The following is a 72,089-nucleotide window of genomic DNA, read 5'->3' as shown; positions in this document are numbered from 1 at the left end:
TTGACTTAGTTGAGACCCTTGGGAAAGTTGGGCGGGCCCGGAGAGCACCCGCAAGATGGTTAGGAGGCACGGCGGGGAAGTCAGGCAGCCCTCGAGTGTGCTCGGCTTGCCCTTGCCGTATTTCCTCGAGACGGGGCGACGGGGTCACATTATCGTGAGTCTCTGCTCGTGTCCGCAAGATAATAATATACTATGGTTTGGGTATTTGTTCTGAATTGGCCTTTGGCCTTTACGCACCAACCACCACGTGAGAATAGTTATGGGCCTCAACGTCGCAGTATCAGCCGAAGCTTTGTCAGACGTCCAGTTCAGCATTGCGGCACGGCTGGGCTGGCACCATCCTGTAGTGGTGGAGCCTGGACCCTCCCTGCACGTAACGACCCGGAGTGCAACGGGCGATGGGCCCAGACCCCGGAGTGCTTAGGAAGTAGACCGGCGGGGACCTCTCTGCTGAGCCTAGGTAGGGCTGCGACGTGTTGATCTTCCGAGGCCGGGCATTGACCCAGAAAAGTGTGTCCGGCCAGAGTGATCGAGCGTGTTGGAAAACATGGTGCACACCTGCAGGGAAGATCTTTATTCGAATACCGTGTCCACGGTAATGGACGTTCAGACTTATGTCTTGATCTTATACAACTAGAAATGGATACTTAAGTTATGTGGCTCCGGGATTGCTTTCTCGCAGGGAGTCGAGGAAGGATCTCTGGGCATTGTTGCTACAACATGCTTGTTAATATAAACTGCTATCCTTTACTCTTCTACATGCTGCAAGATGCTTGGAGCTGCTTGAAGATGCTAGTCTTCGATAGGCTAGGCCTTCCCCTCTATTCTAGCATTCTGCAGTTCAGTCCACAGATATAGCCCGTCCATGTGATACCAATGCATACTTAGTATAGATCTGATGCTTGCATGTACTTTGGATGAGTACTCACGGTTGCTTTGCTCCCCCCTTTTCCCCCTTCCTTCTTCTTTCTGGTTGATTCAAACAGATGGTGGATCCCAGGTGCCAGATGCCACCGCCGACGGATGCTACTGCGTGGAGACCGCCGACGACCCGGAGTAGTTAGGAGGTCCCAGGCAGGAGGTCTTGCCTCTTCGATCGTTGATTTTTGTGCTAGACTTTTAAGGCATCCTTGTCTAACTTATGTCTGTACTCAGATATTGTTGCTTCCGCTGACTCTTGTGTATAGAGCTTGTATTCGAGCCCTCGAGGCCCCTGGCTTGTAATATGAAGCTTGTATTATTTTGATTTGTGTCTAGAGTTGTGTTGTGATATCTTCCTGTGAGTCCCTGATCTTGATCGTACACATTTGCGTGTATGATTAGTGTACGGTCGAATCGGGGGCGTCACAAGTAGGAGAACCAAGCAACAATACTTAAACGGCACCTGCACACAAATAACAAATACTTGCAACCCGATGTATTAAAGGGGTTGTCAATCCCTTTCGGGTAACGGCGCCAGAAATTGGCAAACGGACGTGAATGAATTCTAGTAGATTGATAGATCGAACGCCAAATAGAATAAATAATAATAAATTGCAGCAAGGTATTTTTGTATTTTTGTTTTAATAGATCTGAAAATGAAAGCAAAGGAAAATAGATCGCAAAGGCAAATAATATGAGAAAGAGACCCGGGGGCCGTAGGTTTCACTAGTGGCTTCTCTCGAGAAAAATATTAAACGGTGGGTAAACAAATTACTGTTGGGCAATTGATGGAACTTCATATAATCATGACGATATCCAGGCAATGATCATTACATAGGCATCACGTCCAAGATTAGTAGGCCGACTCCTGCCTGCATCTACTACTATTACTCCACACATCGACCACTATCCAGCATGCATCTAGTGTATTAAGTTCATGGAGAAACGTAGTAATGCAATAAGAACGATGACATGATGTAGACAAGATCTATTTATGTAGAAATAGACCCCATCGTTTTATCCTTAGTAGCAACAATACATACGTGTCAGTTCCCGTTCTGTCACTGGGATCAAGCACCGTAAAATCGAACCCACTACAAAGAACCTCTTCCCATTGCAAGATAAATAGATCAAGTTGGCCAAACAAAACCCAAATATCAGAGAAGAAATACGAGGCTATAAGCAATCATGCATATAAGAGATCAAATAAACTCAAATAACTTTCATGGATAAAAAGATAGATATGATCATAAACTCAAAGTTCATCCGATCCCAACAAACACACCGCAAAAAGAGTTACATCATATGGATCTCCAAGAGACCATTGTATTGAGAATCAAACGAGCGAGAGAGGAAGCCATCTAGCTACTAACTACGGACCCGAAGGTCTACAAAGAACTACTCACGCATCATCGGAGAGGCACCAATGGAAGTGGTAAACCCCTCTGTGATGGTGTCTAGATTGGATCTGGTGGTTCTGGACTCTGCGGTAGCTGGAATTGATTTTCGTCGACCCCCTAGGGTTTCTGGAATATTGGGGTATTTATAGACTAAAAAGTCGGTCCGAGGGGCACTCGAGGTGGGCACAACCCACTAGGGCGCGCCCTGGTGCGTTGTGCTCCCCTCGGAGCAGCCCTGAGGTGCTTCTTCAGCACATTGGTTGTCTTCTGGTCCAAAAAAATCCACAAAAAGTTTCGCTGCATTTGGACTCCGTTTGGTATTGATTTTCAGCGATGTAAAAAACATGCAAAAAATAGGAACTGGCACTTGGCACTATGTCAATAGGTTAGTACCAAAAATGATATAAAATGACTATAAAATGATTGTAAAACATCCATGAATGATAATATAACAGCATGGAACAATCAAAAATTATAGATACGTTGGAGACGTATCAGCATCCCCAAGCTTACTTCCTGCTCGTCCTCGAGTAGGTAAATGATAAAAATAGAATTTTTGATGTGGAATGCTGCCTAACATGTCATATCATATTATTTTCTTTATAGCATGGACATTTGGACTTTTATATTGTTCAAAGCAATCGTCTAGTTTTGACATGATAACTTAAATACTCAAGCATATCAACAATCAACTATGTCTTTCAAAATATCAACGCTAAAATAAGGTATCCCTAGCCCATCATGCTCAATCATTGATCCATTCATGAAACGCACTTGCATATTAACTACACCCAATGCTCAAGTACGATCATGGTGCCCCCTAGTTGGTGCTTTTATAAGAGAAGATGGAGACTCAAATTCTAAAATAAAAATTGCGTAAAGTAAAAGAAAGGCCATTCGCGGAGGGAAGTAGGGATTTGCAGAGGTGCTAGAGCGCAAAGCGAAAATTAAGATATAAAAACATTTTGAGAGGCATACTTTTCCCACCAACAAAAAAGACTTAGAGTTCCCATCACTTTCCATGCTAGATATATCATAGGCGGTTCCCAAACAGAAAATAAAGTTTATTCCTTTTTCTACCATACTTTCACTTTCCATGGCTAACCGTATCCACGGGTGCCTTCCTTACCAACACTTTCCAAGGAATTTACTATTTGACAACATAAACTAAATCCATTTTTCATTTCAGGACTGGGCATCCCAAATACCTTTGCCTTACTCTCGTGCAATCACAAGTGAATAAACACTCATCGTGAGAATAACACATCTAGCATGAAAAATATTAGCCACCCCTCACCACCTCGCGAGCAGTACGAGCACACAAAAGAGAAGTTTATTTTGAATATTAGAGATGGCACATACAAATTTGCTTAGAACGGAAAAATAATATCGCATATAGGTAGATATAGTGGACTCATGTGGCAAAACTGGTTCAAAGGATTTTGGATGCACAAGTAGTGATCATACTTAGTGCAAAATGAAGGCTAGCAAAAGATTGAGAAGCGACCAACCAAGAAACGAATAATCTGATAATCGATCATTAAGCATAATTAACACCGAATAATGCACCACAAGTAGGATATAATTTCATTGCACAATTATTGACTTTCGTGCTTGCATAGGGAATCACAAACCTTAACACCAATATTCTTACTAAAGCATAATTACTCATCAAGATGACTCACATATCACATCATCATATCTCAAAACTATTACTAAGAATCAAGTTTATTTTGTCCAATGATCTTCATTAAAGTTTTCATTATATCCTTCTTGGATATCTATCACTTTGGAACTAATTTTCATATGTTGCTTTTGATAAGCTCGAACAAATATAAGTGAAGATCATGAGCATAAAATTTCTTTCTCTCAAATTAATTTAAGTGAAGCAAGAGAGAATTTCTTGAAAATTTTAATAACCCTCAAATAAATCTACGTGAAGAAAGAGAGCATTTCTTCAAAAATACTAAAGCACACCGTGCTCAAAAAGATATAAGTGAAGCACTAGAGCAAGTCCATAGCACATAAAAATTTAAGTGAAGCATAGAGAGCAATTCTAGCAAGTCATGGCATAATTTTGGCTCTCTCAAATAGGTGTGTCCAGCAAGGAATCAAGACTTAAAACACAAAATAAAACAAGCAAAGACTCATATTGTACAAGACGCTCCAAGCAAAACACATAGTATGTGACAAATAAAAATATAGCTTCGAGTAAAATACGATGGTCGTTAGAAGAAAGAGGGGATGCCACTCGGGGCATCCCCAAGCTTAGTTGCTTGCTCTCTTTGGATAATTGCTTGGGTTGCCGGGGTATCCCAAAGCTTAGGCTGTTCTTACTCCTCATTCCTTCATCCATCTTAAGATAACCCAAAACTTGAAAACTTCAATGACACAAAACTCCAACAAAACCTTCGTGAGATCCGTTAGTATAAGAAAAAAATCACTACTATAAGTACTGTAGCAAACCAGTTCATATTTTATTCTTGCATTATATCTACTGTATTCCAACTTTTCTATGGCAAAAACTCATCAAATAAAACCATATAATCATCAAAGCAAGCATACAACGCAAAGAAAAAAGAATCTGTCAAAAACAAAATAGTCTATAGTAATCTGGATATTTCAATACTTCCGAAAATCCAAAAATTCTGAAAAAATTAGGAACACGTGATAAATTTGTATATTAATCTTCTGCAAAAATAATTTTCATTTTATTACACTCTGGTTAAAAACGAGAATTGTTTTCGTGAGCGCAAAAATTTCTGTCTTTCAGCAAGATCAAACATCTATCACCCAAGAAGATCCTAAAGGCTTTACTTGGCAGAAACACTAATTAAAACACAAAAAACACAATCATAACAGTAGAATAATTATTCTAACACTCAAGAACAGAAAGAAAAAAGCAAAATTAAATTTTATTCATTGGGTTGCCTCCCAACAAGCGCTATAGTTTTACGCCCTTAGCTAGGCATAAGGCAAATGATCTAAGTTTTGTCATCTTTGTTTCGAGATCCATAAGATGCCCTCATGATTGATTCATATGGTGGCTTAATTCTTGTTCTAGGTAAGTGTTCAATACCCTTCCTCCAGGGAAATTGGAACTTAATATTGCCTTCTTCCATATCAATCACGGCACCGATAGTGCGTACAAACGGTTTACCAAGAATAATTGGACAAGACGGATTGCAATCAATATCAAGAACAATAAAATCTATGGGAACATAATTCCTATTTGCAAGAATAAGAACATCATTAATTCTCCCCATAGGCTTTTTAATAGTAGAATCCGCCAAGTGCAAATTTAAAGAACATTCTTCAATATCGGTAAGACCAAGCACATCACATAAAGATTTCGGAATTGTAGAGTACCCAAGTCACACAAAGCAAATTACTCATAATTTTTTATCTTGAATTTGATAGTAGGTTCCCATTCATCATGTAATTTTCTAGGAATTGAAACTTCTAATTCCAACTTTTCTTCTAAGGCTTTCGTCATAGCATCAACAATATGTTTAGTAAAAGCTTTATTTTGGTCATAAGCATGGGGTGAATTTATCATGGATTGCAACAAATAAATACAATCAATCAAAGAGCAATTATCATAATTAAAGTCTTTGTAATCCAAAAGAGTGGGCACATCACTAGTTAAAGTTCTGACCTCTTCAAACCCACTTTTATCAATTTTCTCAACAAGATTTTCACCCTCCGAATTATCGGGAAACCTTCTAGCTAAAGTTGACTCTTATCCAGTCCCTTTTTCATCAATCTTAACTTTACTAAACAAGGAATCAATAGAAGAAACACCAATCATTTTAAGATCTTCATCACTTTTGCGAAAGTAATCACTAGAAAACGCTTTTTCTAAAAATTCTCTTTTAGCTCTAAGCATAGCGGTTCTTTTCTTACTTTCATCCATAGAAACATAAAGAGCTTTAATTGATTCCTCAACCTTAGGCACAAAAAATTTCATCTCGAGATTTTCCACATCATGAGAAATTCTATCAACACTTCTAGACGAATCATCAATCTTATTCAAATTTTCTTCTATGGTAGTGTTGAAAACTTTTTGCGTGTTGATAAATTCTTTAATATTATTCTCAAGATCAGAGGTGTTCCTATTATTATTATTATTATTATTATAAGAAGGATTCCATAGGAATTAACGTAATTATTAGAGGAATTACTAGGAAAAGGCCTAGGATTAAAATTACCTCTATAAGCATTGTTGTTGAAATTATTTTGAGAGATAAAGTTCACATCTACGACATCACTATTTTGCTTAATCAAAGTAGAAAAAGGCATATCATTGAAATCAATAGGAGAACTTTTACTAGCAAGCAATTTCATAAGAGCATCAACTTTTTAACTCAAAGAAATTTCTTAAATTTTTTTAACCTTTTTACTAGTAGGAGCTCTTTCGGTATGCCATTGTGAATAATTTGCCATGATATTATCAAGAAATTTGGTGGCTTCTCCCAAAGTAATTTACATAAAAGTACCACCCGCGGCGGAATCTAACAGATTATGGTAAACAAAATTCAATCCTGCATAAAAATTTTGTATGATCATCCAAAGATTTAACCCATGAGTTGGGCAATTCCTTAGCATCATTTTCATCCTTTCCCAAGATTGCGCAACATGCTCATGTTCAAGTTGCTTGAAATTCATGATCTGGGTTCTAAGGGAAATAATTTTTGCGGGCAGAAAAATACTTTGTGGTAAAAGCATCTTTGCACTTATTCCAAGAAATGATACTATTGCGAGGCAAAGAAGAAAACCAATTTTTTGCAGAATCATGCAAAGAAAACGGAAATAATTTCATCTTCACCACATCATTGTCCACATATTTTTTCTTTTGCATATCGCATAATTCCACGAAGGTATTAAGATGGGACACGGCATCCTCATTAGGAGTACTGGAAAAATGATCTTTCATAACAAAATTCAGCAAAGCAGTATTAATATCACAAGACTTCGTAGTAGTGGCGGGAGGAGCAATTGGAGTGCCAATAAAATCATTGTTGTTGGTATTTGAGAAATCACACAACTTGGTGTTCTCTTGAGTCATGATGAATACACAACAAGATTGCACTCAAAAACAAATCCGGCAAGAAAACGGCGAATGAAAAAGAGGGCGAATAAAAATGACAAATTTTTGTGAAGTGGGGGAGTGGAAAACGAGAGGCAAATGGAAAATAATGTAAATTGCGAGGAGATGAGATTTGTGATTAGGAACCTGGTATATGTTGAAGATCCTCCCCGGCAACGGCGCCAGAAATTTCTTTTGATGTGGCTTGAAGCTATGTCGGTATTTCCCCAAAGAGGAAGGGATGATGCAACACAGCGACAGTAGGTATTTCCCTAAGTGACGGAACCAAGGTTATTGAACCAGTAGGAGAACCAAGCAACAATACATAAACGACACCTGCACACAAATAACAAATACTCGCAACCCGACGTATTAAAGGGGTTGTCCATCCCTTTCGGGTAACGGCGCCAGAAATTGGCAAACGGACGTGAATAAATTGTAGTAGATTGATAGATCGAACGCCAAATAGAGTAAATAAGAATAAATTGCAGCAAGGTATTTGTGGTTTAATAGATCTGAAAATAAAAGGAAAGGAAAATAGATCGCAAAGGCAAATAATATGAGAAAGAGACCCGGGGGCCGTAGGTTTCATTAGTGGCTTCTCTCGAGAAAAATAGCAAACAGGGGGTAAACAAATTACTGTTGGGAACTTGATAGAACTTCAAATAATCATGACGATATCCAGGCAATGATAATTACATAGGCGTCACGTCCAAGATTAGTAGACTGACTCCTGCCTGCATCTACTACTATTACTCCACACACCGACCGCTATCCAGCATGCATCTAGTGTATTAAGTTCATGGAGAAACGTAGTAATGCAATAAGAACGATGACATGATGTAGACAAGATCTATTTATGTAGAAATAGACCCCCATCGTTTTATCCTTAGTAGCAATGATACATATGTGTCAGTTCCCCTTCTGTCACTGGGATCAAGCACCGTAAGATCGAACCCACTACAAAGCACCTCTTCCCATTACAAGATAAATAGATCAAGTTTGCCAAACAAAACCCAAATATCAGAGAAGAAATGTGAGGCTATAAGCAATTATGCATATAAGAGATCAAAGAAACTCAAATGACTTGCATGGATAAAAAGATAGATTTGATCATAAACTCAAAGTTCATCCAATCCCAACAAACACTCCGCAAAAAGAGTTATATCATATGGATTTCCAAGACACCATTGTATTGAGAATCAAACGAGAGAGAGGAAGCCATCTAGCTACTAACTACAGACACGAAGGTCTACAAAGAACTACTCACACATCATCGGAGAGGCACCAATGGAAGTGGTGAACCCCTCCGTGATGGTGTTGTTGGAAATATGCCCTAGAGGCAATAATAAAATGGTTATTATTGTATTTCCTTGTTCATGATAATTGTATATTGTTCATGCTATAATTGTATTAACTGGAAACCGTAATACATGTGTGAATACATAGACCACAACATGTCCCTAGTAAGCCTCTAGTTGACTAGCTCGTTGATCAATAGATGGTTATGGTTTCCTGACCATGGACATTGGATGTCGTTGATAACGGGATCACATCATTATGAGAATGATGTGATGGACAAGACCCAATCCTAAGCATAGCACAAGATCGTGTAGTTCGTTTGCTAAGAGCTTTTCAAATGTCAAGTATCATTTCCTTAGACCATGAGATTGTGCAACTCCCGGATACCGTAGGAATGCTTTGGGTGTACCAAACGTCACAACGTAACTGGGTGGCTATAAAGGTGCACTACAGGTATCTCCGAAAGTGTCTGTTGGGTTGGCACGAATCGAGACTGGGATTTGTCACTCCGTATGACGGAGAGGTATCTCTGGGCCCACTCAGTAATGCATCATCATAATGAGCTCAATGTGACTAAGGAGTTAACCACGAGATCATGCGTTACGGAACGAGTAAAGAGACTTGCCGGTAACGAGATTGAACGAGGTATTGGGATACCGACGATCGAATCTCGGGCAAGTAACATACCGATAGACAAAGGGAATTGTATACGGGATTGATTGAATCCCTGACATCGTGGTTGATCCGATGAGATCATCGTGGAACATGTGGGAGCCAATATGGGTATCCAGATGTCACGCCCAATATGTGACCCTATCCGCGAGGAACTCGAAGGTCCCACCAAGGATAGACCCGCATATTGAAACGCTTTTGCAAGGTGGATATCATTACATCAACATTACATAATAGTTGGGGATACATACAAGGCATACAAATGCCGCAAGAATACATCAATACATCATACATAAGATCAACATCCGACTACGGATGAAACACAAACAGAAGCTCAAACGACATCCACCATGCTAGCCCAGGCTGCCGACCTGGAACCTATCCCCTGATCGAAGAAGAAACAGAAGAAGAACTCCAAAACAAGTAACATCGCTCTCGCGTCATGATCATCGCAAAACCTGTACCTGCAACTGTTGTTGTAGTAATCTGTGAGCCATGAGGACTCAGCAATCCCATTACCATGGGTATCAAGACTAGCAAATCTTAATGGGTAAGGAAGGGGTAAAGTGGTGAGGTTGCATCAGCGACTAAGCAATGTATGGTGGCTAACATATGCAAATAAGAGCGAGAAGAGACGCAACGGAACGGTCGTGAAACTAGCAGTGATCAAGAAGTGATCCTGAACTCCTACTTACGTCAAACATAACCCAAAACCGTGTTCACTTCCCGGACTCCGCCGAAAAGAGACCATCACGGTTACACACGCGGTTGATGCGTTTTAATTAAGTCAAGTGTCAAGTTCTCTACAACCGGACATTAACAAATTCCCATCTGCCACATAACCGCGGGCACGGCTCTCGAAAGTTTATACCCTGCAGGGGTGTCCCAACTTAGCCCATTATAAGTTCTCACGGTTAACGAAGGATATTCCTTCTCCCGGGAAGACCCGATCAGTCTCGGAATCCCGGTTTACAAGACATTTCGACAATGGTAAAACAAGACCAGCAAAGCCGCCCGTATGTGCCGACAAATCCCGATAGGAGCTGCACATATCTCGTTCTCAGGGCACACCGGATGAGCCAGACGTCGGGTTGGCATAGACCCTGGTTGCCCAGGGGGCGCCGGACATCGCTCGGTTTGGACCAGCACTTGGAGAAGCACTGGCCCGGGGGGGTTAAAATAAAGATGACCCTCGGGAGCACGACTCCCAAGGGAAAAGAAATAGGTGATAGGCAAATGGTAAAACCAAGGTTGGGCCTTGCTGGAGGAGTTTTATTCAAAGCGAACTGTCAAGGGGTCCCCATAACACCCAACCGCGTTAGGAACGCAAAATCAAGGAACATAACACCGGTATGACGGAAACTAGGGCGGCAAGAGTGGAACAAAACACCAGGCATAAGGCCGAGCCTTCCACCCTTTACCAAGTATATAGATGCATTAATTAAATAATAGATATTGTGATATCCCAACAAAGTTCATGATATCCATGTTCCAACATGGAACAAACTTCTTCATCTTCACCTGCAACAAGCAACGCTATAAGAGGGGGTGAGCAAAAGCGGTAACATAGTCAAACAACGGTTTGCTAGGAAGGGTGACAAAGGTTAGAGGTGGTTTCATGGCAATTTGGGCGGCTTGAAGAGCAAGTGATAGGTAGCAACATAGCGATAGAACGAAGCAACTAGCATAGCAATGATAGTAATGAGATCCAAGGTAACGGTCATCTTGCCTGAAATCCCGCTAGGAAGAAGAACGAGTCCATGAAGAAGATGAAGCCACGAAGACGAACCAAACGTAGACGAACGAATCCTCACGATCACAACGAAACGGGAACTATCGAGAAGAAGCACACAACATGGTAAACACACCACACATAAACAAGACATGATGCACAACCAAACATGATGCATGACAAGGCTAGATGAAGCTACTCATGGCAAGAGTTGATGCATACAAGAGCAACACATCAAAGCAAGTTTAAATGAGGTCGGAAACAACATATAATAAATCCGGTAAGCCTCATGTGCAAGTTTCGAAATTGGTCCAGAGCTGAATAAACATTAAGTTGAAGTTGTCTAATAGCAATTTAAGATGCCCCGGGATGATCTACACAAAATTCTAGTCAAGTTACATATAAAGTTCATTTAGTTCGGAGCTACGGCCTAGAAGATATGAGCAAACCAGTTAAACATGGCATTGATGCAAAAAGCATTCAAACATCAAGCAAACACCTCAAAACAAGGATGCAACAAGGTAACCTGAAACTACATGCAAAACTAAGCAAATTTCATATAGAGCATGCTCAAAACGGAGCAACGGTGCAACACATACACTCCAAACAAGATATAGCACAATCTGTCCAAACAGCAACTAGGCATCTTGCAAGCATCAAAACAGTATTCTAAAGTACATCAAAATGGAAACAAAAGACATGGACATGATGTACAGGTAAAGCATGACAAAACATGAACACTGAGATATCTCCAGAAATCACTAGAACATGCTCAAAAGGACATGACAAGATTGCAAATAATAACAGTTTCACAGACTTGGCAGAAATTACTGGACATGACAGAAATAATATCAGGTTGCAATGTTTAGAGCTATCAAACAACATGCTCCCGGGACAGATCATAGCAAAAAAAGGCATGGAAAGAATTTACTAATTGCATATAACAAAAGTCCCTTAGTGATCAGGAGCCATAAAGGCACAGAAGATATCATGGCACCCATGTAAACATAGCAAGTTTCATAAACAGATTCAGACTTAGCAGAAAAACTGAGCATGGCATAAACAGAATTATGAAGGCATCTTTGCGAGCTCAAATCACTCATCATAAAGCATTTCATGGCATGTGAAGGCATCCAATAGTACGATGACATAATTATAAGGCTAAGAATGGCAAGAGCAAGTTCATAGGGTGCATGGATCACTAGCAAAACACATGTCAAAACTGAACTTCATGTTAACAGGCTGACATCAACATTATTTAGCAAGTTGAGAGCAAGATAACAACAAGCTACAGCAGGCTATAAATGCAAACAAGCGCACGGATGGATACAGCATAATATGTATAACAAAACATCCTTAGTGAATATCTCCATATTATGCATAGAACTCATGGTAGCAGTAGGTTTACATGGCATCACAATGTTACAGCTACAGACTTGGCAGAAATGACAGTCATGGAAATCAGCGACATTACAGAGGCTACTTGGCATGCTTGTGCTAGTCACCACATAGATCACAAAAATATAATGCAATCACCCCTGTAAATATGGCATGATGTACTTCAAAACACATGTAGAGCTCATGCCCATAAGATGCACACACACAAAATGAAATGAAAAAGACAAATCACCAAGTTCTGTTAACAGGCAGCAGTTAACATCATATAGCACTCTTGCAATGATGATAAGGGCATCAAGATAAACTCAAACAAGCATGGCACAGTGGAATGAAATGAAGAGCATCTCATGATGAAAATTCTGATATATTATATGCATGAAACGGAGCAGCACACATGAAGTTATGGCATGTCAAAGTGGGCACCAGAATGTATGAAACTGGACGGGGTCGTTCCGGGACGGAGAGATCCGGGCGCGGGAGGCCGTTTGGATCGTGGGCCTGGTGGATCTGGTCCAGATCTGGCCGGCGACGAGCTCCGGCGAGGTCGGGCGACCGGAGGCGGCGGGGTTCACCGGGGAGGGTCGGGGACGGGCTGGTCCGGCCGGATCCGGCGCGGCGGCGGCGGAGGGCGGCCGGGCGCGATGGAGGCGGGCGCGAGGCAGCGCCGGGGCAGTGTCGGCGGCGGAGGTAGCCGCCAGCGGCGCGGGGCGAAGTCGGCACAAGGGCGCGCCGGCGAGGTCGGTGGCGGAGCCGGCGACGGCGGAGCAGCGGAGGAGAGGCGCGGGCGGCGCGCGGTCGAGCCGCGGCGGCGTTCGGGCCGGGCGGGCCGGACGTGGGCTCGCGGGCCAGCGCGGCTGCGGGGGAGCCGGCGAGGCGACGTGTCGCACTCCGGTTGGGCGCGGGCGGCGGCTGGCGGCGGGATGGACATGTCCGGCGGCGAGAGGAGCGAGGATAGGGTTTGGACTGCGCGAAATTTCGGGGGAATGCACATATATATAGGTAGAGGGAGCTAGGAGAGTCCAAATGAGGTGCGGTTTTCGCCCACACAATCGTGATCGAACGACGGAGATCATGGAGGGGGTTTTGCTGGGTTAGGTGGGCTATGTGAAGAGGTGCTGGGCTGCAAGAGAAAAAGGGGTTTCGGGGTTACACGGTTAACCGTTGGGGCGTCAAACGACCTCCAAATGGAACGAAATTTGACGGGCGGTCTACCGGTGATATACCAAGGCCACTCGGCAAATCTCGGCCCATTACAAGAATGTTTTTCTCCTGCTCACGAAACAAGGCCTGAGAGGGGCGACGGGCGCGTGTGGGAGTGTCGGATCGCGAAACGGACAACGGGGAAAAGGACCGGATGCAAGTTTCGAAAAACATGCAGATGAAATGCAGATGATGACATGGCAAAATGCAACACGCAAGCAAAAGCATGGCAATGATGGCGAATAACTGGAAGACACCTGGCGCATCGAATCCGGGGCGGTACACGAGATCCCGCTATTGGTTATTGGCCGGAGAGGTGTCTCGGTCATGTCTGCATGGTTCCCGAACCCGTAGGGTCTACACACTTAAGGTTCGGTGACGCTAGAGTTGTTATGGGAAATAGTATGTGGTTACTGAAGGTTGTTCGGAGTCCCGGATGAGATCCCGGACATGACGAGGAGCTCCGGAATGGTACGGAGGTGAAGATTGGTATATTGGACGAAGGGTATTGGAGTCCGGAATTGTTCCGGGGGTACCAGGCCATGGCCAGCATGTCCGAAAGGGGTTTCAGAGGCCCCGACAAGCGTTGGGGGTCCTTATGGGCCAAGGTGAAGGGGCAAACCAACCCACTAAGGGGCTGTGCGCCCCTCCCAACCCCTCTCAGGTAACCAGGAGAGGTGGGGGCGCCACCCCTAGGGCAGCCGCCCCTCCCGGCTTGGGGGGCAAGTTTCCAAGGGGGTGGGGGCGCCCAAACCATCTAGGGTTTCCCCTGGCCGCCGCCTCCTCCTCTAGCTCCATCTAGAGGGGTCGGCCCCCTCTCCCCTTCCCCCTATATATAGTGAGGGGGTGGGAGGGCAGCCACACCCTTTGCCTGGCGCAGCCCTCTCCTCCTCCAACTCCTCCTCCTCCTCCTCCTCCGTAGTGCTTAGCGAAGCTCTGCCGGAGAACCACGAGCTCCATTGCCACCATGCCGTCGTGCTGCTGGAGTTCTCCCTCAGCTTCTCCTCTCCTCTTGCTGGATCAAGAAGGAGGAGACGTCCCCGGTCTGTACGTGTGTTGAACGCGGAGGCGCCGTCCATTCGGCGCTAGATCGGATCTTCCGCGATTTGAATCGCCGCGAGTACGACTCCATCAACCGCGTTCTTGTAACGCTTCCGCTTAGCGATCTTCAAGGGTATGAAGATGCACTCCCTCTCTCTCGTTGCTAGCATCTCCTAGATTGATCTTGGTGACACGTAGGAAAATTTTGAATTATTGCTACGTTCCCCAACAGTGGCATCATGAGCTAGGTCTATGCGTAGATTCTATGCACGAGTAGAAGACAAGTAGTTGTGGGAGTTGGTTTGTTCAATATGCTTATCGTTACTAGTCTTATCTTGATTTGGCGGCATCGTGGGATGAAGTGGCCCGGACTGACCTTACACGCACACTTACGTGAGACAGGTTCCACCGACTGACATGCACTTGTTGCATAAGGTGGCTAGCGGGTGCCGGTCTCTCCCACTTTAGTCGGATCGGATTCGATGAAAAGGGTCCTTATGAAGGGTAAATAGCAATTGGCATATCACCGTTGTGGCTTTTGCGTAGGTAAGAAACGTTCTTGCTAGAAACCCATAGCAGCCAGGTAAACACATGCAACAACAATTAGAGGACGTCTAACTTGTTTTTGCAGGGTATGCTATGTGTTGTGATATGGCCAAAAGGATGTGATGAATGATATATGTGATGTATGAGATTGATCATGTTCTTGTAATAGGAATCACGACTAGCATGTCGATGAGTATGACAACCGGCAGGAGCCATAGGAGTTGTCTTAATTTATTTTATGACCTGTGTGTCAATGAAAAATGCCATGTAATTACTTTACTTTATTGCTAACCGTTAGCCATAGTAGTAGAAGTAATAGTTGGCGAGACAACTTCATGAAGACACGATGATGGAGATCATGGTGTCATGCCGGTGACGAAGGTGATCATGCCGCGCCTTGAAGATGGAGATCAAAGGTGCAAGATGATATTGGCCATATCATGTCACTTTATGATTTGCATGTGATGTTTGTCATGTTTACATCTTATTTGCTTAGAACGACGGTAGCATAAATAAGATGATCCCTCACTAAAATTTCAAGAGATGTGTTCCCCCTAACTATGCACCGTTGCGAAGGTTCGTTGTTTCGAAGCACCACGTGATGATCGGATGTGATAGATTCAAACGTTCGCATACAACGGGTGTATGCCAGATTTACACATGCGAAACACTTAGGTTGACTTGACGAGCCTAGCATGTACAGACATGGCCTCGGAACACGAGAGACCGAAAGGTCGAACATGAGTCGTATGGTAAATGCGATCAACATGGAGATGTTCACCGTTGATGACTAGTCCGTCTCACGTGATGATCGGACACGATCTAGTCGATACAGATCATGTATCACTTAGATGACTAGGGATGTCTATCTAAGTGGGAGTTCATTAAATAATCAGATGAACTTAATTATCATGAACATAGTCAAAAGGTCTTTGCAAATTATGTCATAGCTTACGTTTTGGTTCTACTGTTTAAGATATGTTCCTAGAGAAAATTTAGTTGAAAGTTGATAGTAGAAATTATGCGGACTGGGTCCGTAAACTGAGGATTATCCTCATTGCTGCACAGAAGGCTTATGTCCATAATGCACCACTCGGTGTGTGAACCTCGAGCGTCGTCTGTGGATGTTGCGAACATCTGACATACACGCTTTGATGACTACGCGATAGTTCAGTGCGTAATGCTAACGATTTAGAATTGAGGCGCCAAAGATATTTTTGAAACATCGCAGAACATATGAGATGTTCCAAAGACTGAAATTGGGATTTCAGACTAGTGCCCACGTCAAGAGGTATGAGACCTCTGACAAGTTTGTTAAGCCTGCAAACTAAGGGAGAAAAGCTCAATCGTCGAACATGAGTCGTATAGTAGATACGATCAACATGGAGATGTTCACCGTTGATGACTAGTCCGTCTCACGTGATGATCGGACACGGTCTAGTCCATTCGGATCATGTATCACTTAGATGACTAGAGGGATGTCTATCTAAGTGGGAGTTCATTAAATGATCAAATGAAGTTAATTGTCATGAACATAGTCAAAAGGTCTTTGCAAATTATGTCATAGCTTACGCTTTAGTTCTACTGTTTAAGATATGTTCCTAGAGAAAATTTAGTTGAAAGTTGACAGTAGCAATTATGCGGATTGGATCCGTATACTGAGGATTGTCCTCATTGCTGCACAGAAGTCTTATGTCCTTAATGCACCGCTCGGTGTGCTGAACCTCGAGCGTCGTCTGTAGATGTTGCGAAACATCTGACATACATGTTTTGATGACTACGTGATAGTTCAGTGCGTAATGCTAACGGTTTAGAATTGAGGCGCCAAAGTCGTTTTTGAAACGTCGCAGAACATATGAGATGTTCCAAAGACTGAAATCGGGATTTCAGACTAGTGCCCACGTCAAGAGGTATGAGACCTCTGACACGTTTCTTAAGCCTGCAAACTAAGGGAGAAAAGCTTAATCGTTGAGCATGTGCTCAGATTGTCTGAGTACTACAATCGCTTGAATCGAGTGGGAGTTAATCTTCCAGATGAGATAGTGATGGTTCTTGTCACGACCAGTTTTTCAATAAAATAATTATTGAGAGACCAATCCCTTTTACAGACCAGCGAGGAATAATTCCTTCTCACTGGTAGACAATATCTTGGTCACAGAAGAAAAATACCAGGGGTACTAAATATAATACAAGGTTGAGCAGGGACTGCCCAACAATTTATTACATGCACGCCGCTAAAACAAGACGGCGGATAGGGTGGCAAACTACTAACTCACGATAATAACGGTGGTGGAAATATCATCGCGAAGCGAGTGATGTGATTCCAGAAGACTACAACTCATCGAGCGTCGGGGTGAGGCTCAAGAAGACATATAGTGGGGGGGCGGAAGCGTATACAAAACAAGTGACCAATATCCGGGATCGCGCAGGACTGACTGGGACTCCTCTAGGCATCGGACGCGCTATCAAACTCTTCATCCAAGAGATCGCCTTCGTCAACATCTGGCCAAATCAACAAGCCAGGTGAGCACTATGAAAATACTCGCAAGACAGTTCGGACATAAGGAATAACAAATGTAAACATGAAGCACATGAACAAGTTAACCAGTGCGATCAGACATAGAGATAATAAATACTGGGTGCCAAGCGAGGGTCTGAATGACGCCTCGAGCGGAAACTGCAGAATAGTAATACAGGTGCCAAACGAGTGTCTGAAAGACTCCTCGAGCGGAAAATGCGGAATAATAATGCGGGTGCCAAACGAGTGTCTGAAAGACTCCTCTAGAGGAAAATGCAGAATAATAATACAGGTACCAAACAAGTGTCTGAAAGACTCCTCGAGCGGAAAATGCAGAATAATAATACAGGTGCCAAACGAGTGTCTGAAAGACTCCTCGAGAGGAAAATGCAGAATAATAATGCCACAGTCGGGCGTCGAGGCGACACCACATAAAGGGCTTATATTTAAAGTAAGAAACAAGTACACGCCACAGTCGGACGTCTGCGCGACGTCACATAAAGGGCTTATATCACAGCTCAATAATACAATCGTTCGGGAACATAAATTATCACAAGCATGCGACAAATATAAAGTTAGTCCATCCACAGGAATAACAATAAAACTGGATTTACCACTTGAGCTTGTTCACCAGGGACAAGTTTTTCACACGGATAGATATGGATATAATGTTTACACTACTTGATCATGGATACGATGATTTGGAAAGAATTGACTCTGCAGAGTTTGTACTTAACCACAGCCAACGGATTTCAGTAGTCACGGGGACTAGTTCCGTCTACGGTGTTTTGGAAGAAACACGTCTAACCAGTACACACCCAATTCAACCATCCGAAGCCAGGGATCACCCTCGGCAACATTCAAGAAAAACCTTGAGGCGGGGAGGCTACAACCTCGCGTAGCATGGGATCAAATTTCTATACGCGCGCTCTAAGGGGGTGCCCCCCCTCTCGGTCCCAACCGGAAACATCCATGCCCCCTGACCGGATGACTGGCTTTAATCCTGGGCCAAGGTACCATCATCCCGGCCTCTCTGTTTGGTGTGTACACGGAAAGAGGTTACCAACTTACTAAACCGCATCCTGGCAATGAGACATGTGGTAGCACGGAAAGGGGAAAGAACGGTAACGTGGCTCCAACCACGTTAACGTCGGAGAAAGTTGGATGACGCAAGGCTGGTATGCTACAACAGTACCACCTTGCTGCCCTTCATGTCACCACATGATTTGGCCATCTCTCATCAGAGATCATCGCAACTTTGGAACATGCGGGAAAGGAACGATAACGTGGCTCCAACCACGTTAACGTCGGAGAAAGTCGGATGACGCAAGGCTGGTATGCTACAACAGTACCACCTTGCTGCCCTTCATGTCACCACATGATTAGGCCATCTCTCATCAGTGAACATGTAAAACACCTGTCATATCAAATGTTCAAAACATGCTTGCCTGGTTCGGAGAAGTCGGAGTCTAGCTCGGCGAAGTTCGCGGCTCCGTCACCTCTCCCGGAACCTACGGCAATCACGAAACGGGTACTAACGTGAAAACCAACACATGCACAGAAACTTTTCCAAATATTTTTCAAATAAATCCCATAAAAAACTAGACAAAATTTGAAGATTGTCAGAAAAAGAATCACTCAAAAATACCTTTTTATTAAAAAGTTATAAAGGTTTCTGTCCAGGGACTTATCTGTAATGAAACAGAAAAGTTCCAGGGTTTTAACTGAGAAAACAGAAAACGCTTCGGTTGGGAAGGCGCAAGCGCAAAGGAGAAAACGTATTTGCCCGAAGGCGCCAACAGAAAATGGTTCGAAGGAGAATAGAATAGAGGCTGACAGGCGGGGTCCACCTGTCAGGTTTAAAAGGCTCGCCGGCGCCCGAAGACTGCGGTGGATGCCGGCGTCGAACCACGGCGAGTTAGGAGAAACGGAGGGTACCAAGAGCTTCAGCGTCTTCTTCCGCGTCGGTGGGTGGTGGACTCGTCCAACGGGGAGCACCACGTCGACGGCGACACTATCTCCGGCGGACGGCGGCTCGGGTGAGGATGGGGAACTCTGGTGGAGGGCTGCAAACTATGAATTGAGGCGCGGGTCAGAACAAGGGATGCAAGGTGAAGCTACTGGCAAGAGAATGGAGGCGGAGGAGTGCACACGGGGGCGAATCGGGCTGGATCCCGTGGCGGGTCGCGGCGGCCGGAGTCGAGGAAGGAGACCTCCTCGGGGCTCTACCAGTGGCTAGGCTTGCTCTAGGGGGAGTGCAGGGATGGTGGGTGCTCGAGTTGAAGCTCGGGGCCTCTATTTATAGGCAGATCGACGGGGTGGCCGTGAACGGAGAATCTCCGGCGAGCGATTACGGCGGAGCAGTCGATTGGCAGGAGGTTTGAGTGGCCAGGCAGCATCAGTGGAGGTTACTGGAGTCGTTTCACAGCTAAACGGGGTCGGTCTTGGCGTAATGGCGTCGGTCCACGGTGAGGTGACAGCACGGGCTCAACGGCGGCAGAGAGCGTGCTCCGCGCCCTGCGGTTCATGACGAGAGCGGCAGCGCATTCGGGGGAGTGGAAGGCCACGCGGCGGGCTCCGGTGGTTTGGGCGGCGCTGGGTGGCGTCGTCGGCGCCGTGTCTCCCGCTGGCGTCCGCAAAGCCGCCGCCGGCGTCGGTCACGGGGCGGCGCACCTTCTGCTGCTCGTCGCCGACGCCCGCAAGGCGCCAGGCGTTCGTGCGGTGCAGGAACAAGAGGGCGGGGACGAGGAGCAAGGCGACGCGGTGGTACTGGCGAGATCGATGTCCTTCTCTGAAGAAAACGACAGCAAGCCACTGACTGAATCTCTGAATTTTTTGAACTTGATACAGACAGTGCACTGCAGGTGTTCGACAGAAGGATTTTGCAATGAGATAAATTTTTCTGGAGCTGTAACTTGGTGAGGTGACCACTCAATGCACCCAGAGGCTGCCTGATTTTACTTGGAATTTTTGGAGAAGGTTTTGAATGAATTTCACCAAATTTGACAAATCTGGTCCAAACTTGCAGCAGATGTAGTTTGAATTGAACTGAAGACCAGTGGATCTTCATGGTTCTAGGTTGAGGGTTCAAAGGACTAGGAGGGGAAAAAGGTTTGGGGGCAAAAATCAAGACAGAAAGTGGAGTTCCTTTGTAAATCCCCAAGTGCTAGAAAAGGAGGCAGAAAATTATTTGGATAGAATTTGAATGGAAATAATCACATGGGGAGGTTCAACTTGCTGGATTTGATGCAATTCATGATCCAAAGGTGAGGAAAGGGTTAGGAGAGAGCATTTGCACTAAGGCCAAGGTAAGAGAGAAAAGTTGAAAGTGGCAAAGGAGTTTTCCAAAAGCCATAGTGCATTTCCAAAAATATTTTCAAAAGTTATTTTCCCCAAATGAAAAACCTTTTTGTCTTGAGTCCAAATGAAAAGAAAGAACCTCCAAGACCAAAGACAGATCGAACCAAATAAACTTTTGCCATAAAGAAAAATATTTGAGAGTGAGAGTTCTCTTGAAGAAAAAATTTTGATCACTCCCCTCAAGTCAAATAAAAACCTTTTGAAGAATCCAAATAAAAACTTGGGTGTCACAACACCTACCCCCTTAGGAAAAATCTCGTCCTCGAGATTTCTGCTGATCCTCAAATAGATATGGATACTCTGCCCGGAGGAAATCTTCCCTTTCCCATGTGGCTTCATCCTCAGTGTGGTTGCTCCACTGAACCCTGAAAAATCTTGTCGTTTTCTGACGGGTCCTCCGTTCAGGCTCTTCTAAAATCTTTACTGGCCTTTCTCTATAGGTGAGATCTGGTTGCATATCAATGTCCTCATGAGGTACATGCTTTTCTCGGTTGCTCACACATTTTCTTAACTGTGAGACGTGGAACACGTCATGGACGTCTGACAGCTCCTTGGGGAGGTCTAGTTGGTAGGCTACCGTGCCTCTTCGTGCCTTTACACAAAATGATCCAATAAATCTTGGGGCTAGCTTCCCCTTAATTTTGAACCGTTGTAGACCCCTCATAGGAGATACTTGGAGGTATACGGAATCACCGGGTTCAAAGCTGACCTCACGGTGCTTCTGATCATAGTAGCTCTTTTGTCGGCTCTGTGCTGTCTTGAGTCTGTCCCGGATTTGTTTAACTTTCTCCTCGGCCTCTTTAAGGATGTCTGGGCCGAAGACACGGCTGTCACCTGTTTCTGACCAATTCAGTGGGGTACGACACCTCCGTCCGTACAATGCTTCAAAGGGTGCTATTTGCAAGCTGGCTTGGTAACTGTTGTTGTAAGCAAATTCGGCATATGGCAAACTCTCTTCCCAACTGGATCCATAGGTGAGCACACAGGCTCTTAGCATATCCTCTAGGATTTGGTTTACACGTTCCGTTTGTCCATCAGTCTGAGGGTGGTATGCTGTACTGAAGGCTAGTTGCGTGCCCAGAGCTTGTTGTAGGTGATCCCAAAATTTGGAGACGAATTGGGTGCCTCGGTCTGATATTATAGTCTTTGGGACTCCATGCAAGCAAACTATACGTGATAGATAAAGTTTTGCCAGTCTTTGTGTGGAGTAGGTAGTCTTCACGGGAATGAAATGAGCAACCTTGGTTAGTCGGTCTGTGATGACCCATATGGCGTCATTCCCATGTTGTGATCGGGGTAATCCGACAATGAAATCCATTCCTATTTCATCCCACTTCCACCCCGGTATCCTGTTTGGCTGGAGTAGCCCTGCTGGCTTTTGATGCTCGGCCTTGATGCGCTGACACGAATCGCAGCAAGCAATGAATGTGGCTATATCTCTTTTCATACCGTGCCACCAAAATCTTTCCTGAATGTCCTTGTACATTTTGGTTCCTCCAGGATGAATCGAGTATGGAGCGGTGTGGCTTTCCGTCAAGATCTGTTGCTTGAGTTCCTCAATGTTAGGTACGCAAAGTCTGTTTCGGTACCACAATGTTCCTTCACCGTCTGTGACGAACTCTGAAGTCTTACTAAGATTCATTTTCTTCTTTATGCCTTCGATGCTGGGATGTCCCTGTTGAGCCTTCTTGATTTGTTCCACCAGGGTGGGTTGTATCTCCAGGTTCGATATGGTGCCCTCGGGGACTAACATCATGTTGAGCCTAGCGAACTCTCGCTGAAACTCAGGCCTCAAATTTTGCTGACCGTCATTGTCCGGGCTGGGGTTTCGACTAAGGGCATCGGCCACTACATTTGCTTTCCCTGGATGGTAGTGAATGCCGACGTCATAGTCTTTGACCAGTTCCAACCAGCGTCGTTGGCATAAATTCAGCTCTGGCTGTGTGAAAATATATTTGAGGCTCTTATGGTCCGTATATATTTCACAGCGATTTCCCAACAGAAAGTGCCTCCACTCCTTGAGTGCATGTATGACTGCTGCTAGCTCCAAGTCATGTGTTGGGTAATTTTCCTCATGTTTTCGCAGCTGCCTGGAGGCATATGCGACAACTTTGCCATCCTGCATTAGTACGCATCCAAGACCTTTTCGGGATGCGTCACAATACACCTCAAAGCTCTTGTGTATGTCTGGCACAGTTAAGACCGGTGCGGTTGTCAGCTTCTTCTTGAGTTCTTGGAAGCTCTGCTCGCATGCTTCCGTCCATATAAATTTCTTGTCCTTCTTGAGTAACTGTGTTATAGGTTTCGCCTGTAATATCCGGCCATTCCTAGGAAACTCCGCACATCAGTAACATTGGCGGGTGGCTTCTAGTCCAGTATGGCCTTGACTTTGTCTGGGTCTACAGCCACGCCTTCTTGGTTCAGTATATGGCCTAAGAAACCAACTTGTCTTAGCCAAAATTCGCATTTGCTAAACTTGGCGTACAACTGATGCTTCCTCAATTCTCCCAAAACAATTATGAGGTGCTCAGCATGCTCTTCTGGTGTCCTTGAGTAAACCAGAATATCATCAATGAATACCACCACAAATTTGTCCATGAATTTCATGAACACTTTGTTCATGAGGTGGACGAAATTTGCGGGGGCGTTCGTTAGTCCAAAAGGCATCACTGTGAACTCGTATAACCCATATCTGGAAGTGAATGCTGTCTTGGGGATATCCTCTGTCCGTACCTTCAGTTGATGGCATCCCGATCTCAAATCAATCTTTGAAAATACCTTAGCTTGTGCGAGCTGGTCAAACAAATCATTTATCCGTGGCATCGGATATTTGTTTTTGATGGTGACCATATTGAGGGCTCGATAGTCTATGCACAGCCTCAGTGTCCCATCTTTCTTTTTGGCGAACAACACAGGCGAACCCCAAGGTGAGGAGCTGGCTTGAATAAATCCTTTGTCCAATAATTCCTTTATCTGCTTCTTCAACTCCACCAATTCTAAGGGTGCCATTCTATACGGCTTCTTATAGATGGGAGCGGTGCCAGGTGCTAGTTCAATGCTGAATTCTATCTCTCGGTCTGGTGGCATGCCTGGTAGTTCTTCCGGGAACACATCAGGGAACTCGCATACCACTGGAACTTTTCTCAGTTCTGCAATGTCCATTTTGTTCAGTTTTGGTTTCTGTGATCGTGGCCTTTCTTGAGCGGAAACTCTTATTGTCTTGCCATGATGGTGTGTGAGAATCACTGTCCGATTGAAACAGTCGATGAATCCGTTGTTGGTGGTCAACCAGTCCATCCCTAAAATGACATCCAGTCCTTTGCTTTCCAACACGATGAGATTCGCGTGGAATTGTAGCCCTTCGAACTCAATGACCACTCCTTGGCAGTAACCCTGAGCGATTTGCTTATTTCCGGGGGACTTGATGATCATAGATTTTTCCAAGGGAAGTATCGGAAAACCATGTTGCGAAACAAAACTCTTCGAAACGAACGAATGGGAAGCTCCAGAATCAAACAAAACCGTGGCAGGTACTGTGTTGACAGGGAACGTACCGAGCACGATGTCTGGGGCATTCTGCGCTTCTTCCCTGGTCACATGGTTCAGGTGACCCTTCCTGTGGTTGTTGCTGGGGTTGAAGTTGTTGCGCTTGGGGGCTGGATTGTTTCCACCATTGTTCGGCTTGGGTGCCGAGTCTCTTGGCTTCGGGCACTGTTTAGCATAATGCCCTTGTTGACCACAAGCATAGCAGGTGACCCCTGGACGGTATGTGAACTCCTTGTCCCTGGCATGAAACTGTCCGACGGGCCTTGGCTCAGTAGTCGTGGATTTCCTTGCGTCTGTCCTTGGGACCTCAGTCTTGCCTCGGTTGCTGCGGGCAAGAGCCGTCTTGTCCCTCTTCCGCTTGCAGATATCTTCCAGACTACGGCGCTCATTCTCCAAGGTGATGGCCTTGTCCACCAGCATCTTAAAATCCGGAAAGGTGTGTACAATCAGTTGGCATCTTAGCGCTGGTGCCAGGCCGTCCAGGAATTTTTCCATCTTCTTGCTTTCTGTCATGTGCTCGTCGTAGGCATAACGAGACAGCTGGGTGAACTGACCATTGTACTCTGTCACTGACATGCCTCTTTGCTTCAGGTCATCAAACTCTCTCTTCTTGATCTTTAGGATGCTCCTGGGGATGTGTGCCCCACGGAAGCCTTCCTTGAACTCTTCCCAGGTGATGTTGTGTTCCCTGGGATGCATGTGTAGGAAGTTTTCCCACCATGCTGCGGCTGCTCCAGTAAGGTAGTGTGGTGCATAAAGCACCTTCTCATGATCTGAGCACTGAGCAATAATCAGTTTCCTTTCAATCTCACGAAGCCAATCATCGGCTTCCAGCGGCCTATCGGTGTGAGCAAAAGTTGAGGGGCGAGTCTTCTGTAACTCAGATAACTTGGAATGGGGTTGATAGGGTTCACGGTGGTTTCCCATGTTGATGACATGGTTCATCATCTCTTGGTGCTGTTGCTGGCTTTGCTTGAAGAGACGGCATACTGGAGACAGTGCTGCTTCGCTGTCCTGTTGGCTGGACTGACCCTGAGTGAAATTGTTGCTGGTCTGTGTCCCGTAAACCTCTTCTGGCTGATTGGGCATGGAGCGAGTCCATGGGCGAGACATTTTTCCAGTCTGGGGTATTATTTGCAAAACCCATGAGAAAAACTGTGTAGCACAAGAAAAATCTCGCAAAGGCAATAATCAAAAGGCTTCAAGGTTTTCAAAGAAACACAAACGATTTTTTATGGAGAAGAAGTTCTTAACATAAATCTTACAAGCGAAAAGCAAACACGTGATACAGCACTCAGGATGCGCGTACACATCCTGACATGTTATTAAAACTAGCGTACTACTCCGGAAGGCAGCAAACACACCAATACAAACTATCATACAGGAATAAACAGCACATCATACAGGCAGGCATAACACGCGGCTACTCGGTGCTCTCAGTCGGAGATGGTGAAGATCTCCTTCCCCTTGCCGATGGCAAGGCTCAGCGGTCCAGGAGAGTCAACCTCCACCTCCTCTCTAGCTGGCTCCTGGCGCGTGACGCTGCGTTGCAGTGATGGTGCGGGGGCGACTGGTAGTAGAGCGTGTGCGGCAGGTGGTGCGGCTCTGACTGGAGTAGGAGCGATGACTCGGTCAAACTCCTCAGTGGTAGGCAGACGGCGAGCAGTGGCCAAAACGGCCGGTGCATACGAGGCTGAAGACGAGACGAATGTCAGAGGCGGCGCCGTGTGGAGAAGCTCCTTCCCGCTGGCAGGACCGCCCCGGACTAAGTCCATGTGGGCAGCCACAAGATCATCTACGAGGTTGTCGAAAGAGTCCTCCAGAGCCTTGAGATACTCCACAACCATCTCGATGGCTTCATCTCTTTCTCCCCGATGGCAGGCGAATGCATAGTGGCTGGTGTAGGGCACATGGCATGGGAGGTAGCGGTAGCGACGAGTCTTCATCGTAGGAAGGATGTCCCGAAGGCGAGCTATCACCTCACGGGCAGCCATCTGCATGGCATGCCTCTCCGTAGGCATGGCCCTTCCCACAAAACGGAAGTGGCGAGCAGTAGAACGTCCTCTCTTGAATTGCACCACAGCCTGGTGCATAGACACGTCGTCACTGAGCTTGTGCTGGTAGAGTGTGAACTCCGGGCGAGCTGCTGGCCCGATCGCGAGCTTGGTGATGGAGACGAGGAGCTTGACAAACCCCTCGGGCACGTTGGTGAACACTCGATTCTCACAGCTGCTGCCAGCCATCTAAAAAAGTAGGCAAAAATTCTGAGTAGTCATGTCATAAATTTATGATGACCGACAGAAAATAGCTACAATTGCAAAATGCTGAAAACGCACAAAAGACGCTAATAACCGATTAGCGATCGCACCTAGTGGCTTCCTACAGTCAGCCTGGCTCTGATACCAAGCTTGTCACGACCGGTTTTTCAATAAAATAATTATTGAGAGACCAATCCCTTTTACGGACCAGCGAGGAAGAATTCCTTCTCACTGGTAGACAATATCTTGGTCACAGAAGAAAAATACCAGGGGTACTAAATATAATACAAGGTTGAGCAGGGACTGCCCAACAATTTATTACATGCACGCCGCTAAAACAAGACGGCGGATAGGGTGGCAAACTACTAACTCACGATAATAACGGTGGTGGAAATATCATCGCGAAGCGAGTGATGTGATTCCAGAAGACTACAACTCATCGAGCGTCGGAGTGAGGCTCGAGAAGACTTATAGTAGGGGGGGGGGCGGAAGCGTATACAAAACAAGTGACCAATATCCGGGATCGCGCAGGACTGACTGGGACTCCTCTAGGCATCGGACGCGCTATCAAACTCTTCATCCAAGAGATCGCCTTCGTCAACATCTGGCCAAATCAACAAGCCAGGTGAGTACTATGAAAGTACTCGCAAGACAGTTCGGACATAAGGTATAACAAATGTAAACATGAAGCACATGAACAAGTTAACCAGTGCGATCAGACATAGAGATAATAAATACTGGGTGCCAAGCGAGGGTCTGAATGACGCCTCGAGCGAAAACTGCAGAATAGTAATACAGGTGCCAAACGAGTGTCTGAAAGACTCCTCGAGCGGAAAATGCGGAATAATAATGCGGGTGCCAAACGAGTGTCTGAAAGACTCCTCTAGAAGAAAATGCAGAATAATAATATAGGTACCAAACGAGTGTCTGAAAGACTCCTCGAGCGGAAAATGCAGAATAATAATACAGGTGCCAAACGAGTGTCTGAAAGACTCCTCGAGAGGAAAATGCAGAATAATAATGCCACAGTCGGGCGTCGAGGCGACACCACATAAAGGGCTTATATTTAAAGTAAGAAACAAGTACACGCCACAGTCGGACGTCTGCGCGACGTCACATAAAGGGCTTATATCACAACTCAATAATACAATCATTCGGGAACATAAATTATCACAAGCATGCGATGAATATAAAGTTAGTCCATCCACAGGAATAACAATAAAACTGGATTTACCACTTGAGCTTGTTCACCGGGGACAAGTTTTTCACACGGATAGATATGGATATAATGTTTACACTACTTGATCATGGATACGATGATTTGGAAAGAATTGACTCTGCAGAGTTTGTACTTAACCACAGCCAACGGATTTCAGTAGTCACGGGGACTAGTTCCGTCTACGGTGTTTTGCAAGAAACACGTCTAACCAGTACACACCCAATTCAACCATCCGAAGCCAGGGATCACCCTCGGCAACATTCAAGAAAAACCTTGAGACGGGGAGGCTACAACCTCGCGTAGCATGGGATCAAATTTCTATACGCGCGCTCTAAGGGGGTGCCCCCCCTCTCGGTCCCAACCGGAAACACCCATGCCCCCTGACCGGATGACTGGCTTTAATCATGGGCCAAGGTACCATCATCCCGGCCTCTCTGTTTGGTGTGTACACGGAAAGAGGTTACCAACTTACTAAACCGCATCCTGGCAATGAGACATGTGGTAGCACGGAAAGGGGAAAGAACAGTAACGTGGCTCCAACCACGTTAACGTCGGAGAAAGTCGGATGACGCAAGGCTGGTATGCTACAACAGTACCACCTTGCTGCCCTTCATGTCACCACATGATTTGGCCATCTCTCATCAGAGATCATCGCAACTTTGGAACATGCGGGAAAGGAATGATAACGTGGCTCCAACCACGTTAACGTCGGAGAAAGTCGGATGACGCAAGGCTGGTATGCTACAACAGTACCACCTTGCTGCCCTTCATGTCACCACATGATTAGGCCATCTCTCATCAGAGATCATCGCGATTTTGGAACAACCGGGTCGTTGCCTTACAAGCAACGAGGTATTTACCGACACTCATATGCCACGCACAAACTGTCACGTGAACATGTAAAACACCTGTCATATCAAATGTTCAAAACATGCTTGCCTGGTTCGGAGAAGTCGGAGTCTAGCTCGGCGAAGTTCGCGGCTCCGTCACCTCTCCCGGAACCTACGGCAATCACGAAACGGGTACTAACATGAAAACCAACACATGCACAGAAACTTTTCCAAATATTTTTCAAATAAATCCCATAAAAAACTAGACAAAATTTGAAGATTGTCAGAAAAAGAATCACTCAAAAATACCTTTTTATTAAAAAGTTATAAAGGTTTCTGTCCAGGGACTTATCTGTAATGAAACAGAAAAGTTCCAGGGTTTTAACTGAGAAAACAGAAAACGCTTCGGTTGGGAATGCGCAAGCGCAAAGGAGAAAACGTATTTGCCCGAAGGCGCCAACAGAAAACGGTTCGAAGGAGAATAGAATAGAGGCTGACAGGCGGGGTCCACCTGTCAGGTTTAAAAGGCTCGCCGGCGCCCGAAGACTGCGGTGGACGCCGGCGTCGAACCACGGCGAGTTAGGAGAAACGGAGGGTACCAAGAGCTTCAGCGTCTTCTTCCGCGTCGGTGGGTGGTGCACTCGTCCAACGGGGAGCACCACGTCGACAGCGACACTATCTCCGGCGGACGGCGGCTCGGGTGAGGATGGGGAACTCCGGTGGAGGGCTGCAAACTACGAATTGAGGCGCGGGTCAGAACGAGGGATGCAAGGTGAAGCTACTGGCAAGAGAATGGAGGCGGAGGAGCGCACACGGGGGCGAATCGGGCTGGATCCCGTGGCGGGTCGCGGCGGCCGGAGTCGAGGAAGGAGACCTCCTCGGGGCTCTACCAGTGGCTAGGCTTGCTCTAGGGGGAGTGCAGGGATGGTGGGTGCTCGAGTTGAAGCTCGGGGCCTCTATTTATAGGCAGATCGACGGGGTGGCCGTGAACGGAGAATCTCCGGCGAGCGATTACGGCGGAGCAGTGGATTGGCAGGAGGTTTGAGTGGCCAGGCAGCATCAGTGGAGGTTACTGGAGTCGTTTCACAGCTAAACGGGGTCGGTCTTGGCGTAATGGCGTCGGTCCACGGTGAGGTGCCAGCACGGGCTCAACGGCGGCAGAGAGCGCGCTCCGCGCCCTGCGGTTCACGACGAGAGCGGCAGCGCATTCGGGGGAGTGGAAGGCCACGCGGCGGGCTCCGGTGGTTTGGGCGGCGCTGGGTGGCGTCGTCGGCGCCGTGTCTCCCGCTGGCGTCCGCAAAGCCGCCGCCGGCGTCGGTCACGGGGCGGCGCACCTTCTGCTGGTCGTCGCCGACGCCCGCAAGGCGCCAGGCGTTCGTGCGGTGCAGGAACAAGAGGGCGGGGACGAGGAGCAAGGCGACGCGGTGGTACTGGCAAGATCGATGTCCTTCTCTGAAGAAAACGACAGCAAGCCACTGACTGAATCTCTGAATTTTTTGAACTTGATACAGACAGTGCACTGCAGGTGTTCGACAGAAGGATTTTGCAATGAGATAAATTTTTCTGGAGCTGTAACTTGGTGAGGTGACCACTCAATGCACCCAGAGGCTGCCTGATTTTACTTGGAATTTTTGGAGAAGGTTTTGAATGAATTTCACCAAATTTGACAAATCTGGTCCAAACTTGCAGCAGATGTAGTTTGAATTGAACTGAAGACCAGTGGATCTTCATGGTTCTAGGTTGAGGGTTCAAAGGACTAGGAGGGGAAAAAGGTTTGGGGGCAAAAATCAAGACAGAAAGTGGAGTTCCTTTGTAAATCCCCAAGTGCTAGAAAAGGAGGCAGAAAATTATTTGGATAGAATTTAAATGGAAATAATCACATGGGGAGGTTCAACTTGCTGGATTTGATGCAATTCATGATCCAAAGGTGAGGAAAGGGTTAGGAGAGAGCATTTGCACTAAGGCCAAGGTAAGAGAGAAAAGTTGAAAGTGGCAAAGGAGTTTTCCAAAAGCCATAGTGCATTTCCAAAAAGATTTTCAAAAGTTATTTTCCCCAAATGAAAAACCTTTTGTCTTGAGTCCAAATGAAAAGCAAGAACCTCCAAGACCAAAGATAGATCTTGGTTGAATCCAAATAAAACTTTTGCCATAAAGAAAAATATTTGAGAGTGAGAGTTCTCTTGAAGAAATTTTTTTGATCACTCCCCTCAAGTCAAATAAAAACCTTTTGAAAAATCCAAAAAAAAACTTGGGTGTCACAGTTCTCCATAGTCACTGCCGCCAAGCTATTAGAGCTTCGTGATGAACTATAACATATCAGGGATAGACATGATGATCCTTGAGCAACTCGCGATGTTTGACACCGCGAAAGTAGAAATCAAGTAGGAGCATCAATTGTTGATGGTTACTAAAACCACTAGTTTCAAGAAGAGCAAGGGAAAGAAGGGATACTTCATGAAACGGCAAATCAGTTGCTGCTCTAGTGAATAAACCCAAGGTTGAACCCAAACCTGAGACTAAGTGCTTCTGTAATGAGGGGAACAGTCACTGAAGCAGAACTACCCTAGATACTTGGTAGATGAGAAGGCAGGCAAGATCGACAGAAGTATATTGGATATACATTATATTAAGGTGTACTTTACTAGTACTCCTAGTAGCACCAGGGTATTAGATACCGGTTCGGTTGCTAAGTGTTGGTAACTCGAAATAAAAGGCTACGGAATAAACGGAGACTAGCTAAAGGTGAGATGACGATATGTGTTGGAAGTGTTTCCAAGGTTGATGTAATCAAACATCGTACGCTCCCTCTACCATCGGGATTGGTATTAAACCTAAATAATTGTTATTTGGTGTTTGATTGGAGCATAGACATGATTGGATTATGTTTATCGCAATACGGTTATTCATTTAAGGAGAATAATGGTTACTCTGTTTATTTGAATAATACCTTCAATGGTCTTGCACCTAAAATGAATGGTTTATTGAATCTCGATTGTAGTGATACACATCTTCATGCCAAAAGATATAAAATAGTAATGATAGTACCACATACTTGTGGCACTGCCATTTGAGTCATATTGGTATAAAATGCATGAAGAAGCTCCATGTTGATGGATCTTTGGACTCACTCATTTTTGAAAAGATTGAGACATGAGAACCATGTCTATTGGTAGATATGCATGAAGAAACTCCATACAGATGGATCATTTGGACTCACTTGATTTTGAATAACTTGAGACATGCAAATCATAACACATGGGCAAGATGACAGAAAGGCTTCGTTTTCAGTAAGATGGAACAATAAAGCAACTTGTTGGAAGTAATACATTTGGATGTGCGCAGTCCAATGAGTGCTGAGGCATGCAGTGAATATCATTATGTTCTTACTTCACAGATGATTTGAGTAGATGCTGAGTATATTTACTTGATGAAACACAAGTCTGAATTATTGAAAGGTTCAAGTAATTTCAGAGTGAAGTTGAAGATCGTCGTGACAAGAGGATAAAATGTCTGTGATATGATCATAGAGATGAATATCTGAGTTACGAGTTTGGCACAGAATTAAGACATTGTGGAAATTGTTTCACAACTAATACCGCCTGGAACACCATAGTGTGATGGTGTGTCCGGACATCATAACTGCACTCTATTGGATATGGTGCATACCATGATGTCTCTTATCGAATTACCACTATCGTTTAGGGGTTAGGCATTAGAGACAACCGCATTCACTTTAAATAGGGCACCACGCAATTCCGTTGAGATGACACCGTATGAACTATGGTTTAGAGAAACCTAAGCTGTCGTTTCTTAAAAGTTTGGGGCTGCGATGCTTATGTGAAAAAGTTTCAGGCTGATAAGCTCGAACCCAAAGCGGATAAATGCATCTTCATAGAATACCCAAAACAGTTGGGTATACCTCCTATTTCAGATCTGGAAGCAAAAGTGATTGTTTCTAGAAACGGGTCCTTTCTCGAGGAAAAGTTTCTCTCGAAAGAATTGAGTGGGAGGATGGTGGAGACTTGATGAGGTTATTGAACCGTCACTTCAACTAGTGTGTAGCAGGGCACAAGAAGTTGTTCCTGTGGCACCTACACCAATTGAAGTGGAAGCTTATGATAGTGATCATGAAACTTCGGATAGAGTCACTACCAAAACCTCATAGGACGACAAGGATGCGTACTACTTCAGAGTGGTACGTAATCCTGTCTTGGAAGTCATGTTTCTAGAAAACAATGAACCTACGAGCAATGGAGAAGTGATGGTGGGCTCAGATTCCGACGAATGGCTCGAGACCATAAAATCCGAGAGAGGATCCACGTATAAAACAAAATATAGACTTTGGAAGAACTACTTGATGGTCGTAAGGCTGTTGGGTGCAGATGGATTTTAAAAGGAAGATGGACAATGATGGTAAGTGTCACCATTAAGAAAGCTCGACTTGTCGTTAAGATGTTTTCCAACAAGTTCAAGGAGTTGACTGCGATGAGCTTTCTCACTCGTAGCGATGCTAAGAGTCTGTTGGAATTATATTAGCAGTTACTGCATTATTTATGAAATCTTGCAGATAGGATGTCAAAACATTGTTTCCTCGACGATTTTCTAGAGGAAAGGTTGTATGTGATACAACCAGAAGTTTTTGTCAATCCTGAAAGATGCTAACAATTATGCAAAGCTCCAACAATCCTTCTAAGGACTGGAGTAAGCATCTCGGAGTTGGAATGTACGCTTTGATGAGATGATCAAACATTTTGGGTTTTTACAAAGTTTATGAGAAACTTGTATTTCCAAAGAAGTGAGTGGGAGCACTATAGAATTTTTGATGAGTATATGTTGTTAACATATTGTTGATCAGAAATGATGTAGAATTTCTGGAAAGCATAGAGGGTTATTTGAAAAGTGTTTTTCAATGGAAAACCTGGATTAAGCTACTTGAACATTGAGCATCAAGATCTATAAGGATAGATCAAAAATGCTTAATAGTACTTTCAAATGAATACATACCGTGACAAGATTTTGATAGAGTTCAAAATAGATCAGCTGAGAAGGAGTTCTTGGCTGTGTTACAAGGTGTGAGTATTGAGTAAGACTCAAGACCTGACCACGGCAGAAGAGAGAGAAAGGACGAAGGCCTTCCCCTATGCTTTAGACGTAGGCTCTACAGTATGCTATGTTGTGTACCGCACCTGAAGTGTGCCTTGCCATGAGTTAGTCAAGGGGTACAATAGTGATCCAGGAATGGATCACATGACAACGGTCGAACTTATCCTCAGTAACTAGTGGACTAAGGAATTTTCTCGATTATGGAGGTGGTAAGAGTTCGTCGTAAAGGGTTACGTCGATACAAACTTTGACACTAATCCGGATGACTCTGAGTAGTAAACCGGATTCGTATAGTAGAGCAGTTATTTGGAATAGCTCCAAGTAGTGCGTGGTAGCTGCATCTACAATATGACATAGAGATTTGTAAAGCACACACGGATCTGAAAGGTTCAGACCCGTAGACTAATAACCTCTCTCACAAGCGAGATATGAACAAACCCCATGGGTGTTGGATTCATTCAATCACATAGTGATATGAACTAGATTATTGACTCTAGTGCAAGTGGGAGTCTGTTGGAAATATGCCCTAGAGGCAATAATAAAATGGTTACTATTCTATTTCCATGTTCATGATAATTGTCTATTGTTCATGCTATAATTGAACTAACTGGAAACCGTAATACATGTGTGAATACATAGACCACAACATGTCCCTAGTAAGCCTCTAGTTGACTAGCTCGTTGATCAATAGATGGTTATGGTTTCCTGACCATGGACATTGGATGTCATTGATAACGGGATCACATCATTAGGAGAATGATGTGATGGACAAGACCCAATCCTAAGCATAACACAAGATCGTGTAGTTCGTTCGCTAAGAGCTTTTCAAATGTCAAGTATCGTTTCCTTAGACCATGAGATTGTGCATCTCCCGGATACCGTAGGAATGCTTTGGGTGTACCAAACATCACAACGTAACTGGGTGGCTATAAAGGTGCACTACAAGTATCTCCGAAAGTGTGTGTTGGGTTGGCACGAATCGAGACTGGGATTTGACACTCCGTATGGCGGAGAGGTATCTCTGGGCCCACTCGGTAATGCATCATCATAATGAGCTCAATGTGACTAAGGAGTTAGCCACGGGATCATGCGTTGCGGAACGAGTAAAGAGACTTGCCGGTAACGAGATTGAACGAGGTATTGGGATACCGACGATCGAATCTCGGGCAAGTAACATACCGATAGACAAAGGGAATTGTATACGGGATTGATTGAATCCCCGACATCGTGGTTCATCCGATGAGATCATCGTGGAACATGTGGGAGCCAATATGGGTATCCAGATGTCACGCCCAATATGGGCCAAGGGGAAGGGGCAAGCCAGCCCACTAAGGGGCTGTGCGCCCCTCCCAACCCCTCTCGCGTAACCAGGAGAGGTGGGGGTGCCACCCCTAGGGCGGCCGCCCCTTCCGGCTTGGGGGGCAAGTTTCCAAGGGGGTGGGGGCGCCCAAACCCATCTAGGGTTTCCCCTGGCCGCCGCCTCCTCCTCTAGATCCATCTAGAGGGGTCGATCCCCTCTCCCCTTCCCCCTATATATAGTGAGGGGGTGGGAGGGCAGCCACACCCTTTGCCTGGCGCAGCCCTATCCTCCTCCAACTCCTCCTCCTCCTCCTCCTCCGTAGTGCTTAGCGAAGCTCTGCCGGAGAACCACGAGCTCCATTGCCACCATGCCGTCGTGCTGCTGGAGTTCTCCCTCAACTTCTCCTCTCCCCTTGTTGGATCAAGAAGGAGGAGACGTCCCCGGGCTGTACGTGTGTTGAACACGGAGGCGCCGTCCGTTCGGTGCTAGATCGGATCTTCCGCGATTTGAATCGCCGCGAGTACGACTCCATCAACCGCGTTCTTGTAACGCTTCCGCTTAGCGATCTTCAAGGGTATGAAGATGCACTCCCTCTCTCTCGTTGCTAGCATCTCCTAGATTGATCTTGGTGACACGTAGGAAAATTTTAAATTATTGCTACGTTATCCAACAGGTGTCTAGATTGGATCTGGTGGTTCTGGACTCTGCGATAGCTGGAATTGATTTTCATCGACTCCCCTAGGGTTTCTGGAATATTGTGGTATTTATAGAGTAAAGAGGCGGTCCGGTGGGCACCCGAGGTGGACACAAGTCACCAGGGCGCCCCTGGGTCTCCAGGCGCGCCCTGGTGGGTTGTGCTCCCCTTGGAGCAGCCCCCAGGTGCTTCTTCGGCCCATTGGTTGTCTTCTGGTTCAAAAAAATCCACAAAAAGTTTCGCTGGGTTTGGACTCCGTTTGGTATTGATTTCCTGCGATGTAAAAAACATGCAAAAAACAGCAACTGGCACTTGGCACTATGTCAATAGGTTAGTACCAAAAAATTATATAAAATGACTATAAAATGATTATAAAACATCCAAGAATGATAATATAACAACATGGAACAATTAAAAATTATAGATTTGTTGGAGACGTATCACGATGTTTATGTGGAAAAGCTTTAGCCTAATAAGCTCGAACCCAAATCGGAGAAGTGCGTCTTCATAGGATACCCAAAAGAGACTGTTGGGTACACCTTCTACCACAGATTCGAAGGCAAGATCTTTGTTGCTAATAATGGATCCTTTCTAGAGAAGGAGTTTATCTCGAAAGAAGTGAGTGGGAGGAATGTAGAACTTGATGAGGTAATTGTACCTTCTCTCGAATTGGAAAGTAGCTCATCACAGAAAACCATTCCCGTGATGCGTACACCAAATAGAGAGCAAGCTAATGATGATGATCATGAAAGTTCAGATCAAGTTACTACAGGACCTCATAGGTCGAACAGAGCACGTTCCGCACCAGAGTGGTACGGTAACCCTGTTCTGGAAGTCATGTTACTAGACCATGACGAACCTACGAACTATGAGGAAGCGATGATTATCCCAGATTCCGCAAAATGGATTGAGGCCATGAAATCTGAGATAGGATCCATGTATGAGAACAAAGTGTGGACTTTGGTGGACTTGCCCGATGATCGGCAAGCCATTGAGAATAAATGGATCTTCAAGGGGAAGATGGACGATGATGGTAGTGTTACTATCTACAAAGCTCGAATTGTCGCAATTTTTTTTCGACAAGTTCAAGGTGTTGACTACGATGAGATTTTCTCAGTTGTAGCGATGCTTAAGTCTGTCCGAATCATGTTAGCAATTGCCGCATTTTATGAAATCTGGCAAATGGACATCAAAACTGCATTCCTTAATGGATTTCTTAAAGAAGAGTTGTATATGATGCAACCAGAAGGTTTTGTCGATCCTAAAGGTGCTAACAAAGTGTGCAAGCTCCAGCGATCCATTTATCGACTGCTGCAAGCATCTCGGAGTTGGAAGACACGCTTTGATGAGGTGATCAAAGCATATGGTTTTATACAGACTTCCAGAGAAGCCTGTATTTACAAGAAAGTGAGTGAGAGCTATGTAGCATGTCTAATATTATATGTAGATGACATATTTTTGATTGGAAATGATATAAATTTTTTGGATAGCATAAGACGATACTTGAATAAGAGTTTTTCAATGAAAGACCTTGGTGAAGTTGCTTAAATATTGGGCATCAAGATCTATAGGGATAGATCGAGATGTTTAATAGGACTTTCACAAAGCACATACCTTGGCAATTTTTTTGAAGAAGTTCAAAATAGATCAGTCAAAGAAAGGGTTCTTGCCTGTGTTGTAAGGTGTGAAGTTGAGTAAGACTCAAAACCCGACCACGGTAGAAGATATAGAGAGAATGAAAGTCATTTCCTATGCCTCATAGGTTCTATAAAGTATGCCATGCTGTGTACTAGTCCTACTGTATACCTTTCCATGAGTTTGGCAAGGGGGTACAATAGTGATATAGGAGTAGATCACTGGACAACAGTTAAAATTATCCTTAGGTACCTAAAGAGGACTAAGGAAATGTTTCTCGGTTATGGAGGTGATAAAGAGTTCGTCGTAAAGAGTTACGTCGATGCAAGCTTTGACATTGATCTAGATGACTCTAAGTGTCAATCTAGATACGTATTGAAAGTGGGAGCAATTAGCTAGAGTAGCTCCATGTAGAGCATTGTAGACATAGAAATTTGCAAAATACATACGGATCTGAATGTGGCAGACCCTTGACTAAACTTCTCTCACAAGCAAAACATGGTCACACCTTAGTACTCCTTGGGTGTTAATCACATAGCGAGTGAACTAGATCATTGACTCTAGTAAACCCTTTGGGTGTTGGTCACATGGCGATGTGAACTATGGGTGTTAATCACATAAAGATGTGAACTATTGGTGTTAAATCACATGGCGATGTGAACTAGATTATTGACTTTAGTGCAAGTGGGAGGCTGAAGGAAATATGCCATAGAGGCAATAAAAAAGTTGTTATTTTATATTTCCTTATATCATGATAAATGTTTATTATTCATGCTAGAACTGTATCAACCGGAAACTTGATACATGTGTGGATACATAGACAAAACACCGTGTCCCTAGTAAGCCTCTACTAGACTAGCTCATTAATCAAAGATGGTTAAGTTTCCTAACCATAGGCATGTGTTGTCATTTGATGAATGGATCACATCATTAGGAGAATGATGTGATGGACAAGACCCATCTGTTAGCTTAGCATATTGATCGTTCAGTTTTATTGTTATTGCTTTCTTCATGTCAAAAACATATTCCTTCAATTATGAGATTATGCAACTCGCGGATACCAGAGGAATACCTTGTGCGCTATCAAATGTCACAACATAACTGGGTGATTATAAAGATGCTCTACATGTATCTCCAAAGGTGTTTGTTGGGTTAGCATGGATCGAGATTAGGATTTGTCACTCCGAGTATTGGAGAGGTATCTCTGGGCCCTCTCAGTAATGCACATCATAAGAAGCCTTGCAAGCAAAGTGACTAATGAGTTAGTTGTGGGATGATGTATTACGGAATGAGTAAAGAGACTTTCCGGTAACGAGATTGAACTAGGTATGAAGATACCGATGACCGAATCTCGGGCAAGTAACATACCGATGACAAAGGGAATAACGTATGCTGTCATAACGGTTTGACCGATAAAGATCTTCGTAGAATATGTAGGAGCCAATATAAGCATCCAGGTTCCGCTATTGGTTATTGACCGGAGAGGTGTCTCAATCATGCCTACACAGTTCTCGAACACGTAGGGTCTGCACGCTCAATGTTCGATGCCGATTTTGTATTATATGAGTATGTGATTTGGTGACTGAATGTTGTTCGGAGTCCCAGATGAGATCACGGACATGACGGGGAGTCTTGAAATGATCGAGAGGTAAAGATTGATATATATGACGATAGTATTCGGACACCGGAAGTGTTCCGGAGGGTACCGGGTACATATCGGGTCATCGGAAGGGGTTTCGGGCACCCCCCTGGGCAAAGTTATGGGACTAATGGGCCAAAAGGGGGAACACAGCAGCCAGCAGGGGCTGCCACACCTGAGGGGAAGGAAAGAGGGGAAGAGAGAAAGGAAGGGGAGGGATTCGGCCTCCCCCTTCCTTCTCTCCTCCCTCCTCCTTCCTTTCCCCTCCGAAAAACATGGTAGGGGGGCGAATTGGACTAGGGCCCCAAGTAGGATTCCTCCTACTTTGGGCACCCCAAGGCGGTCCTCCTCCCCATCCCACCTATATATACGTGGGGAGGAGGCGCCTAGAACACACACCAACAATTGTTAGCCGTGTGTGGCGCCCCCTCCACAGTTTACGCCTCCGGTCATATCTTCGTAGTGCTTAGGCGAAGCCCTGCGCGGATCACATCACCATCACCGTCACCACGCCATCGTGCGATACATCTCCAACGTCTCTATAATTTTTGATTGTTCCATGCTATTATATTATCTGTTTTGGATGTTCAATGGGCATTAAGATGCTCTTTTATATTATTTTTTGGGACTAACCTATTAATCGGAGGCCTAGTGCCAGTTGCTGTTTTTTGCCTATTTCAGCGTTTCGCAGAAAAGGAATATCAAATGGAATCCAAACGGAACGAAACCTTCGCGAAGATCTTTCTTGGAACAAACGCAATCTAGGAGACTTGGAGTGGAAGTCAGAGACGCAACGAGGCAACCACGAGGCAGGAGGGCGCGCCCCCCACCCTCGTGGGCCCCTCGTAGCTCCACCGACCTAATTCTTTTGCCTATATATACTCTTATACCCTTGAAAACATCCAGGAGAGCCATGAAACCACTTTTCCACCACTGCAATGTTCTGTACTCGTGAGATCCCATCTGGGGCCTTTTCTGGCAATCTGTCGGAGGGGGATTTGATCACGGTGGGCTTCTAGATCAACACCATAGCCTCTCCGATGATGTGTGAGTAGTTTACCACAGACCTTCGGGTCCATAGTTATTAGCTAGATGGCTTCTTCTCTCCCTTTGGTTCTCAATACAAAGTTCTCCTCGATGTTCTTGGAGATCTACTCGATGTAATACTTTTTGCAGTGTGTTTGCCGAGATCCGATGAATTGTGGGTTTATGATGAAGATTATCTATGAACAATATTTGGTTCTTCTCCGAATTCTTATATGCATGATTTGATATCTTTGCAAGACTCTTCGAATTATCTGTTTAGTTTGGCCTACTATATTGATCTTTCTTGCAATGGGAGAAGTGCTTAGCTTTGGGTTCAATCTTGCGGTGTCCTTTCCCAGTGATAGTAGGGGCAGCAAGGCACGTATTGTATTGTAGCCATCGCGGATAAAAAGATGGGGTTTATATCATATTGCTTGAGTTTATCCCTCTACATCATGCCATCTTGCCTAGTGCGTTACTCTGTTCTTATGTGCTTAATACTCTAGATGCATGCTGGATAGCGGTCGATGTGTGGAGTAATAGTAGTAGATGCAAAATTGTTTCGGTCTACTTGACACGGACGTGATGCCTATGTTCATGATCATGCCTAGATATTCTCATAACTATGCGCTTTTCTATCAATTGCTCGGCAGTAATTTGTTCACCCACCGTAATATATGCTATCATGAGAGAAGCCACTAGTGAAACCTATGGCCCCCGGGTCTATTTTACATCATATCAACTTGCCAATTTCTATCGCCGTTTATTTTGCAATCTTTACTTTCCAATCTATACAATAAAAATACCAAAAATATTTATCTTATTATCTTTATCAGATCTCACTTTTGCAAGTGGCCGTGAAGGGATTGACAACCCCTTTATCGCGTTGGTTGCAAGGTTCTTGATTGTTTGTGCAGGTACTAGGCGACTTGCGTGTAGTCTCCTACTGGATTGATACCTTGGTTCTCAAAAACTGAGGGAAATACTTACGCTACTTTGCTGCATCACCCTTTCCTCTTCAAGGAAAAACCAATGCATGCTCAAGAGGTAGCATCATGCTGATGGAACTCATCCACTTCCTCAACATTTTGCTGGATCAAGAGTTCGAGGGACATCATCGAGCTGAACGTGTGCAGAACTCGGAGGTGTCGTACGTTCGGTGCTTGATCGGTCGGAATGAGAAGAAGTTCGACTACATCAACCGCGTTGTCAAACGCTTCCACTTTTGGTCTATGAGGGTACATGGACACACTCTCCCCTCTCGTTGCTATGCATCTCCTAGATAGATCTTGCGCGAGCGTAGGAATTTTTTTGAAATTGCATGCTATGTTTCCCAAGACACAGGGGGCGCACAAGGGTGGGGGCACGCCCTACCCCCCTGGGCACGCCCTCCGTCCATATGGCCGCCTCGTGGCTCCTTCGAATTCATCTCAAAGTCTCTTGGTTGTCTTCTGGTCCAAGAAATATCATCGCGAAGGTTTCATTCCATTTGGACTCTGTTTGGTATCTGCAAAACTCAAAAACAGGGAAAAAACAGGAACTGGCACTGGGATCTAAGTTAATAGGGTAGTCCTGAAAATAATATAAAATAGCATATTAATGCATATAAAACATCCAAAACAGATAATATAATAGCATGGAAAAATAAAAAATTATAGATACGTTGGACACGTATCACACAACTACGGTAGGTATTTCCCTCAGTGATGAGACCAAGTTTATCGAACCAGTAGGAGAACCACGCAACACTACGTGAATGGCACCTGGACACAAAGAACAAATACTTGCAACACGACGTAAAAGAGGGGTTGTCAATCCCTGCCGGGTAAAAGATAGGTAAAATTGTAGTAGACTGGATAAATAGATCTTGTGGGAACGCGAGATAAAATAAATATAAAAAAATTTCAGCAAGGTATTTTTGGGTTTTTGGATTAATAGATCTGAAAATAAAAGCAATAAAAATAGATCTCGAAGGAAAATATAATAAAGAAGAGACCTGTGAGTCGTAGATTTCACTAGTGGCTTCTCTCGAGAAAAATAGCATACGGTGGATAAACAAATTACTGTCGGGCAATTGATAGAACTTCCAATAATCATGACGATATCCAGAAAATGATCATTATATAGGCATCACATCCAAGATTAGTAGACCGACTCCTGCCTGCATCTACTACTATTACTCCACACATCGACCGCTATCCAGCATGCATCTAGTGTATTAAGTTAATGGAGAAACGGAGTAATGCAATAAGAATGATGACATGATGTAGACAAGATCTACTCATATAGGAATAGATCCCATCTTGTTATCCTTAATAGCAACGATACATACGTGTCATTTCCCCTTCTGTCACTGGGATCGAGCACCGTAAGATCGAACCCATCACAAAGCACCTCTTCCCATGGCAAGAAAAATCGATCTGGTCGGCCTAACTAAATCAAAGATTCGAAGAAGAATACGAGGCTATAAGTAATTGTTGGGGATATAACTATTGGGTATGACCCGCCCAGGAGGGTGTCGGTCAAAACCGGCGGATCTCGGGTAGGGGTTCCCGAACTGTGCGTCTAAGGCGGATGGTAACAGGAGGCAGGGGACATAATGTTTACCCAGGTTCGGGCCCTCTCGATGGAGGTAATACCCTACTTCCTGCTTGATTGATCTTGATGATATGAGTATTACAAGAGTTGATCTACCACGAGATCGTAGAGGCTAAACCCTAGAAGCTAGCCTATGGTATGATTGTTGTTGTCCTACGGACTAAACCCTCCGGTTTATATAGACACCGGAGGGGGCTAGGGTTACACAGAGTCGGTTACAAGGGAGGAGATCTACATATCCGTATTGCCAAGCTTGCCTTCCACGCCAAGGAGAGTCCCCTCCGGACACGGGACGAAGTCTTCAATCTTGTATCTTCATAGTCCAACAGTCTGGCCAAAGGATATAGTCCGGCTGTCCGAGGACCCCCTAATCCAGGACTCCCTCAGAGGGGCCGGGTCATACCACAGGCGACTTAAGGATAAAGATGGCGGGTCATGAAGCAAGCCTATTAAAGGCCCAAGACCCAGAGGCGACTTGAGGCCCAAGAGGTGAACCGCCATATGTGTAACTTGTATTGTAAGACAAGCTTAGTTGGTCACCGAGCCAGACATGTTGTGTATGAGCCGGCCGGGACTCTGTAAGCCACCGGGCATCAACCTATGTATATAAAGGGGTGACCCGGCGACGGGTTGACTCAAGTAACAATCGATCGAGAGCTAGGTCAAGCATATTCGCTCCCTGGTAATCGAAACACTAGCAGTACAACACAAAGCAGGAGTAGGCTTTTACCTCGTTGAGAGGGGCCAAACCTGGGTAAACTCTCTGTGTCCTTTGTCCCGTTTAACCCCTTCAAGCTAACCTAGCGGCGATGGATCCACACCTAAGTCCTTTCGCTAGGGCATCTGCCGTGTTAAATCCACGACAGTTGGCGCCCACACGACGCTGATTACTGTTCTGAGTATTGGTATTATCCACAAAGTCTGAACTTCCATTAGCCTTGCTCTTGCCATTATTACCCTGACCCACCGTATGGTGCTACTGCCCCTTTCCATTACTATTCTTCTTCCCCTTTCCAGCCTTCTCCTCATCAGACTCTGGATCTTTGGTACTATATGAGTCGGCGTATTTGACGAGAGCCGCCATGAGCTCCCCATATCATTACAATGGCGCTTAAGCCGCCCCAGCTTCTGTTTGAGGGGAAGAAAACGGCAGTTGGCTGAGCCGCCGATTCTTGCAGCTCCTATTGATAAGGAGCCCTTATTGTTATATGTGGTTGTTAATAGCCGAGCCGTCAGCGTGGCGATTGTGGTGGAACAGAAGGAAGCAAGCAAGGAACATCCGTTCAGTGGCCGGTTTATTATATTAGTGAGGTGCTCATTGAATCCAAGCAGAGGTATCCGCATTGGCAGAAGCTGGTATATGGGGTGTTCATGGCTAGCCGTAAGCTGAAGCAATATTTGTTTGGTCATCCCATCACTGTGGTGAGTTCTGCTCCTTTAGGAGATATTATTCAAAACAGACAAGCCACAGGTCGGGTAGCCAGGTGGGCCATTGAGCTTGGACCCCATTGTTTGAAGTACGTGCCTAGGACAGCCATCAAGTCTCAAGCACTTGTGGACTTCATCAATGACTGGACAGAGTTGCAGATGCTGGAGGACAAGTCGGATAGCACATATTGGACTATTCACTTTGACGGATCTAGGCAATTGGAAGGCTCGGAGGCTGGAGTTATTTTGACTTCCCCACGAGGTGATAAATTTTGTTATGTCTTAAGGTTGATGTTCCCCTGTACTAACAATGCAGTTGAGTATGAAGCCCTACTCCATGGCCTTCGGATGGCTAAAGAAATGAACTTAAGCTGGGTAAGGTGCTTTGGCGACTTAGATTTGGTGGCTCAGCAAGTTTCAGGAACTTGGGATTCCAAAGATCCACTCATGACGGCTTATCACTGAGAGGTTGATGCTATTGCTGGTCATTTCAAAGGTTATCGGGTGGAACATGTCGACCGCAGGAAGAATGAGCCGGCGGATGCTTTAAGCTGGCTTTGATCCAAGCGTAAGCAGGTACCACCTAATGTTTTCCTTGATATTTTGCATAATCCTTCGGTTAAACTGCCTACAGAGGAAGATCTTGCTATTCCTGACCCGAAGGCTTTTCATGCTATTCCTGATTGGACAATCCATATTTGGCTTATATGACCCGGGGTGAGTTACCTGATGATAAAGTTTTGGCCAGGCGGATAATCCGATGATCTAAGTCAATGGCTATTGTCAATGGAGAGTTGCACCGACGCAGTGTTACAGGGGCATTTCAATGTTGTGTTTCTCCTGAAGAGGGCCGTGAGATTCTACGTGAGATTCATGAAGGAGATTGCAGTCATCATGCTGGCTCTAAGTTTCTCGTGGCTAAGGCTTTTCGTCATGGGTTTTATTGGCTGACGGCTCATGCTGATGTAGAGGATTTGGTCAGTAAATGTGATGGTTGTCAAATTTTTTCAAGACGAGCTCATGTGCCAGCTCAAGAATTGAGGATGATTCCAATTACTTGGCCGTTTGTAGTCTGGGGGCTGGATATGGTTGGGCCTTTTAAAAGATCCAAGGAGAAAAGACTCACCTATTGGTGGCAGTTGACAAGTTTACAAAGTGGGTTGACGCAGAGCCGGTCAGCAAGTGTGACGCGGCAACGGCGGTTTAATTCATCAAAAAGGTGATTTTCCGTTTTGGCTACCCTCAAAGCGTCATCACGGATAATGGCACTAATTTATCTAAAGGTGCTATGAAGGAATTTTGTCAACGTGAAAATATTCGTCTTGATGTGTCATCTATGGCTCACCCCCAGTCCAATGGTCAAGCTGAAAGAGCCAATCAAGAAATCTTGAGAGGCATCAAACCCTGGCTTATAGTCCCTTTGCAGAGGACTCCGGGTTGTTGGGTGGAGGAGTTTCCCTCAGTGCTATGGAGTATCAATACCACCCCCAATAGATCTACGGGTTACACGCCTTTCTTCATGGTGTATGGAGCAGAGGCGGTTCTCCCTAGTGACACCCGTCACGATTCGCCTCGTGTGGATGCTTACATTGAAGCTGATAATGAACAGGCACGTCAGGATGCTCTTGACCTGTTGGATGAGGAGCGTGACCTGGCGATGGCTCGTTCAGCGATTTACCAGCAAGATCTGCGTCGTTATCATAGCCGTCGGGTTAAAACCAGGACCTTTCAAGAAGGAGATTTGGTGCTCTGGCTCATCCTGTTGGAAATATGCCCTAGAGAAAATAATAAATGGTTATTATTGTATTTCCTTGTTCATAATAATTGTCTATTGTTCATGCTATAATTGTATTAACTGGAAACCGTAATACATGTGTGAATACATAGACCACAACATGTCCCTAGTAAGCCTCTAGTTGACTAGCTCGTTGATCAATAGATGGTCATGGTTTCCTGACCATGGACATTGGATGTCATTGATAACGGGATCACATCATTAGGAGAATGATGTGATGGACAAGACCCAATCCTAAGCATAGCACAAGATCGTGTAGTTCGTTTGCTAAGAGCTTTTCTAATGTCAAGTATCGTTTCCTTAGACCATGAGATTGCGCAACTCCCGGATACCGTAAGAATGCTTTGGGTGTACCAAACGTCACAACGTAACTGGGTGGCTATAAAGGTGCACTACAGGTATCTCCGAAAGTGTCTGTTGGGTTGGCACGAATCGAGACTGGGATTTGTCACTCCGTATGACGGAGAGGTATCTCTGGGCCCACTCGGTAATGCATCATCATAATGAGCTCAATGTGACTAAGGAGTTAGTCACGGGATCATGCGTTACGGAACGAGTAAAGAGACTTGCCGGTAACGAGATTGAACGAGGTATTGGGATACCGACGATCGAATCTCGGGCAAGTAACATACCGATGGACAAAGGGAATTGTATACGGGATTGATTGAATCCCCGACATTGTGGTTCATCCGATGAAATCATCATGGAACAAGTGGGAGCCAATATGGGTATCCAGATCCCGCTATTGGTTATTGGCCGGAGAGGTGTCTCGGTCATGTCTGCATGGTTCCCGAACCCGTAGGGTCTACACACTTAAGGTTCGGTGACGCTAGAGTTGTTATGGGAAATAGTATGTGGTTACCGAAGGTTGTTCGGAGTCCTGGATGAGATCCCGGACGTGACGAGGAACTCCCGAGTGGTCCGGAGGTGAAGATCGATATATTGGACAAAGGGTATTGGAGTCCGGAATTGTTCTGGGAGTACCGGGTGACGACCAGCGTGACCGAAAGGTGTTTCGGAGGCCCCGACAAGCGTTGGGGGGCCTTATGGGCCAAGGGGAGGGGGCACACCAGCCCACTAAGGGGCTGTGCGCCCCTCCCAACCCCTCTCACGTAACGTGGAGAGGTGGGGGCACCTCCCCTAGGGCAGCCACCCCTCCCGGCTTGGGGGGCAAGTTTCCCAGGGGTGGGGGCGCCCAAACCCATCTAGGGTTTCCCCTGTGGCCGCCGCCCCTCCCCTAGGGAACCCTAGGGCGCCTCCTCCACCCCCTTCCCCCTATATATAGTGAGGGAGAGAGAGGGCAGCCGCACCCCCTGGCCTGGCGCAGCCCTCTCCTCCTCCAACTCCTCCTCCTCCGTAGTGCTTAGCGAAGCTCTGCCGGAGAACCACGAGCTCCATCGCCACCACGCCGTCGTGCTGCTGGAGTTCTCCCTCAACTTCTCCTCTCCCCTTGCTGGATCAAGAAGGAGGAGACGTCCCCGGGCTGTACGTGTGTTGAACGCGGAGGCGTCGTCCGTTCAGCGCTAGATCGGATCTTCCGCGATTTGAATCGCCGCGTGTACGACTCCATCAACGGCGTTCTTGTAACGCTTCCGCTTAGCGATCTTCAAGGGTATGAAGATGCACTCCCTCTCTCTCGTTGCTAGCATCTCCTAGATTGATCTTGGTGACACGTAGGAAATTTTTGAATTATTTCTACGTTACCCAACAGTGGCATCATGAGCTAGGTCTATGCGTAGATTCTATGCACGAGTAGAACACAAAGTAGTTGTGGGCGATGATTTGTTCAATTTTCTTGCCGTTACTAGTCTTATCTTGATTCGGCAGCATTGTGGGATGAAGCGGCCCGGACCGACCTTACACGTACACTTACGTGAGACAGGTTCCACCGACTGACATGCACTTGATGCATAAGGTGGCTAGCGGGTGTCTGTCTCTCCCACTTTAGTCAGATCGGATTCGATGAAGAGGGTCCTTATGAAGGGTAAATAGAAATTGGCATATCACCATTGTGGCTTTTGCATAGGTAAGAAACGTTCTTGCTAGAAACCCATAGCAGCCACGTAAAACATGCAACAACAATTAGAGGACGTCTAACTTGTTTTTGCAGGGTATGCTATGTGATGTGATATGGCCAAAAGGATGTGATGAATTATATATATGTGGTGTATGAGATTGATCATGTTCTTGTAATAGGAATCACGACTTGCATGTCGATGAGTATGACAACCGGGAGGAGCCATAGGAGTTGTCTTAATTTATTGTATGACTTGCGTGTCAATGAAAAACGCCATGTAATTACTTTACTTTATTGCTAACCGTTAGCCATAGTAGTAGAAGTAATAGTTGGCGAGACAACTTCATGAAGACACGATGATGGAGATCATGGTGTCATGCCGGTGACGAAGGTGATCATGCCGCGCCTCGAAGTTGGAGATCAAAAGGCGCAAGATGATATTGGCCATATCATGTCACTTTATGATTAGCATGTGATGTTTGTCATGTTTACATCTTATTTGCTTAGAACGACGGTAGCATAAATAAGATGATCCCTCGCTAAAATTTCAAGAAAGTGTTCCCCCTAACTGTGCACCATTGCGAAGGTTCGTTGTTTCGAAGCACCACGTGATGATCGGGTGTGGTAGATTCTAACGTTCGCATACAACGGGTGTAAGCCAGATTTACACATGCGAAACACTTAGGTTGACTTGACGAGCCTAGCATGTACATACATGGCCTCGGAACACAAGAGACCCAAAGGTCGAACATGAGTCGTATAGTAGATACGATCAACATGGAGATGTTCACCGTTGATGACTAGTCCGTCTCAGGTGATGATCGGACACGGTCTAGTCCATTCGGATCATGTATCACTTAGATGACTAGAGGGATGTCTATCTAAGTGGGAGTTCATTAAATGATCAAATGAACTTAATTGTCATGAACATAGTCAAAAGGTCTTTGCAAATTATGTCATAGCTTACGCTTTAGTTCTACTGTTTAAGATATGTTCCTAGAGAAAATTTAGTTGAAAGTTGACAGTAGCAATTATGCGGATTGGATCCGTATACTGAGGATTGTCCTCATTGCTGCACAGAAGGCTTATGTCCTTAATGCACCGCTCAGTGTGCTGAACCTCGAGCGTCGTCTGTAGATGTTGCGAAACATCTGACATACACGTTTTGATGACTACGTGATAGTTCAGTGCGTAATGCTAACGGTTTATAATTGAGGCGCCAAAGTCGTTTTTGAAACGTCGCAGAACATATGAGATGTTCCAAAGACTGAAATCGGGATTTCAGACTAGTGCCCACGTTAAGAGGTATGAGACCTCTGACAAGTTTGTTAAGCCTGCAAACTAAGGGAGAAAAGCTTAATCGTTGAGCATGTGCTCAGATTTTCTGAGTACTACAATCGCTTGAATCGAGTGGGAGTTAATCTTCCAGATGAGATAGTGATGGTTCTCCATAGTCACTGCCACCAAGCTATTAGAGCTTCGTGATGAACTATAACATATCAGGGATAGACATGATGATCCTTGAGCAACTCGCGATGTTTGACACCGCGAAAGTAGAAATGAAGTAGGAGCATCAATTGTTGATGGTTAGTAAAACCACTAGTTTCAAGAAGGGCAAGGGAAAGAAGGGATACTTCATGAAACGACAAATCAGTTGCTGCTCTAGTGAAGAAACCCAAGGTTGAACCCAAACCCGAGACTAAGTGCTTCTGTAATGAGGGGAACGGTCACTGAAGCAGAACTACCCTAGATACTTGGTAGATGAGAAGGCAGGCAAGGTCGACAGAAGTATATTGGATATACATTATATTGATGTGCACTTTACTAGTACTCCTAGTAGCACCAGGGTATTAGATACCGGTTTGGTTCCTAAGTGTTAGTAACTCGAAATAAAAGCTGCGGAATAAACGGAGACTAGCTAAAGGTAAGATGACGATATGTGTTGGAAGTGTTTCCAAGGTTGATGTGATCAAGCATCGCATGCTCCGTCTACCATCGAGATTGGTGTTAAACCTAAATAATTGTTATTTGGTGTTTGCGTTGAGCATAGACATGATTGGATTATGTTTATCGCAATACGGTTATTCATTTAAGGAGAATAATGGTTACTCTGTTTATTTGAATAATACCTTCAATGGTCTTGCACCTAAAATGAATGGTTTATTGAATCTCGATCGTAGTGATACACATGTTCATGCCAAAAGATATAAAATAGTAATGATAGTACCACATACTTGTGGCACTGCCATTTGAGTCATATTGGTATAAAATGCATGAAGAAGCTCCATGTTGATGGATCTTTGGACTCACTCGTTTTTGAAAAGATTGAGACATGCGAACCATGTCTATTAGTATATATGCATGAAGAAAGTCCATACACATGGATCATTTGGACTCACTTGATTTTGAATCACTTGAGACATGCAAATCATACCACACGGGCAAGATGACTGAAAGGCCTCGTTTTCAGTAAGATGGAACAAGAAAGCAACTTGTTGCAAGTAATACATTTTGATGTGTGCAGTCCAATGAGTGTTGAAGCACGCAGTGGATATCGTTATGTTCTTACTTCACAGATAATTTGAGTAGATGCTGAGTATATTTACTTGATAAAACACAAGTCTGAATTATTGAAAGGTTCAAGTAATTTCAGAGTGAAGTTGAAGATCGTCGTGACAAGAGGATAAAATGTCTATGATATGATCATAGAGATGAATATCTGAGTTACGAGTTTGGCACACAATTAAGACATTGTGAAAATTGTTTCACAACTAATACCGCCTGGAACACCATAGTGTGATGGTGTGTCCGAACATCATAACTGCACCCTATTGGATATGGTGCATACCATGATGTCTCTTATCAAATTACCACTACCGTTTATGGGTTAGGCATTAGAGACAACCGCATTCACTTTAAATAGGGCACCACGCAATTCCGTTGAGACGACACCGTATGAACTATGGTTTAGAGAAATCTAAGCTGTCGTTTCTTAAAAGTTTGGGGCTGCGACGCTTAAGCTCAAACCCAAAGCGGATAAATGCATCTTCATAGAATACCCAAAACAGTTGGGTATACCTCCTATTTCAGATCTCGAAGCAAAAGTGATTGTTTCTAGAAACGGGTCCTTTCTCGAGGAAAAGTTTCTCTCGAAAGAATTGAGTGGGAGCATGGTGGAGACTTGATGAGGTTATTAAACCATCACTTCAACTAGTGTGTAGCAGGGCACAGGAAGTTGTTCCTGTGGCACCTACACCAATTGAAGTAGAAGCTTATGATAGTGATCATGAAACTTCGGATCAAGTCACTACCAAACCTCGTAGGTCGACAAGGATGCATACTACTTCAGAGTGATACGTAATCCTGTCTTGGAAGTCATGTTGCTAGACAACAATGAACCTACGAGCTATGAAGAAGCGATGGTGGGCCCGGATTCCGACGAATGGCTCGAGGCCATAAAATCCGAGAGAGGATCCATGTATAAAAACAAAGTATAGACTTTGGAAGAACTACTTGATGGTCGTAAGGCTGTTGCGTGCAGATGGATTTTAAAAGGAAGACGGACAATTATGGTAACTGTCACCATTAAGAAAGCTCGACTTGTCGTTAAGATGTTTTCCGACAAGTTCAAGGAGTTGACTACGACGAGACTTTCTCACTCGTAGCGATGCTAAGAGTCTGTTGGAATTATATTAGCAGTTACTGCATTATTTATGAAATCTTGCAGATAGGATGTCAAAACATTGTTTCCTCGACAATTTTCTTGAGGAAAGGTTGTATGTGATACAATCAGAAGGTTTTATCAATCCTGAAAGATGCTAACAAGTATGCAAAGCTCCAGCAATCCTTCTAAGGACTGGAGTAAGCATCTCGGAGTTGGAATGTACGCTTTGATGAGATGATCAAAGATTTTGGGTTTATACAAAGTTTATGAGAAACTTGTATTTCCAAAGAAGTGAGTGGGAGCACTATAGAATTTTTGATGAGTATATGTTGTTAACATATTGTTGATTAGAAATGATGTAGAATTTCTGGAAAGCGTACAGGTTTATTTGAAAAGTGTTTTTCAATGGAAAACCTGCATTAAGCTACTTGAACATTGAGCATCAAGATCTATAAGGATAGATCAAAAACGCTTAATAGTACTTTCAAATGAATACATACCGTGACAAGATTTTGAAGGAGTTCAAAATAGATCAGCAAAGAAGGATTTCTTGGCTGTGTTAGAAGGTGTGAGTATTGAGTAAGACTCAAGACCTGTCCACGGCAGAAGAGAGAGAAAGGACGAAGGTCGTCCCCTATCCTTTAGACGTAGGCTCTACAGTATGCTATGCTGTGTGCCGCACCTGAAGTGTGCCTTGCCATGAGTTAGTCAAGGGGTAGAAGAGTGATCCAGGAATGGATCACATGACAACGGTCGAACTTATCCTTAGTAACTAGTGGACTAAGGAATTTTCTCGATTATGGAGGTGGTAAAAGAGTTCGTCGTAAAGGGTTAAGTCGATGCAAACTTTGACACTAATCCGGATGACTCTGATTAGTAAACCGGATTCGTATAGTAGAACAGTTATTTGGAATAGCTCCAAGTAGCGCGTGGTAGCTGCATCTACAAGATGACATAGAGATTTGTAAAGCACACACGGATCTGAAAGGTTCAGACCCGTTGACTAATAACCTCTCTCACAAGCGAGATATGAACAAACCCCATGGGTGTTGGCTTCATTACAATCACATAGTGATGTGAACTAGATTATTGACTCTAGTGCAAGTGGGAGACTGTTGGAAATATGCCCTAGAGGCAATAATAAATGGTTATTATTGTATTTCCTTGTTCATGATAATTGTCTATTGTTCATGCTATAATTGTATTAACTGGAAACCGTAATACATGTGTGAATACATAGACCACAACATGTCCCTAGTAAGACTCTAGTTGACTAGCTCGTTGATCAATAGATGGTCATGGTTTCCTGACCATGGACATTGGATGTGATTGATAACGGGATCACATCATTAGGAGAATGATATGATGGACAAGACCCAATCCTAAGCATAGCACAAGATCGTGTAGTTCGTTAGCTAAGAGCTTTTCTAATGTCAAGTATTGTTTCCTTAGACCATGAGATTGTGCAACTCCCAGATACCGTAGGAATGCTTTGGGTGTACCAAACGTCACAACGTAACTGGGTGGCTATAAAGGTGCACTACATGTATCTCCGAAAGTGTCTGTTGGGTTGGCACGAATCGAGACTGGGATTTGTCACTCTGTATGACGGAGAGGTATCTCTGGGCCCACTCGGTAATGCATCATCATAATGAGCTCAATGTGACTAAGGCGTTAGTCACGGGATCATGTGTTACGGAACGAGAAAAGAGACTTGCCGGTAACGAGATTGAACGAGGTATTGGGATACCGACGATCGAATCTCGGGCAAGTAACATACCGATGGACAAAGGGAATTGTATACGGGATTGATTGAATCCCCGACATCGTGGTTCATCCGATGAGATCATCGTGGAACATGTGGGAGCCAATATTGGTATCCAGATCCCGCTATTGGTTATTGGCCGGAGAGGTGTCTCGGTCATGTCAGCATGGTTCCCGAACCCGTAGGTTCTACACACTTAAGGTTCGGTGACGCTAGAGTTGTTATTGGAAATAGTATGTGGTTACTGAAGGTTGTTCGAAGTCCCGGATGAGATCCGGACGTGACGAGGAACTCCGCAGTGGTCCGGAGGTGAAGATCGATATATTGGACGAAGGGTATTGGAGTCCGGAATTGTTCTGGGAGTACCGGGTGACGACCAGCATGACCGAAAGGTGTTTCGGAGGCCCTGGCAAGCGTTGGGGGGCCTTATGGGCCAAGGGGAGGGGGCACACCAGCCCACTAAGGGGCTGTGCGCCCATCCCAACCCCTCTCACGTAACGTGGAGAGGTGGGGGCGCCTCCCCTAGGGCAGCCACTCCCGGCTTGGGGGGCAAGTTTCCCAGGGGTGGGGGCGCCCAAACCCATCTAGGGTTTCCCCTGTGGCCGCTGCCCCTCCCCTAGGGAACCCTAGGGCGCCTCCTCCACCCCCCTCCCCCTATATATAGTGAGGGAGAGAGAGGGCAGCCGCACCCTTGGCCTGGCGCAGCCCTCTCCTCCTCCAACTCCTCCTCCTCCTCCGTAGTGCTTAGCGAAGCTCTGCCCGAGAACCACGAGCTCCATCGCCACAACGCCGTCGTGCTGCTAGAGTTCTCCCTCAACTTCTCCTCTCCCCTTGCTGGATCAACAAGGAGGAGACGTCCCCGGGCTGTACGTGTGTTGAACGCAGAGGCGCCGTCCGTTCGGCGCTAGATCGGATCTTCCGCGATTTGAATCGCCGCGACTACGACTCCATCAACCGCGTTCTTGTAACGCTTCCGCTTAGCGATCTTCAAGGGTATGAAGATGCACTCCCTCTCTCTCGTTGCTAGCATCTCCTAGATTGATCTTGGTGACACGTAGGAAAATTTTGAATTATTGCTACGTTACCCAACACATCCGGGATAAAGCTGACATGCACAAGCTATCCCCACCTTGGGAAGGGCCCTTTGTGGTCACCAAAAATCTGAACAACCGGTCATACTACCTTATCGATGTTCGAGACCACAAGGACTGACGCACGTCAGAGGAGGAGACCCGCCGGTCGTGGAATATTGCTCATCTTCGGCCTTATTACACCTGAGCCACCGGCTCTTGTGATGTACATATTTCTACCAATGTATATATTATGAATAGTATAATAAAGCCGGCATCCTTGATATTTTAGGGCCTTTGTCATTTCATTTCTGAGAATTTGAGTCTTTATTGTCTCTTCATAAGGTCACTTGGGGGCTTCCTGCTTATTGAGCACAGCTATGACTACCCTCTTGATCCGGCTTGTACGCCTTGGTTACAAAATAATTGGCGGCTTCCTGCTCGTTCAGCATAGCTGTGACTACCCTATTGCACTACAAAAAAAGACGCATCGGTGACATTTTGGGCCGAACGAATTTTTTTCTGTCATGCTTATGACACTTCTATGACGATAATTGTGACAAAACCCGGTATCATCATAGATGTGGTGGGGTCCTACTTCTATGACAAAAAATCATGACAGAAAATGGGCTTTTCGTCCTGGGCGGGCCGAAGACGCAGCTGCATGACATTCTTTGGGCCATCCATGATGGAAAAAACCGTGGTAGAAGCGAGGGCGAGGAAAATATCGGGGAGTTCCCGGTTACGGTGGGCGGTTGGGGGCCGAGCGATGCGCGTTTCTCTCATACGTACGCGCGTGTGTGCGAGGCGTTGGGCTCTAACTGAACCCGAGCGATTGCACTGCAGGCTACGCGTTACTGAACCCGAGCGATCGATCCATCCCTTGCTGCTAACTGAACCCGAGTGATTCCTTCGCTACTGCTGCTAACTGAAGCCAATCGATGCTGCCTCTGGATGAACAGTGAGCGTTGTTAGGGGGTTTGGATGAACAGTTCCCGGTGGGGGGTTGGATGAAAAGGACCCCGTGGTAGTAGAGGTTGTTGCCGCTGGATGAACAGGACCCTGATCGATCGAGTCGGTGGATGAACAAGACCCTGTGGAGGGCTGGATGAAGAGGACCCCGGGGCATCGTCAGCGGGCTGCACGTAGTAGTAGGCACCTCCAGTGTCGTAGGTGTCGTCGTCGACGGTGGCATCTGGCTCCTGGACTCCAGCATCTGGTTGTGACAACCAGATAGAAAAGAAAAAGGGGAAAAGAGGGAGAGAAGCAACCGTGAGTACTCATCCAAAGTACTCGCAAGCAAGGAGCTACACTACATATGCATGGGTATATGTGTAAAGGGGCATATCAGTGGACTGAACTGCAGAATGCCAGAATAAAAGGGGGATAGCTAGTCCTGTCGAAGACTATGCTTCTGGCCATCTCCATCTTGCAGCATGTAGAAGAGAGTAGATTGAAGTCCTCCAAGTAGTATCGCATAGCATAATCCTACCCGGCGATCCCCTCCTCGTCGCCCTATTAGAGAGCGATCACCGGGTTGTATCTGGCACTTGGAAGGGTGTATTTTATTCAGTATCCAGTTCTAGTTGTCATAAGGTCAAGGTACAACTCCGGGTCGTCCTTTTACCGAGGGACACGGCTATTCGAATAGATAAACTTCCCTGCAGGGGTGCACCACATAACCCAACACGCTCGATCCCATTTGGCCGGACACACTTTTCTGGGTCATGCCCGGCCTCGTAAGATCAACGCGTCGCAGCCCCACCTAAGAACAACAGAGCGGTCAGCACGCCGGTCTAATCCTAAGCGCGCAGGGGTCTGGGCCCATCGCCCTATGCACACCTACACGTTGCGTACGCGGCCGGAAGCAGACCTAGCCTAGTGGCGTTCCAGTCCAATCCGGCGCGTGCCACTCAGTCGCTGATGTCACGAAGGCTTCGGCTGATACCACGACGCCGGGATACCCATAACTACTCCCGCGTAGATGGTTAGTGCGTATAGACCAAATGGCCAGACTCAGATCAAATACCCAGAACTCGTTAAGTGTGTTAAGTATCCGCGAACGCCGACCAGGGCCAGGCCCACCTCTCTCCTAGGTGGTCTCAACCTACCCTGTCGCTCCGCCATAAAGTAACAGTCGGGGGCCGTCAGGAACCCAGGCCCACCTCTACCGGGATGGAGCCACCTGTCCTTTCAGCCCCCTCATCAGAATCACTTGCGGGTACTCCTCGAGCCGACCCGACTTTAGTCACCACATGTGTCATGTATATAATGTATATAGTATATACCCGTGATCACCGCCCAGGTGATCACGGCCCGATAGTATAGCACAGCAAACGAACAAGAATGTAGGGCCACTGATGGAAAACTAGCATCCTATACTAAGCAGTAGGATAGCAGGTAAGGGAAACAACTGTAGCAACAATGACAGGCTATGCAACAGAATAGGATAATCGGAAAGCAGTAACATGCTACACTACTCTAATGCAAGCAGTATAGAGTAGAGTAGGCGATATCTGGTGATCAAGGGGGGGGCTTGCCTGGTTGCTCTGCAGACAAAAACGGACCCTCGAAGGTGAAGTAGTCGATCACTGGATCAACCGCGGTCTCGGGGTCTACCGGAAAGAAGTAACGAAGGGGGAACACAATAAATAACAGAGCAATCAAAGCATCACAAAGCATAACATGACAAACGCGGTTGCTAGATGTGCCCTAACGCAGTAGTAGGTGATACCGGCGAAGGGGGGAAACATCCGGGAAAGTATCCCCGGTGTTTCGCGTTTTCGGCAGATGAACCGGAGGTGAAAAGTTACAGGTTAGCTATGCTACGGATGTGTGGCGGGCGAACGGGCTGCGTATTCGGATTCGTCTCGTCGTTCTGAGCAACGGGCTGCTACAAAGTTTTTTGATCCGAGCTACGGTTTATTTTCTATGAATTCCTAAAGATTTAATGATTTTCTGAAATTTCTGGATTAATATTAATTTCGAAATATTAAACTCCTAAATTGCTTTTCTCACCAAGGGCTACCCTAGCCAGAACGTATTACAGGTGGGGCTATGTACAGTCAGCAACAAAGTCAGCTGTTGACTGAGTCAACAGTGAACAGTGAGATGGGCCCGCATGTCATTGTCAGCGGGTTAACCAAACCTTATCTATTGGAATAGTGAAGTGGACCCACACGTCATTGACACAGAACTTAATTTAGACTAATACTAAAACTACAGGGACATGGCCCATGGGCCAGTGACTAGTTAGTGGCACATTTAGCACTAAAAGTAATTAGGCAGAGGGGGTTAGTGAAAAGGGAGATTAGCCACTAATTAAACGGGTCAGCCCCACCTGGCAGGGGCACACCCGTGCTCCAGCGGCTGGGCTCGCGCGCGGCGGCCATGGCCAGTAGGCCGTGCGGGCGGGAGGGCCGGCGGCCGGAGGGGCGGCAGGGGCCGAAGGCGCGGGGCGACGGCGGCCGGAGGCTGGCGGGGCAAGCTGCAGGCGGCGGAGGGGGGCGGCCGGAACTCGTGGGCGCAACGAGCGGTACGGGCGGCGGGCAGGGGTGCGCCGGGCGCGGCTGGGCACACGAGGGCAGGCGCGGGGCGCGCGGGACTGGACACGGGCAGTCATACGCGTGCGGGTGAGCGCGGAGCTCAGGCCATGGCGGCCTCAACGGAAGCAAGCGGCCACGACGGTGGAACGGCGACCTACGGCGACCAAATCGAGGGGCAAATAGGGGGAATGGGGAGAGGAGCTCACGGGGGGAGCGGAGGACGCGGCCGGCGTGGCGGAGGAGCTCCGGTGAGGTAGATCGGGCGCGGGGCAGTGGCGGTCATAGGCGAGGAAGACGCGTCGATCCCGGCAATGTAGTCCGTCCCCGCTCGAACCGGTAACACTAGTCGAAGGAGACGTCCATGGCGCAGCTCCGGACATCTTTTCAGGCACCGGGGAAGTCGGTGGCCGTGACGACGACGACGACCATGGCCACGGCAGCTCGGTTGCGGGCTGTGGGGAAGGGGAGGAACCAAGGGGGAGAGGGGCAAGTGGGTTAGGGTTTGTCCGGGGGGGTTGGGGATCCTCTTAACCCGCGAGGAGGGTCGCTGGATGACGGACGCGTGCGCTAGCCGCGCCATGGACGGCGCCCAGGCATCCAACGTGCTCTTGTGAGCAGTAGGAAGGAGATACAGAGGGGGGTTGTTGGGCTGGGCCAAGGTCTGTGCATTGCTAGGCCTTAAGTGCATAGTGCCATTTTTCTATTTTACATCCCTGTAAACAAAACTGTTACTGTTTCCTATTTAGTTTAGATAGCAATTGATTTTTGTTTAATATGAAATGTGTCACACAAATACAGGGAAACACCATGGGGCTGCACAAAAGGTTTCAAACCGTTTGGGATTGTTTAACTATTTTTAGAAATTGAAAAGCTCAAATAGTTGGTTGTTGCTCCACTGAATAAATTTTTAGGGACACTGTGTGAATCCAAACGAGGTTGGTTCCAACATGACAATGATCGGGTGAATTTAAAGAATATTGTGAACATTTTATATTTGACATCTAAAAACTTCTATTTTCGATTTTGTTTTAGATTTGAATTTGAACCGGTTTCGAACCAATGTGAGTTTAAGAACAGTAATCGTAGTGACATGGCATCATTAGCAGAGGGTTACTGTAGCTTGATTATCCGGGCGTCACACCTGGCCAGCAATGGAGTAGGGTGGGGCGGTGCGACCTGTGCAGCAGCACAGCCGGCCATGGGAGGCGGGAGCAGGCAGTCCCACTGGCGCTAGTTTGGGCGGCTGGAGCAAGAAGACCAGAGGTTGAAGAAGCACTACGGCCGTTGGATGGACATCGTATGGTCTCTGCAGCTAGAATCATTTATATTGACTAAGTTGACAAAGCCCTTGGTACGCATCAACTTAGTAGGCCCACAGGTCAGCCTCTGAAATGGTGCGCCCCAGATGTTAGGGGAGGAATCATTTTTTGGGCGGCTGAAGCTAGAATATCCGAGATTGAAGAAGAAGCACGACATCCGCTGGATGGACATCCAACGGCGCGTCAACTTACTTTTTTTAGGGACGCGTCAACTTAGTAGGCCCACAAGTGTGTGGCAGAGAACTTATAGCCCATTTTGCGATTTGTAAGAATGTACAACCCATTTTTGAATTCTAATGGAATTTACTACAGCCCATTTACATTTTTCTTAAAAGTACAACCCATTTTCTAGCTAGGACAACAATTAATAATTTCAACCAACCGTTCAAAACAGAATTCAATAAAATTTCCCACATTTTGATGGGATCCGAAATATTTTTATCCCAAAATTTCTAGTCAGATTAAATACAATTTCAATATAAATTTGTATTATGTAAAAATTCCAATGAAACATTGCGCGGGCAACAATTAATGAAATTAAAATTTTCAAAATCCAAAAAATATTATAAAGTAATTACGTGTTTGGTGCATTTTTTGTAGTTACTGCCCAGTTTTTATAATGACATCCCACTTATTATTTATTAAAGCCCATTTTCTTGTTAAGCCTAATGCATACCTCATTGGAAAGATTTGCAGCCCAGCGGGGCGGAGAATTACAAGTTGACCTTGCCTGGGTATTCCTAAAAAAAAGTACAGCTGGGCTAGCCATTTTCAGCTTGAAAAAAATTAATATCTGGGCTGGATATCTGGCCTGGGCTAGACGGGCCATAGCCCGCCCAGTTAATACCCTGCTCTGCTCTGAACAACAATGAAAACATCACTAAAGAAAAACTCTGCAGTGCTCACACCTCAAAAACACAAATACTGCTCGAGCTGCTTGGTCCCAGCTGTCGGCCGCTCCTTGTGCAATTATCTCATTTATTGACTACATAGGTTGACAATGGTTTGGGACTGTGATGTCAGGAAACCAGGAGGAAGCAAAAGATATTATAGTTGTATATAATAAGGAGGCACTTGCATACGTGCGGCTATGGCCATGGTGGGTCCCCACTGTCATCCTCTCCAAGTAAAGTCATCTTCTCATTCCTCATGTCTGTTGACCATGTTGACAACGCGAGACGGCAGCGCCACGGCGAGCGCAACAACTCGAAGGACGATGGAGAGGGCCTCACGGGCCCTACAGATTGTCTGATACAGCGCCCGCTGCTCATTCGGGAAGCCAGGATCATAGGGCAACATGTCCGCGACAGCATTGTCGTTCGCTTGTTCACCGGTGCTCGTTGAGGAGACGGAGGTTGCAACACAGGTCCTCCTGCGCTGGTAGCTCTTCCGCCATTAGGGCGTCGAAGTGCGGCCACACCTGCTCTATGGTGAACACGGTATGAACCGGCTTGGACAGTGGCGCCGGCTCCTGGTCGGAAGCTACGTCCATCGCCTGATTGTCGACCCTCAGCTCGGCGAGCTCGCTGGCGAGCCAGCAAGTTCGGCTGCTGGACCGACCTACTGCAAAGCATGAGTCTGACTGCCGTGGCCCACCCAGACCGCCCCCTCGCCCGCGCGCGCTTTCTGCCCGAAACGGTCAGTGCCGCCCGCCCCGCTTCTCGGTGCAGGCGATTGCTCTGCCTTCAAACGACACAAGTGTCATCCGTTTGTCCATCTGCCGCCCACATTAATGATACGCGGTTGCCGAGGTGGCTACTCCGGCGCCACACGTCCATCCCTCCGCTGCCCACCATTGCTATATAAACTGATGCGTCGGCCATAGCCAGTCATCCGCCTTCGTTCCCTTCCTCCTGTCCACACCACTACTGCCCACCATGGCTTCCTCACGCTCCGGCGCTCTTCGGGACAGGCGGACGACGAACCACAAGGAGATGGCAGCCATTGCTGCCGACAGGCTGGCCGGCAGGCAGCCGGAGGACGACGACATCCCAATGGATAACATGGTAGTCGACGATCCGGTGCCAACCCCCTCCTCCGCGCCATCCTCGCCGGTGCATTGCACCATGACCATCGGCGAGGCCCGTGCCCAATACATGGACACGGTGAGGCAGAAGCGTGAGGAGCAGTTCCGAGAGGCGCAGGCCGATGCCACCTACAACCACCATCTCCTCCAGGAGCACCTGCAGTGGAGCAGCAGATCACCGCGGAGCGGGCAGAGCAGGAGGCGCTGCTCGACTCATACCGCTCCGCCCGCGAGGGCCGCCTCGAGCGCTGGCGGTACCGCATGCGGGTGGCGGAGGCTGCGGCCGCCTACAAAGAGGGCGACGAAGCGGGCGAGGTGCTATTTGGTGAGACTGAGGACGAGGCAGAGGACAATGCCGGCTCCGACGAGTCCCCGCTACGCTGGCGTCGACGAGGCCCTGCTCCACCGAGGCCCTGCGGCGCCAACAACGAGGTAGAGGACACCGCCAGCTCCGCCGAGGCCCCGCCCTACCAACACCGAGGCGGAGGACCTCGCCGGCTTTGGTGAAGCCCTACTCCGCCGAGGCCCCGCCCCGCCAACAACGAGGCAGAGGACATCGTCGGCTCAGCTGAGGCCCCACCCTATCGGCAACGAGGGGGAGGATTTCCCCCGCTCCGTCGAGGCGCCGCCCCACCGGCAATGAGACATAGGACATCGTCGGCTCCGTCGAGGCCCCGCTGCCAACGAGGCCATGCCAGACAGAAAATGAGGAAGAGTAGAACACGGTAGGTCGCCACCGCTCGGGTCCAAGTAAGGCCACCACTGCTACCCTCCGGTTGAAGCCAAGCTAGGTGGGTTGACCATTGACGGCCGATTAGCTTCTTGGCGGCGACGTGCAGTCGGAGAGCTGTGTTGGAGAAGGACGCTGCTTCACTTACTTAACTGCTGGTGCAGTTGGGTCACTGACACGTGGGCCCAACAGGCATCTGGGCCACATGTCAGTTACGCAACTGCACCTGCAGTTAAGTCACTGAAGCTCAGTCCGCTGGAGAATAAGCTTCTATTCGGCTCAGCCGGACACAGGTGGGTAGATTCGGTTAATTAATTATACCTCCAGCGCACCCCTTTTTAGTTGAAGAATGTATGAAATGTAATGAAATCCGGCATGTTTATATGAAATACGACCGTGTATGAATGAATTTAGTTTGATTAGTTCGAATTCTTGTATCACGGGCATTGGATGAACATGCAAAACAATACGTACTCCGATTATTCCTAGGGTGATCACCTCATTTGTAGCAGTTTCACATGTACTCCATCCAGTCCTTTTTAGTCTGTATACAAGTTTTGTCTGCAGTCAAAGTATCTCTACTTTGACCAATCTTTTAGAACAAAGTATGAATATTCACAATGTAAAATCAACTGACTTGAAATAAATCTAATATGCGAAGTAAAAAGGAACAGAGGGAGTACAAAGAGTTTGAGCTGCTTTTTAGCGTTCCTGTACATTGCAATCAAACACACATGCCTGGAAATTCATAGAGAACATTCAAAACAATCGATGATTATGCATCTCAGCGATTCACATCAGAGCCAATATTTACTTCACAACTAAACAATAAAGAAAAATTGATCGATGCTGCTGACAGCAAAGGGCGTCCCATTCGAAAATACAAACGCATGTCTTCTTGCTAACATCAATGAGCAAAATTTGACAAGGTTGTCCCATTCCAAAATGTCAAATGCGTGTTGTTTTGCGTACATCAATGAGCAAACTTTGACAAGGTTTCCCCATTCCAAAATATCAAACGCCTACGATTGTGGAATGGGCAAGGTTTGCCATCAGTTTGGACATTAACATGGCACCTCGTCCTAAATAAACCAGCTGTTCTTTTTGTGCAGTTCCACAAAAATCAACCAAATTCGCGTGTAGCCTGTATGATTTCGCCTTTATATGTTGCAACGCCTTGAACATATCGGCACCTCCTTTCTTGTGGTGGAAATGAATGATTTGATGTATTCATGAACATTTTGTGCAGTTCCCATTGAAATCAAGCTGAGCACCCCTATTTGCACAAATACAAAATAAGTGATTAGTATAAAGCAAACTGTACTATGAATTGACAGTTTAAACAGGCACCTACATGTTCCATGTAGAGCACACTTTTAAAAAAATGGAACTCACCGGAAGAATCCTAGAACAACATTGTACTTGCGCATCACAGCAAAAAAGATGGAGATCTGTCAGTCCTTCTGAGCTGAAGTTAGTTTGGTCTTGTGGGGAGTAATGTAAACATCCTTCAACTGCTCCTTCTGATGAGAAGATAGACATGGCTTCTTCATCCTGGCATAATCGGAACTAGTCACTTCACGTACTCCATATTCTTCTTCAGAGGAGGATGATCCTGTTGTGCAAAGACAAGAGGACAACTAAATGCTAGCATCCCTGTTTGCTCGAAAAAAGGAAAGGAAATATTAAAAAAACACATATGAAGCACTTCTCAAGGACAATACCACTTTCTCATGACATTATCTAAACAGTAGCACAACACCAATAGAGATGACAAAGTTCAATCATATGGATGAAATCCGTGGGCGAGTAACAACCTTTGTCAGGGGCTTATTGTGTAGAGCATACAGATCAAGCACTTCTCCGGAACCATCTGGTGCTATCTAATGTGGTTGCCATGCTTACTATATACTCCTCGATTAGTTTAATGTTTCCAATATCTTCTTGTGCGGTTCCACTAAAATATATGGTATCTTCAAAGAAGATCCCTGCTTGTACAAGTAGAGATAATTACATATTACATTAAGAGTGGCATCAAATCAGTGGCAAAACAATTGCTCGCTCCAGCCATAGCAATAAATTAAGATGCAAAACTATATCATTACTTGTGTCATCACAGTTCCAGTGCTTCATTCCAGCACCGGGAGTTGATTTTTGTTTTTCTTCCGCTTGTTCTTCCCCTTCATCACGTGGTTCAATAACAAACAAGCTTCGCCTTCAATGTAAGATTTGGCATGTCAATTAGGGAGCACAAGTATAGCACTAAACAACGACATTAATTTTCTAATGAAAGTGGCAAAATACAAGCCAAAAGTTGTGCAATATCCTTATCTTACCTCAATGGGATATTACGGTGCACATACAGATTGGAAGTCTTGTCTCCATTTGTGCAGTGCACTAAAATCAAGCAACATTACCGTACAAGTAGCACAACATATGAAAGCACACTGCACAATCATGTGAAAGAAGGCTAGTACTGACCTCTCATGACGCGGAATTCAAACAACTCACAAGAAGTAGATCTGAACCAAATTTGCCAACACAGATAGGAAGTAAGATCTCCTCTTGTGCGGTTCCACTAAGATCAAGCAATCAAGCAAAATTGTCGGTGTGACATTTTGGTTGAACTGCACAAAACACTCTTAAAACAAAAGTGTTTTGTGCAGTGCAACAAAAGGTCACAATAGCAACAAGGTGAACTAGATAACCCTGTTTACACAGAGGTGCAAAGGAAACAACAAGTGGTCAATAACGGTGGATGACACAAAAGCCAACAAAAAGAAGCATCTAACTTATCTAATTGGGAAATAAAGAAAGACAGTAGCATTTCTCAAATGGTGGCATTGATTCATAAACAGGGAGATTATATTAACAATAAAATTCGTTAAACATGTAATTTGCTTTTAACTGTGGCATTGGATCAATTTTCCAGTGGCATTATTAGAGGGTGTTTGTTTACAGGGACTTTTTGGTGTAGGGACTAAAAAAAGTCCCTTTCAGTCCCATCGAAACCAAACAGGAGGGACTTTTAGGGACTAAAACTGGGCATTTGGGACTAAAGAAAGAAGACCCCGAGGGAGAGTCTTTTTGGGACTTTTTCCAACAGTTGCCCCTGCCCCGCATCGCACCTTATCTCTATTAGTTCATTACTAGGGGTAACATGGTCTTTTAGCATGTCATTTAATAGCCTCTAGTCCATGTATAGTCCTTGGAACCAAGCAGGTAGGTACTAGGGACTTTTTAGTTGGGACTAAAAAAAGTCCTAGGACTTTTTAACCAAACAGGGCCTTAGATTAACAACAGCTAAATAGTTGCACGCGACAATGGACTCACCATCACCATGTGCATCTACCGATGTATGAAGGGGTGATGCACAGTCTGTTGCAACAAAGAACAAACAACCAAGGAGCATATTTGTGTTGGTCCCAGTTTTGTTATCTTTATACACCTTTCCCTATGTGAGCGCAGCAAATCTAGTCCTGCTGAAACTCTACAGCCTTGTCCCCCACAACAAAAAGATCAGTTTGTTACAGATGTGCGTACTGCGTTTGTCATTGTTTTGCCTTTTCGACCAACGTAGGTGCTGGATAGCCAGTCTGTACTAGTACTTTCCCCCTTCCTTTCCTCTTTGAACCACGTCCTAGATTCATGCTATACAACTTTCCCCACTACTTTCCTGTTTGATCCAACACAAAGATTCGAGTGCAGAAGCGGAAAAAGCCCACATGTAGCTAGAGCAATGCATGTGGAATAAGTAAATTATACCTTAAGGTTCTTGGGGTGTGGTTCGGTGGGTGACTGGAGGCCATTCTGCCCACACTATGTACGACGGAGAGGAAGAAGGGGTCGGAGGCCCTCCCGCGCCGCCGCTGGGTGAAAGAGAACAGCTGCACCGGTAGTGGATTCCCTCCCTCGCCGGCGGCGACAGCGTTAAGCCTCCTTCCCTTCCCGGCAGACGGATCCTGCCGGCTCTTTGACCAGCAGTGAGGGGAGAGAGAGAGAGGCCAACGAAGTATTGTTTAGATCTGGAGAGGGTGAGAGAGTGTGAAGAGAGCAACTACAAGCGCTGAGGCTCTAGCATGTATATATATAGTGGAAAGAGAGTGTGAAGAGGGCAAACCCTAGAAAAAAGCGCCAAGGCCGAGATCGTATAGGTCCGTATCCATCCATTTTGACCAATCAAAGAATCCTCCTGGCACCGCCCCAGATCACTTTCTCTCTCTGTCATGCGGGGCCTACCTGTCATTGGGTGGAAGAAAGAAGTCGAACAAAACCAAAATTATGCTCAAGTGTGGTTATCGAACCCGAGACCTCTAGTTTGATGAGCGAAAAGGCTAACTAGCCACACCACCCTCACGTTATGATTAACGAGAGGAAAGTAACCTTTTATACATTCCTGCATTCGTGTGACAAGTATGCTGTGTTTTTTTGCGTGGGAGTCATTGGGATTTAAATTATAATCGTCTCATGTGGCTTTGGTGGTAAGGTCTTTTGGGATTTAAAGCAGTGTTGGTAGTACAGAAATAATGCAGCCTTAGTCACCTTACCTCTCTCCATGTAGTATGTTGGGTCCCACCAGTCAGAGGGTGAAACAAACAAATTAATAAGAAAAATGTTAGTACGCGAAATAAAAATTAATATAATTTTTTGTGACCTGCATGAACATTTTGTTAGTTCAATCTATGGTCAAAATTTGACACGAAATACAATGAGGACCAATAAACCAGGACGGAGGTAGTACATGAAGTTTGTCGTCGGAAGCGAGCCGATCTGGCTCTCCTGAGCTAGCAAGGTTTTTCTCGCCCACCCAAGCTAGCTGGCCCACAAAAGCTAACATATTTTAACAGTTCCAAACGCCTAACCTTGCCCGGCTAGGCTATAAACTGTTCTTGCTAAGGATCCAAACGCTCCCTAAGTAACTCACACGATATTCCTATTCTATGAACCTGTGTGTGCGTGTGCGTGTGCGTGTGTGTGTGTGTTTAACAGCATGTGTGTGTTAGAGAGAGCGAGATATCGACCTACTCCTACAGAGAGATGGTGTGTAGTGTACGACTTAGCCGCGAGAGTTGGTGCATCCTCTCGTTTCCGGGCGTCCGGTCGGGGCAGACGGACCGCTGCAACACCCGATCCTGACCAGCCTGGCCCACCCAAAGCCCCTCCATCGCCCGCGCGTGCTTCCCGCCCGAAACGGTCAACGCCGCTCCAAAGAATCGGTGCCGCATTCATGCCCGGGCAGAGTGGACGCGACCTCTCACTGGCGCCTGCATTGAAGAGAGAAGCGGATTCAAGAGTGATGGTTGCTTCGTCCGTCCAACTTACTGCTGGGTCTATGTGATTTGACGGCTCATTGGTCATTATTATTGAGGTGGTAGGACTGCTGGATGTCCCACGCTTTCGGCGAAAGGAGGTACTACTAGATTACAATTTTCTCCATTCTTACAGCGGAGGAGTGCGAGAGCAGTGAAAACATGCAGGCTTAGTGATTACATGGCCCACCTCACATTATCACCATATTTTCTAGACACCGTGCGACACCTAACTCTTTACATAGTACTAGTAGTATAGTACGTACTGTAATTTATCAGCGAGATAAATTTGTACAATGCTATGAAGCTTCCAGCTTCTGTTTTATGTATCTTGCGTCCAAGGTTGCCCGTTGCAACATTTCATCAAATACAAAGGAGACTAACATGCATGCTATTGCATCTCAATGATTGACAGATCATAGCCAATATGTACTCCCTCCGTTCCAAAATAAGTGTCTCAACTTTATGCAAACTTTAGTACAAAGTTGTACTACTACTAAAGTTGACACTTATTTTGGAACAGAGACAGCTAAAGAAAAAATGATCCATGCAGTCCCTAGGCCTTGAACCATAAACCCTAACCAGGCTTTAATTTGCTGGCAACGTTGGAGCTTCCGAAGAAATGAAGTTTGCAACCCTTTGACCATCACATCATTTTGTGCAGTTTCACCAAAATTGAGATGAGCATCCCTGTGGCAAAGAAATGGAAGAAGTGTGATTAGAATAAGATTACTAGTACTAGTTGATGAGACATAAACTCATCACAAATATAGTACATAGAAGCCAGTAGAGTTATGTGCGGGGCAAAGAAGTAGAGAAATATCCACATGGAGTGCTGTGGGCAGCTGGAGCAGTGGTGCAAGCCGGCTATAAAGGAAGTTGTACCTGAGGGATGTCGGGATGTAGCCCAACCTAGAGGAGGGCGGCGGGAGGCGGCAACTTCCCATGTCGCGGCAGTGAGCAAGGGACGAAGGCAACCTCACCGGCTTTGTGGGAGAGAACGGTGGGGACCCCTGATCGGGACGTGCCGACAGTGGGTTTTCGCCGTCAGTGACGGCGATCGCATCAACACTAAGCATACACCCCTTCGCCCGGCGGGCGCGATCCGCCGGGATGTTAGAGATGTGGACACAGTCGTTTTGTGCGAGAGAGTGTTGAGGGAGTCCTGGATTAGGGGGTCCTCGGACAGCCGGACTATATACTTCTGCCGGACCGTTGGACTATGAAGATACAAGACTCAAGACTTCGTCCCGTGTCCGGATGTGACTCTCTTTTGCGTGGAAGGCAAGCTTGGCAATACGGATATGTAGATCTCCTCCCTTGTAACCGACTCTGTGTAACCCTAGCCCCCTCCGGTGTCTATATAAACCGGAGGGTTTAGTCCGTAGGATAACAACAATCATAATCATAGGCTAGCTTCTAGGGTTTAGCCTCTACGGTCTCGTGGTAGATCAACTCTTGTAATACTGATATCATCAAGATCAATCAAGCAGGAAGTAGGGTATTACCTCCATCGAGAGGGCCCGAACCTGGGTAAACATTGTGTCCCCCGCCTCCTGTTACCATCCACCTTAGACACACAGTTCGGGACCCCCTACCCGAGATCCACCGGTTTTGACACCGACATTGGTGCTTTCATTGAGAGTTCCACTGTGCCGTCGCGATAAAGGCTTGATGGCTCCTTCGATCATCGACAACGATGCGATCCAGGGCGAGGCTTTCCTCCCCGGACAGATCTTCATATTCGGCGGCTTCGTACTGCGGGCCAACTCGCTTGGCCATCTGGAGCAGATCGAGAGCTACGCCCCTGGCCATCAGGTCAGGTTTGGAAACTTGAACTATACTGCCGACGTCCGCGGAGACTTGATCTTCGACGGATTCGAGCCCATGTAAGGTGTGCCACATAGTCATGACGAGCATGACTTAGCTCTGCCGTCGGACAGTGTTCGGGAGATCACACCTGCAACTACTCCGGCCCTCAATCCGGAACAGATTGCGCCGTCCGAGGACGGGTGGATGGACCCCGCCATGAAGGCCGCACACTCAGCGGCGATAGTGCCGAATGCTGACTTCACTTCCTATGAGACCCGTCTTGCCGGACACTTGGATTCGTCCCCGGCCACGGGCTCCGAACCGCCTGCGTCCGTGCCTATCGAATCTGATTGGGCACCGATCATGAAGTTTTCCTCTGCGGATATCTTTCAGCACTCACCACTGGGCGACATGCTAAACTCATTGAGGTCTCTCTCCTTGTCAGGATACCCGTGGCCGAACTATGTCCTGCTAGAGTGGGATGCGGACGACGAAGAAATTCGCTCCCCACCCACCACCCACTTAGTAGCCACTGTCGACGATTTAACCGACATGCTCGATTTCGGCTCCGAAGACATCGACGGTATGGACGACGATGCAGGAGACGAACAGAACCACCGCCCACAGGGCGCTGGACTGCCACCTCATCATATGATATATACATGGTGGACACCCCCAAAGAAGGCGATGGCGATAAGGCAACGGAGGATAATCCCTCCAAGAAGCAATCCAAGCACCGGCGTCAGCGGCGCCGCTCTAAGTCCCGCCATAGCAAAAGCAGCAATACCGGCACAAGAGACAATAATGCTCCGAATAGTGCCGAAGACGAAGACAATCCCCTCCAGCCAGGCCTCGAGCAGGAGGATGAACAAGCTAGCCCTCAGGAACAGGCAGCAGACGGAGAATCAGAGGATGACAACTACATGCCTCTCTCCGAAGACGAGGTGAGCCTCGGCGACGAAGAATTTATCGTGCCTGAGGATCCCGTCGAGCAGGAGCGCTTCAAGCGCCGGCTTATAGCCACAGCAAATATCCTGAAGAAAAAGCAACAACAGCTTCGAGCTGATAAAGATCTGCTAGCGGATAGATGGACTGAGGTCCTGGCGGCAGAGGAATACGAACTCGAGCACCCAACCAAGAGTTACCCAAAGCGCAGGTTGCTACCCCAACTCGAGGAGGAAGCATTAAAACCTGCATTACCAGCGTATGATGCGGCTCATCGGCCACCTTGTGGCCGAGACAGAGGGGCATATCAGCCCGAAGTACAGCCCGCACCCCGTCGCCAGACAAACAAAAACACGCCCAGGGCAACACGCAGGACCTGCGAGACGTATTGGAAAACAAAGAAGGACATACAAGATCGATCTACGGATCACGGGGGCGCGCCCCAACGCGTGACGATGATCGTCACACCGGATACACTAAAAGCAAATCCGACCTGGCCGAATATAGCAGACAAGACTCGTATGAACTACGTCGTGACATAGCCCGACACAGAGGCGCCGCACACCCCCTATGCTTCACTGATGAAGTAATGGATCATGAATTCCCAGAAGGATTTAAACCCGTGAACATTGAGTCATATGATGGTACAACAGACCCCGCGGTATGGATCGAGGATTTCCTCCTCCACATCCACATGGCCCACGGTGATGATCTACATGCCATCAAGTACCTCCCACTAAAACTCAAAGGACCAGCTCGGCATTGGCTGAATAGCTTGCCAGCAAACTCCATTGGCAGTTGGGAGGATTTGGAAGATGCATTCCTTGAAAACTTCCAGGGCACTTATGTGCGACCACCGGATGCTGATGACTTGAGCCATATAACTCAGCAGCTAGGGGATCGGCCAGGAAATTCTGGACCCGGTTCCTAACTAAAAAGAACCAAATTGTCGACTGTCCGGATGCAGAGGCCCTAGCGGCATTTAAGCATACCATCCGTGACGAGTGGCTCGCCCGGCACCTCGTCCAAGAGAAGCCGAAGTCTATGGCAGCCTTCACGACACTCATGACCCGCTTTTGCGCGGGCGAGGACAGCTGGCTGGCTCGCAGCAACAACACATCAAGAAATCATAGCAATTCAGATGCCAAAGATAGTAACGGCAGACCACGTCGCAACAGACATAAGCGCCGCAACAACAGCGACAATGCCAAAGACACGGCAGTCAATGCCGGATTCAGTGGCTCTAAATCCGGTCAGCGGAAGAAGCCGTTCAAAAGAAGCAATCCAGGCCCGTCCAGTTTGGACCGCATACTCGATCGCTCGTGTGAAATTCACGGCACCCCCGATAAGCCAGCCAATCACACCAACAGAGAATGTTGGGTGTTCAAGCAGGCCGGCAAGTTGAATACCGAAAACAAGGAAAAGGTGCTGCATAGCGACGATGAGGAGGAGCCCCGGCCGCCGAACACAGGAGGACAGAAGAAATTTCCTCCCCAAGTGAAAACGGTGAACATGATATACGCAACCCATATTCCCAAGAGGGAACGGAAGCGTGCACTAAGGGACGTCTATGCGATGGAGCCAGTCGCCCCAAAGTTCAACCCATGGTCTTCTTGTCCGATCACTTTTGATCGTAG

Source organism: Triticum aestivum, chromosome 4D (assembly GCF_018294505.1).
Source record: "Triticum aestivum cultivar Chinese Spring chromosome 4D, IWGSC CS RefSeq v2.1, whole genome shotgun sequence".
In the NCBI taxonomy this organism is placed as follows: domain Eukaryota; kingdom Viridiplantae; phylum Streptophyta; class Magnoliopsida; order Poales; family Poaceae; genus Triticum; species Triticum aestivum.
Note: the sequence above shows the minus strand (reverse complement) of the source record.